The following is a 72,089-nucleotide window of genomic DNA, read 5'->3' on the forward strand; positions in this document are numbered from 1 at the left end:
GATGTGAGGAGCAAATTAATAATTTCAGTAAAATTTTGCTTAAGATAGGGGGCATGAGAAGTTGAAGTGAGGTCAGTAGAAATCAAGATGTGATGGGGGGGGGGGTACAGTATAGTGTTGTCAACTTTTGTGAAGAAAATAAGAGAGACTAAGAAATCTACATGTAGGAAATCAACAAATTAAAAAGTAAAAGTAGCCACCAATCAGCAAGCGCTACCCAGATTGCTGAACCGAAAATAGGTAGACTCCTAAGCTCACATTCGTGATTTTTTACATTTAGATACCAAGAGAAAAAAGAAAAAATGATCATAGGAGTAATTTAGAAAGTTATTTAAAGGGACACTGACTCCAATTTTTTTCTTTCATGATTCAGATAAAGCAGCAATTTTAAGCAATGTTCTAATTTATACCTATTATCAATTTGTCTTCATTCTCTTGCTATCTTTATTTGAAAACCAAGAACGTAAGTATAGAAGCCGGACCATTTTTAGTTCACAACCTGGGTTGTGCTTGCTGATTGGTGACTAAATGCACCCACCATTACACAAGTGCTGTCCGGGGTCTGAACCAAAAATTGTCTGGCTCCTTAGCTTAGATGCCTTCCTTTTCAAATAAAGATAGCAAGAGAACGAAGACAAATTGATAATAGGAGTAAATTAGAAATTTGCTTAAAATTGCTGCTCTATCTGATTCATGAAAGAAAAATGTGGGTTCATTATCCCTTTAACTAAGAAGGCTTGTAAGTACTACATGGTCACTAATAGAAGTTTAGATAGACACAAGTAGCTTGAGAGCTTTTCATCTTGATATGCTGGATATGAAAAGAGGAACATGACATAATACTCAAAAACTGTTTTTGTAAGATTTCTCTCCATGGCACTGAGCTTTGATAATCAAGTCTTAGAACACAGAGGAGCATTGGGATGATATGTAGACTGAATTTAGAAGGGTATCTTTAACCACAACTTGTGGGTCCCACAACAATGAGTTAAAATGATAGTAAAATAAAAATTAAACTTGCATGATTCAGATAGATCATGTAATTTTAAGACACTTTTAAATTCACTTGTATTTTCAAATGTACTTTGTTTTTCTTGGTATCCATTGTTGAAAAATAATATGCACATATCCTACACTAGTGGGAACTAGATGGTGACTGGTGCCTGCACACATTTGTCTCTTGTGATTGGCTAACTAGATGTATTCAGCTAGCTCTCAGTAGTGTAGTATTGTTCCATCAGCAAAGGTTATCAAGAGAATGAAGCACATTTGATAATAGAAGTTAATTGGAAAGTTGTTTAAAAGGACACTGAACCCAAATTTTTTCTTTCATGATTCAGATAGAGCATGAAATTTTAAGCAACTTTCTAATTTACTCCTATTATCAATTTTTCTTCGTTCTCTTGTTATCTTTATTTTAAAAGCAGGAATGTAAATCTTAGCAGCCAGCCCATTATAGGTTCAGCACCATGGATAGCGCTAGCTTATTGGAGGCTTACATTTACCCACCAATAAGCAAGCATAACCCAGGTTCTCAACCAAAAATGGGCCGGCTCCAATGCATCACATTCCTGCTTTTTAAATAAAGATAGCAAGAGAACGAAGCAAAATTGATAATAGGAGTAAATTAGAAAGTTGCTTAAAATTGCTGCTGTATCTGAATCATGAAAGGAACATTTTGGGTTTAGTGTCCCTTTAACATTTTTTCATCCGTCTAAAACATGAGAGAAAAAACGGTTTCATGTTCTTCAAAGTCCAAAATTATAAACTGAATCTCAGAAAAAAAACTATAATATACATGTGGTGTTTTACTCACTGCAAAAAAGGATAATTACAAAGTATTCCCAGGTAGTGGAATGATTCTACAATAGGACAGTAATGCAAAGGAAAAGCCAGCTCTATACCTGGTTATGCAGGAAGAGGAATCTCTCTATAATGAACATAACATTGAATGTGGATTTCCTGAATAATAATTAAAAAATATTTATAATAAAGAATGTAATACATAACAGAAAGTGTTTTTTTTTTCTTCAGAAAAGGAATACCAGAACACGAGGTCATAAATAAAATACTGTGATATTCATTATTTTATTTATTTCAGCGTTTTTGAAAAATGAATTTGTTTGACAAAATATTGAGTATTTATCAAACAAAAATACAAACTTTCTACTAATGAAAGCAAAACAAAAATATGGGTCAGATTAAAATTTGAGAGCTAAAATGCAAACGGTATGAAGCTTTAACATCACCTGGGCGCAATCGATACTGCCCAGTCAATGGTTAATATTTGTTGTGTGAGCGGTAGTTTGGTGCACGCTATAGTTATCATGTCAGATAAAGGGGAGGCATAAATATTTTAGCGCATTTATTTCTCTCAGGTAATAGATTTCTAATAGGCCCCATAGTAAAAATATTTATGTCATATAATGTGAAAGCACAATGCAGCTACTGCAAAATAGGGATGGACAAATATTTTGCAATATTCAAAAAATTAAATAAATTTGTTTTGAATTTTGAATGTTTGTACAACATTCTCACATTTGTTTAATGTAATAATATTTCTAATGCTTTTGTTAAATGTAATATTTGAATTATGGGATATTCGAAATAGAAAAATTTGAATTGATATATTTGTATATATTACATATCATTTTACTAAATCCCCTACCACATGAACAATTAAACTTCAGAATATTATTTGCTAAATAGAATATTACATTCAGAATTTCGAATGTGGATATTTGATCTAATTATGAACATTCGAAATTGAAAGTCCATTAGAAAATTGGAAAGTAACATTAACAAATTTTGAGGGGACTATACTTTGGACCAAATTAATTGTACTTTCGACACATTCGCCCATCCCTAGTGCAGAACTTCCGCTTAGGTACTATAGTTTTTTGGTCAACCTCCTTATTAAAGCACTCTTTAGAGCATCACAGAAATGTCAAAGTGTTTTACGCTATTTACGTTTTCAAATGTCCCTATGATTGAGAGGAAAAGTCATACAAATTAGCACTCCTTAATCTTCCTTGCGCTTCAAATGCACCTGGCACACCTTTGACATATTTTTAGGATCATTGTCCAGCTAGAAAATGAATCCACTTACACACAGCTTTAAGCCAGTAGTACATCTCTTTGGTCCAAGTATGGTTGTGCAAGTCACCAACTCTATTATAGGCAAAGCATCCCACTCCTGAGTATTTCCTTCACTTTATTTAATTGTAGACTTTATGATGTTAGGTTTTTTTAATTAATATTTTACCATCTCCACAGTAAAATTTCTGTTTCGTTTAGCTCATTCTAAAAGTTTAGACTTGTTGGAAGTAGTTTAGCGAGCACTACTCTTACACTAGGACCACACTTTGCCAGTGGTTTTTTGATGGTGGTTTTGTTTACTGGGGTAGGATGTCCCTGGTTCAGAAAGGGCTTGATTTGTGGATGCAGATCCTGTTTTATACCGTAATTATGTCAAAATAGTATATTGGTCTTTCGATGTTGTGGTCACTTTAGGTCTGCCTGGTCTTGCTTGGAAGAAAATGATTTTGTTTTAGAAACATTAACTTAGGAGCTGCACAAGTTTTTTAGCTCTCCAGAGGGCAACTTATTTAAGTTATTTCTACTTATGTTTTTCTTCAAAGGCCCTTATTTCTACTACTTGTGCAGGCGCACAAGTAGTAGCAATATGAGAACCATACTAATGGAATTAATGTCAGGTGTTAATCGTTAAAAGCCATGTGTGATAGGATGTTATCTTTTGAATGAAATATAAAGTGTCACAACAGTTTTATAAAGTTATACGCAAAATGTGTATGAACTAGGTGTTCTTATAAATGGCAATATCAAATGAAGATTTAACAACGATAAAAAAATGATTTTCCCTAGTGTTAAATCCTATATTCTTGAATAAAAAGACTGCTTTTTAATAAATGATCAGAGAAAACAGTTGATGAAAGACAATACAATAACATTTTTCAGTAGTTTTGTTCAGAGAAATTTGAATGATTCCTTCATTTCTTTGCCCCCTGTGTCATGTTACAGCCATTAGCCAATCACAAACTTATTTACGTATTAACTGTGAACTTTTGTACATGCTCAGTAGTTGCTGGTTCTCTTAGAAACTGTGCATGTAAAAAGACTGTGCACACTTTGATAATAAAAGTCAAATGAAAATTTGTTTAATATTACATTATCCGTATAAATCATGAAAGCTTAACTTTGACTTTAGTGTCGCATTAAAGTCTTTTGCCTAAAGGTGAGGTATACCTACTAGTTGTTAACAATTTTTTATGTCATTTTTTTTTATTTCTATTGTTAAAAGTTCTTTAACTATTTGGGTCTAAGCTGTAGTTTTGCAGTTAGATATGTTAAGCAATAAATGAGACGAAATTGCTCCATGACAAATAGCTGAAAATGATCCGCCATCTTGTAACAAGCGACTGATGTGGGTAACAAGCTGGGCCCACCCTGCAGAGCACATGGCCGGAGTTAGAGGTAAGACACAGCAATGAAATGTAATAAAGACTACAGCTAGAATGGGAATGAACGGCTAAAACAAAATGAAACAAAATGAAGGGCTTTACCCGCTGCAAATAAGACCAGACTGAGCGTTGTGTGTGGCAACATTGTTGCATTTGTAGGGGTTGGTTAACACACAGCTACATAGGGCTTGCTTGGATGTTTTTCTTCCTTGTTTCTTCTGTACTTTTCTTCCCTTGCTTTCCCCTTTTTTTTAATTTTTCTTGCAGAGGCAGAGGTGGCGGCTCTGAAGCTAAAAGGCCAATGTAGATTCAGATGTTTAGTTAGTTGAGTAATAATTACAATAAACAAAATGTATGACCTAATTGACATTACAAATAAGGATTTGAATAATATTATATTTTCTCTGCAAAAACACTACCTAATTCTGTGCCATTTTCATGTCTTAAATTACCAGCTGTATGCTTGCTATAATTTGATGCCAAGTTCATCCAAGAATCTTCAGCCCATAAGCTACTCCTACCACTTGCTGGCCATTCATCTCTCTGCTGTTTACCAGCTTCTCTGTGACCTTACACCTCCTATCCCTCTTTTTATTTCTGGCGGCATACATAGGAAAACAGCAGCTTTTAATGGACACAGAAGAGATGACCATTGTCAATAATACAGCCCTCCCTTTGTTCGGCCCTATTCTCACAGCACTATTCTGAGCGGCCGGATTTAACCGATGACGTCATCAAACATTTCCAAAATGCACACTGCTCTAAAAGAAATACAAAGAAAAAATGGAGTGTTCCAGGATCATGCATATGTTTAGAAACGCGTAAGGTGTTACTGTTTGTTACCTTTCCAGATTGATTGGCACAGCCAATAAATTAAGTATTCAGCAAGACCCCTGTTTCAGCTTAATTTTTTGTAAACTTATCACTGCTTTAGAAGATACAGGGAGCAAGCAGGCTATGCAGGCAACGTGTTTTACGAACATATATATCCAAAAAACTTTACATAAACGCATCTCCTAGTATTAACCAAAAGATGGCATACTTTAAATTACATAATAAAAAGGTATGACAAAAAAGTTTACAACATCCCTTTAATGGCTTATTTAGAGTTTCTGGTAGTGCTGTGGTGGAAGCTATCTGATTATTTAATCTCTTCCTAGGTAAGTCATTGGTCTGTAATTTTTGGCCCCCAATAGGTTCGCGTGTAGGATGGCTCAATAAACTAGTGTGTCCCTTATGGGTTGCAGTGAAAAATTTTTTCAGTAGGAGATCATGGCCTGAACTTGCTAGTGCAGAGTCCTTAATGGTCTGAAAGTTGAGCTAATGGGAGGGGCAATGTCTCTCAATTATGACCTATTTGAGCCCATCCCTTGCAGATCAGACCAGAGAGCTCTTTAAACATCTGCAGCTCCTGTAGGGGAGGAACCTTGTTAGGTTCTTCCAGGGAGGTGCTTCACTCTGATTTCCCTCCTGTTTGAGGTTTAGCTACAGGGACATTAGTTGCACCACCTTTAGAAGATCTCTCTAACTCTCTCTCTCTCTCTCTCTCTCTCTCTCTCTCTCTCTCTCTCTCTCTCTCATTCCCCTCCCCTACAGGAGCTACAAAAGTCTTATGTATGTCCTAAATATGTGTGTGTGTGTGTATATACACTGTATGTATATATATATATATATATATATATATATATTTATATGTATAGATAAATATATATAGATATTTATAGATATATGTATGTGTATATATATATATATATATATATATATACTGTGTGTGTGTATATATATATATATACAGTATATATATATATATATATATATATATATATATATATATACTCCTACTAATATTTAGATTTATTTGGTAGACATTTTGATTATTTTAACAAATATTGTATATGTCAGTCTCTTTACATAATTACATAATTAATTTAACAAGAATATTGTTGACAATCAGCCTTCAGAGTTTTAGCAGCCTCGTGAGACAGCTTCCCTAATATGCTGCAACATAATAAATTCCATCAGCCCAGTAATATTGCAGCCACTTCATGCTCTTGATAGAACAGGGGTTAGTTAAAATCAAGCTGCTTTTTTATTATTTCTATAAAACATGTTCCTGTATATATATATATATATATATAACTTTTCCAATTTCACTTGACGCTTTTGCTTTGTGCATACGTTTCCTCTTGCTGTGTGGTCACGATTACAGAGATTTTGTCTGGATGCTGGAAGATATAATTACCCATTTTTGGTCTGGCACATACATGCACAGTTGGACAGCAAATAAATGGACACCGCAAATCTTTGTACTAAGTTAGAGATATCAGCTGATTGCACTTGTATGTAACATGTAGTATCTCTATGAAGGCAATTAATATAAATTAGTTTATATAATACCTGCTCTTGCTTTAAAGGGACGTCAAACGCTATGAAACTGTAATATACAGTAAAATGTTTAAGTAAGCAGAATAAAAACATTGTTGTAATATACAGATATTATTTATTTAACTTGCTGTTCTGTAAAACACATTATTTTCGTATAAACATATCTAGAGAGACCATAAAGCAATTTAACGTCAGAATGCTGCAAATTGACTACTGCTGACTGTGTAGATCAGTGAGCAAACTCATTTACCTTTATCCCATATCAAGCCACAATTAAAGGAGATAAGATAAACACTCAACAGAGTGTTCCAGTAGTTTTGCAAATCACTAATAAAGTGTCATTTTCAGAGGAAGCTCTGGAGTTGGTGAGGCCTTAGGCAAAAATATGACACTTCTCTTAATTTGTATTACCTATCAAATACTGTACAGCACTGTATACCTGGTTGTGTACAATATTTTTCCCTCTTTTTATTTTTTTCTTTCTTTTTAGATAATATTTTATGTTTTGGTTTTTACATTGTACAAAGTCTCTCAATAATAATGCAAGGAAAAGAGAAAGAAAAAAAGGAGAAAGAAAGAGAGAGACATGCTGAGAGCGAGTGCAGGGAGAAACGGAGAGAAAGACGGAATCATTGAAAAGAGAGGTGGAAGGGTGAGAGAGGAGATAATAAATATAGAGAATAAAGAGATTAATTGTAGAAGGGAGAGAGAGAGAGAGAGAGAGAGAGAGAGGGAAGGCAGGGTATACAGAGAAGGGAGAAAGAGGGAGAGACAACGAGGAGCGAAAAAAAGGAAAATAAAAGTGAGAGGACAACAAGAGAAAACAGAATAGAGTCTAGAGGATGCAGAGAGTGGAAAGAAAAGGAAGAACAAGAGAGGGGAAGAAGAAATAGAGTCAGAAGAGAAAATGGAGTGAGAGATGAGAGAAGAGATAAAAGGGGGAGAAAGGAAGGAGAGGGGGAGAAAGGGGAGAGAGGTGATGTAGTAAGAGAAATGAGAGGGAAGAAAGTGAAGTTAGTGAGAGAGATAAGAGAAAGGGGAGAGAGAGAGAGACAAAGGAGGGGAGTGAGAGAGAAAAGAGTAAAGACAGAAGAGGATGAGAGGGGAGAGTGTGAGAGAAGGGACTAGTGAGAGATACATAGCAGAGTTTTACCTGGTTGGGGGGGGGGGTAAAATGCAGCCCCCCCTTTCCCTTTTACATATTTATTGTTGTCCCCTTTGGCTCCTGAGTATGCTGAAGCTGACAGCTCCACACCGGGGCAAGCAGAAGGTGGAGGGAAGTGAGGAGCCTGTACTTTACAACCAGAGAATTTGCAGTACAAGGCTGTGAGGGTTAGAACATCCATCTGTGCCAGTTAATGATCAGGGACACTATACTACCCACAACTAACATCCCAGCAGCAGAAGAAGAAAGCAAACAAAACACATTGTTTTTCTATGATCCTCTGTGAGGCCCTATCATGAGCGAGGCCTTAGGCAGTCATCTGTGTAGCTTAACACTAGAGGTGCCTATGATCAGTTTATTTTCTATGTATATATACATATATATGTATGTATGTATGTATGTATATACTGTATAAATATGTATGTATGTATGTATATACTGTATAAATATGTATGTATGTATGTATGTATATACTGTATAAATATGTATGTATGTATGTATGTATGTATGTATGTATGTATGTATATACTGTATAAATATGTATGTATGTATGTATATACTGTATAAATATGTATGTATGTATATACTGTATAAATATGTATGTATGTATGTATGTATATACTGTATAAATATGTATGTATGTATGTATGTATGTATATACTGTATAAATATGAATGTATGTATGTATATACTGTATAAATATGTATGTATGTATGTATATACTGTAGAAATATGTATGTATGTATGTATGTATATACTGTAGAAATATGTATGTATGTATATACTGTATAAATATGTATGTATGTATGTATGTATGTATATACTGTATAAATATGTATGTATGTATGTATATACTGTATAAATATGTATGTATGTATGTATGTATATACTGTATAAATATATATGTATGTATGTATGTATATACTGTATAAATATGTATATAAGACAACCTAAACAATAAACACTCTCTGTAAATATTCATGCATGTGGTGTTATAAAATGTATTCTTATTTGGATATTTCACAAATATTTGTTATGCTAAGAAAATATTTTATTCCTCATAAACATTCACTCTGGCTAACAAGTATTGTAAAGCATTTTTATTTTCCTTTTAATTTTATTTCAATGTAATTCAAATCAGTCCGTAAAACTGACAAACCCTTTTGAAAAATCGTCATATTTTTTCTAATGATCCTCGTTGCTATTATTTTCTTTTTTTTCCCCCTATAGGTAAATGAATGAAAAAACAAACAAACAAAAAATACCAATGTGGCTTATCATATAATTTTCATGTTGGTTCTCACAATTTTCAAAAATCTTCAAAGAAGTAAAAATTCAGGTAAACCTTGTCAGCTCATTATCTCAATATTAACGATGCCTGCCTAAAATATTTGAATAAATAAACAATAATATTCATTCATAGCGTGGATAATTAATCAATTAATATCATTTTGACAATTTCTCTATTATTAAAACTAAAACTACAATGACTTAATCCCAATCATTAATACATATTTAAATAATCACATATAATTTGTGGACAAATTTTACAGTTTTAAAGTGTTAAACTATATATATATATATATTTGTTTTTTTATTTATTACATAAATATGTTTTAAAATGTGAACTAAAAATGTAAACATTAAAAAAATGTACATCTGATGGGGTTTTTATTGGGTAAAATGTATTTGACGACCAGTAGATAAATTGCTTATAATTGGGTAAAAAAAAAATTGTTTATTTGTATAGGGCCACCAAATTCTATAGAGCTGGGTACAAAAGTTGAGGCATACATATATTTGTTGAAAAATTATTATATATATAATAGACTAAAAAAACATTAATTCAGTGGGAGGAGGGAAAATAAATATGAAAACTGTGATAATACATGCAATAAATACCAAATGGAAATGAAGGTTATTCCCAATCTTTAATTTGAGAATTATAGGATTGTTAAGAAAGTGAAAACAACCTTAATTAGTCATTTCATTGTTTAGCAGTTGCTCTTTTTATATAACCGGTTAGGTAAAAAAATGGCCCTGTTTTTAAGATGAGCCAGTCCTGTTTTATTGATCACAATATAAATTCTTGAAATTTAACAACACATTTTCAGGGTCATTTTTCACTCATCGTAATCCACAGCTAAAAGGACTTGATAAACACAATAATACACTTTTCAAATTATTACCATGTACCCTGAAAAGTTGAAGAAAGTCACACTGGTTTCGAGCACGGTCAAAACCAACTGAAATTGCCAGCCACCATAAGGCTAAATTACAGGTGGTGTTCTAGCAACATCGTGACCGTACTAATTTCATGAGTATTATAAAAAGTAAACGTGTTCGCTCAATAGCCCAAACTAAATTAGATAGCTGCAGGTTTGCGCAAGTGAAGACCTACTGTAGCTTAAAGTCTAAGGGTTAAAAAAAATGTGCACCAAACACAACATAAATACATTAAAATAAAGTGTTACCTATATATACACTATCTTATAAAAAATGATTAATATAAATATTAATTACATTTTTTTATTAGGGTTAAAAGGTATATGGTATATGACAAGGTGTTTGGCTAGAAAGGGCTATAATGTATATAAATATATATACAGTATATATATATAGGGGGGATTCAGGGTGGCGGTCAATTCAATCTTCAATTTGGTTCATCAAATGCCTCTTATTTTTTAGCCTAATTTAGGTTCATTTTTGCCTTTAGGGATACTTGTTGCAAAAAGTTTGAAAAATCCTATACCATCCCAGATAGAAGGGCCTATATATGCACTTTAATAGTGTGTAGTGGGTCCTTTTTCAACAAACCAATAATATTAAAAGTGTTGTAAAAAAACGATGAAAATGGCTGATTGTTCTCACATGGACATTGAAAGGGGCTCATGGGGCGTCATCAACATGCAGATAATTAACAAATGATAGCTTCTTTGTGGTCAACCCCATAGTTATTTAAGTTTACTAATACAAAAATGACGTAAGTTAGAATGTCCCTTTAACACGTTTACTCCTTATCACAAGTCCTAAAATATCTTTTGGTTGTTAGAAGAAAATATATTTCCCCAGTGTAGGATATGATTGACTGTACTGAGTGGTCAAGTTTTCAGCATTTAAGACAGACTTCAAAATGTGGAATACAGGGGTATCTACAGTAAATAGAGATGTCCCTAGGAAGCTGCTTAAAAATTGTGCAGGTGTGCGAGTCACATGACGTGTGGTATCAAAGTACCCTTAGAAAACTGACTGTGTAACTAATATGAATTTGTAATTTTACCATATATATAACAATTAATATATAACAATTAAATATTGCATTAACTTAGGATATTATTACCAGACAGATTCCATATTGTAAATATGTTATAAACACAAACACAAAATAAGCTACATGATCATTATATTTTTTTAGATTCACACATCTGGAAATAATCATGAATCCTACAAATCAGAGCATGGTGACCTATTTCATAATTAAAGGTTTTTCAGATGTCCCTGAGATGGAAGTTCTAATCTTCCTACTCGTTCTGCTCATTTATCTAATCACACTTAGCGGTAACCTGACTATTCTGATACTCGTGGGTCTAGACTCTCAGCTGCACACGCCTATGTACTTTTTCCTGGGAAATTTGTCGGTAATGGACATCTTTTCTACAACCACTACTCTACATAATGTGTTTGTCAGCTTCATGACCAGGGATAAAACCATTTCCTTTGTGGGTTGTATCATGGAGTTTTACATATTTGCATCTTTAACCGGTTGTGAGCTGCTAATATTGACAACCATGAGTTACGATCGTTATGTTGCCATTTGCAACCCACTGCATTATCATTTGGTCATCAACTTCAGGAAATGTTCTCTACTCGCCTTTGCTTGCTGGTTTTGGGGTTTTATACAATTTATACCTCATACTGTTATTTTATCAAACTTTACTTGTTTTTCTTCAAGGGAAATTAACCATTTTTTTTGCGATTTTGTTCCTCTTCTAAAACTTACCTGCAGTAACACTTTTCTCTTGGGTCTTTTATTTTTTGTTATTTCTACGTTCTTTGCTATCTTCCCTTCTCTTTTCACCTTCATTCCTTATATTTTCATTATTACGACCATACTGAGGATCCCGTCCAGTGTTGGGAGGCGTAAAGCGTTCTACACGTGTTCCTCGCACGTTACAGTTGTCACTCTTCTTTATGTGTCTCTCATCTGTCAGTATCTGAGACCATCGTCAAAGAAGAATTTGGATTCCAACAAATTTTATACTTTGTTTAATGCAGCTGCTGTCCCTATGTTAAACCCCCTTATTTACAGCTTGAAAAATAAAGATGTGAAGGCAGCTCTGATGCGGAGACTAATACGTTGTCAAGTACGTTCAAAATGAATTAAACATATAGTGAAGTTAATGCATGAGCGGAAGTGTTAATTACTGCTTGACTCATAATCTAGCCCATACTGTGTATATATATATGTATATATAAACACCAAAATAGGAAGCACTCGCCAGGACTTATATTCATTACGAAATTTTATTCAGTAAGCATTGTGACCTTTTCGGGGATGCCATCCCCGTCCTCAGACCATGGTCTGAGGACAGGGATAGCATCCTCGAAACATCAAGATGCTTACTGAATAAAATTTCGTAGTGAATATAAGTCCTGGCGAGTGCTTCCTATTTTGGTGTTTATATATACATATATATATACACAGTATGGGCTAGATTATGAGAATCTTCCTATTTTAGTGTTTATGTTGATTTCCTGAATGCACCCCAGGCGGCTGATGATTTGAAAAGTGAGTGCAGAGCTCTCTGGACATTTTTTATATGTATGTATATTTATATATATATATATATATATATATATATATATATATATATATATACAGTAAACTCTCAATTAACCGGTACCCATGGGGATCGGTAGATTCAGGATAAGTGTATTTCTGGTTGCTTGAGAGTCACTATTAAAAAGATGTATCATATGACCAGACTACTACTGAGCCCAATGGGAGGATCCACTTCAACAGGATGCTCAATCAATAACCAATTCCCAGAACGTCTCAATCTCTTGCAGAGAATAATGTGTTTATTCAGGAAATAAAACGCATTGTTTTCAGCAAGAGATTGAGCCGTTCTGGGAATTGGTTATTGATTGAGCATCCTGTTGAAGTGGATCCTCCCATTGGGTTCAGTAGTAGTCTGGTCCGGAAGAGTGATACAGTACATGACGATGACAGAGGGATGCTGTGCAGCCGCGAGAAAGCCCGCCCTGATTGCCAAGCTAATGCAATCGTAGGTGCTGCAGTATATTTTCTGTCCCTATTACTGTACCGTGTAGCAGATAGTGTGTCTCTATATACTGTTGAAGTGGATCCTCCTATTGGGCTCTATTTCTGTCCCTAACGTTTGTCTAATGAATGGGTCTGTGAGTGTGTCAGTGTTGAGTGTGTCAGTGTAACTATCGTCGCTCTATTTACTGCAGCTCCTGCTGTTTAAAGACTGTTTTCTTCATGCTCTAACAAAAAAATTCATGTTTAAAAAAATATTCATGTTTTAAAAAAAATTCCGGTTGTTTGAGAGTGCCGGTTGCTTGAGTTCCAGATAATCGAGATTCTACTGTATATATATATCCTAAATAATAAAAGGTCAGGTATGTTTGTGCGAGGCTGTCATGCGCAGTAGAGACTGCGTGAGGACAAACATACATAGCCATTTCTGAGGATCAGACAGCAGAGAGGGAGGGCGGGAGTGGCTGGGACGGGTGGTGGTCGGACATGAGTGGGGTGCTGCGGGGTCATGACCAGATGGGAGTGGGCATGGAGGGGGTGTGGCCGGGGCGGGAGCATGGGCGGGTGGGACCATGTGCATGGGCTTTAGGACTAGTATATATATAGTGAAAGACTGAACACTGGAAATTAATTTGGCTTTATTTATTTACATATGTTTAATAAATTCTAATTTATTACCTAAACAAAATCAGTGTGATACCTTTTTAAAAACAGAGAAGATGGGAGTGTACCCCTCTTTTTCTTTAAAATGAATAGTGTAGTTAAGGAGCGCTAATTAAACCTAAGGTATCTTGGGGGACAGTAAGGCGATGAATCTTTATATATATATAAAACTATACATATTTATTGCTAAGAAAATGTATGAAGCAACAATATAAATCATAAAGGACATATAGGGATGTCTCCCTTGGGATAAAAAGTAAATAGATATTAAGATGTGTCTCAACTTAAAAGCTCACAATGACACTCATGTGGTAAAATATAAAATCACATAAAAGGGGGATAGCAGCAATCGTATAGGCTGAAAAAATAAAATACTGGAGAATCCACCTTAAGACTAAACAATGTCCGTTTTCACTCTTATGTAAACTCCAGATAATCCTCTTGCAACAAAGTCATATATGAAATATGTGTCAATGAGATCGCTGGTTGCCTTTATTCACTGAGCAGGGGTATGCCTTGTATATACTGAGGATAAATTTCCTCTTGCAGCAGAAATCCCAGATGAAAAGGGTATTAGTATTGCTTGGTGTGGTAATTGTATTGGCACTGATCCACCAAACACTCTGTGAGTTTCGATTACCATACAGATATGTTCTGTCGGAACGGCAATATGTTTTAATAATAAGTTGAACAGGTGTCAGTCTTACCGGTAGCCTCAGATGTGTTTAATCTGCAAATTGTGTCTTGCAGCGCTCTTCTCCGGTAGTCTGTGCAATTCACAGCGTCTAGCTTAGGGCCCACGTGACTCTAATGTTGTCACTTCCATTTAGATGAAACAGTGGACCCAGAGCTGTTACTCTGTTGTACGCCCATGCATGTTGTAGAAACTTAAAGGAACAAATGGCCCTTTGTGGTATTACACCTTCCCTGTACTCTGTATCCAAGATCTTGCAGGTGAAGGGATAAAAAAAGGGATCCCAATATCCTTTGTTGTCGATAATGGAAATAGTAGTTAATGCAGTAAAGTCGACGAGTTTCGCCCTAGTAGGGGCTTTATCAAGACTTATATTTCCATTCTGTTCTGGGGCATTTAAACAGCCATCCTCTTCATCTCATTGGATGTTTACTTTAGAGTGTATTAAAGGCAGAATTTTTCCTTTCTTAAGGTGGAACTGTGAAAACATTCTAGTAAGACTCAAATGCCTATTGTTTGTGTAACATATATCATCATTACCTATTCATATTAAATCTAACATATTCTTTATTAATATTTGGTGGGCATAAATAGGACTTTAACATATAATTTCACAAATCTCTATATAGTTTAGAACATAAATATTCAAAACCCGTTGGAATAATTTGCGACATATTCATCAGTGTATATTTTGACAATTCTAGAATTTATACACATATATAAACATATATCTTGTTTTTTATCCTAGTCCCAAACTGAATAGGGACCTAGGGAGTGAGGCTGTTTATTAATACAGGGACAGAATTTTACTATATATAGGAATATAGTATTCTAATAGGGGTATGATGATATAACAGGTTAGGAAATGATAAATGGTGAAATGTATTATACAGAGTTCAGGCCCAATGGGAAGAGGGTTTGCATATTATATATTAGTTCTGCTTCTTTCTTTAAGAGTTTGGATTCAAAATTTCCCCCTCTCCAATCTGGTATATCGTTCTGAATTCCCCAAAAGGTGAAATCCTTGAGGTTATTATTATGGGCTTCCCTGAAATAGGTATACAGATGTGTATCTAAATTGCCCCTCTTTATGGAGGACAGGTGTTCGCGTATGAGTTCCCTAAGGGTCCTAGTTATTTCTCCTATATATTGTCTTAAGCAAGAACATTGAATAATGTAGACTACACCCTTATCCTGACATCTGACTATGTCTTTTATTTGGTGTATTATTCTGATTTGATTGTACTTTTTGTACCCCTCTTTTTCTTTCACATATGTGAACTACAAAGCCTGTTTATAGCACGTCCATATTGAGAGGGTTGTGACTGGTTACCAAGGGTCGTTTTGTCCTGGGGAAAAGGGAAATTAGTGGACATTAAACAACATTAAAAATATAATTATTTGTCAAAACAAATCAGCATTAAATATTGCCACAAGCTGCTTTTCTAAGACTATAGTTTCATACAGGTTCCAATTTGTATTCTGTCTAAGGGCCTAATGATCACAAATTTGCAAGCATGAAGTAAGAACACAAAATCAGTAGGGTCTTTTTTGTTTTTTGCATTAAATCTCAATACATTTATCACTCCTTCACATCCAGTATAGTATAGTATATACCCCTTGAATAGTGACAGCTCTTCAGCTAAAATTTGCCTTTCTAAAATTATTTTGAGGGACTTCATGGTACTGACGAGAATTCTTAAATAACCTTGTCAGAGCATAGAGCTTTAGATTGTCATTCCCTAAATATACCTATCACTGAATTATCTAAGCAAAGAGGATAAACCTGAATTGAGACTCTGGAAATAGTCTAAACAATGGCAATGGCCACCCAGACAATGATTTCGGCCTCCTTTGGGCACGGAGTCTACGTCTGGTTTCCCCCATCACCCTCAGGGAGAATTTCCCTAAGGTCATTATACAAATACATACAGAAAGAGAAGCAGTCTGCCAAAGGAGGTTGTAACGATCATCTGGGGTTGCCATTTCCCTTGTTCAGAGAAGAATTGCCTGGTATTTCAGGGCTGGACTGACCTTGTTAGGAGGGATCAGACTGATATACTTCAGGGAAGTTCTCCTTTGTGAAGAGCAAAATTTGGCTAAAATAAGCTACCCCCAGGTGGCAACTGGGCCATAGAGCAAGCCACTGAACTGTTATTCATTCCTGACAGACTGCTTCTCTTTATGTTTATATTTGTATTATGATCCTGGGGAAAGTCTCCCAAAGGGTGATTGGGGAAACCAGACGTGGATTCCTTGCCCAATGTGCTTAAAGGGTTATGGCTGCAAAAAGGAGGCAAAAAGGAGGCCGAAACGATCATCTGGGGTTGCCATTCCGCTTGTTCAGAGGTTTAATCAGATAAAAAAAAACAGCATTCCATCCAATCAATGAGCTAGATTAAAAAAATAAAAAATGTTTGTGAAACTTAAAGGGACATGAAACTCCAAATTGCTATTTAATGATTCACATTGAGCACACATTTTTAAACAACTTTCCAATTTACTTCTATTATAATTTTTGCTTCATTCTCTTGGTATTCTTTGTTAAAGGAACTACTTATTACTTGACTACTTATGGCCCTGTGACTAGTCATCTAAAGCAACCAGTAGGGTGTAGGCTTTGTAAGCGGTACCGCCTGCTCAGGGGAGGGATAAAGTAACGCTAAAGTAAAAACCAAGGTGAGTACCTAGGCCCCTGCGACTAGTCATCTAAAGCAACCAGTAGAGTGTAGGCTTTGTAAGCGGTACCGCCTGCTCAGGGGAGGGATAAAGTAACGCTAAGGTAAAAACCAGGATGAGTACCTATGGCCCTGTGACTAGTCATCTAAAGCAACCAGGAGGAAACTAATAACAAAGAGTTAAAAAAATACAGCCTCTAAATAAAGAATTCTCTCTAACAGATGCACAGCAGAAAACTTTGAAAATCTTAAGAAAAATGAAAGAAGAATAAAACATTACACCCTTTTCAGGTTTGAATCAGTGAGACAAGGTCAATCAGGTAATTTTAAAGGGATATTAAATTGCTGAGCACAACTACAATAACATAAATATTACTCACTGTAATAAAATGTTTCCTCTTTTGTCTTAAAGGTGCCAGATGCTTCAAACTGAGCGCCACCATTTTGAAACTTAAAGTGATTGTAAAGTGTAACAAATTAAACCCCAGTATCTAAAAATAATCTTAAAAACAGGGGCTCTTTAATTTATTAAACTTTATAAAGATGCTTCTTTTTTTAAATACTTACAATTGTGTTACGGTAAATAGATCGCCGATCCTCCGTACACATCTCCTACTGTATTTAGCAGATCTATGACGAATCTGGCTTCCTCTAATCTGGACGCCAATTGGGGTACGCAACGTTTGGAGGAAGCCGGATTCGTCATCGATCTGCTAAATACAGAAGGAGATGCAAGCGGGGGATTGGCGGCCTGTTTACCGTAATGGAATGGTAAGTATTTTTAAAAAAGTATCGTGTTTATAAAGTTTAATGAATTAATGTACCCCTGTTTTTAAGAGTAATTTAAGATACTGGGCTTTAATTCATTAAACTTTTCAATCAATTAAAGTATTATCACACTCTGTTACAGAAGCAGCACACATTAACAGATTTGTGACGTTGTCAGCTTATTGAAAACTGCATCATGTGCTTCTGGTTATCATGCATGATTAATATCTAAAAGAGCTAGCTGTCCAACCTACACGCACACTACACCCTTAGGGGGCGCTTCCTAGTCTATACACATAAACAATGCTAGATTAATGCAATACAATTGTGCCCAAAATAATAGAGTTATACATAGGATGTAATAAAACTCACAATAGCAAGGCAGAAGAATCAGATAATGATGTAACAAAATAAAGAGTCCATAAAGGCCAGTATCACAAATTCCAGAGAAAAGAGGCAGCACTCTGTCAGAGGACAGTCCTGGTGATTAGTTTCTGGAAAAAGAGAAAAACAGAGGTGACACCATGGCCCAATATCGCCCAAACATATAGATAATTGTAAGTACAGGTGAATGTATATACTCACAAACGTCTAGCACCCAATGGTGCTAGTGGGGCAGACTGGAACTTTGCAGTGGTCCAGCTCACTGGTACTCCTCAGCAGAGATCCAAACAGAGTTCTATAGTCAGGTGCCTGAGGGGACAAGAGAGGCAAACCAACATGGCCCAGTAACGTTGGAACAGGTGGAAGGTGTAACCATAGGCTTATACTTAAAGACTACAAAGCACCTCCAGGTGCAATAACAGCAGTCTGGGACCTCACAGTCACCCAGTGGACTTGTTGCAATCGGCAGATACCAGCAACCAGCAGATAAATGGTGCAATAATTAACAGCAGTTGGTAGATAATAATACAACACAACAGCAAGTGTATGAATAAAAGATTAAAATACTTTAATATCAAAGCGTTTTGGAGAAGACTCTCCCATCTGGAGTCCTTCCCAAAACAAGATCCAAAAATTCAATTTCATCTCATTGGATGTTATGTGTAAAAAATATCAAAAATGTATTGTTATTTAGGTGATCTATAAAACCACAAATGTCATCTTTAGAACCTTTATAGTGGATGCACCGACCCTCAAAGGAATATAAAAAATTACAACCTATCTCAGACCCAAGCTATCCCCAAAGGAAAAACAGAAGATTTTCATACTTTTAAAAATTTAAAGACACAGTACTCCCATTCTAGACTATCCTCTACTCATGTTCGTGGTTACCATTTTGGTGAAACTGATCCTGAATCTGACTATGAAAATGAAGAGGATGTATCCATAGATTCAGCAGAAAAAAATCAGATCTTTAAAGATTTAAAGAGACAGAACCACTTTTCTAGAATTTCATCTACTCATGTCCGTGACTTCAAATTTGTTGAAACTGATTCTGAATCTGACTATGAAAATGAAGAGAATGTATCCATAGATTCATCAGAAAAAAAACAGATCTTTAAAGATTTAAAGAGACAGAACCACTTTTCTAGAATTCCCCTACTCATGTCCATGACTTCCATTTTGGTGATACTGACTCTGAGTCTGAATATGTCAATAAGGAGGATGACTTCACAGATCCAGCTGAACTGGCACTAGACTGGTATGAGTGCAACTTTAATTCGCCACAAACTCAGACAAAACCTCAACCTATTGGCTATAATGACATCCTTGGTAGCTATATTTACAATATAGATGATACAGACAGCTCCCATCATGAAATGTCTCATGCAAATACTGATCTTCCTATTTCTGATATTCCCATGGATTCTGTAGATTGGACAGATTCAGAGCTGGAAGAAGAGACATCTGGTTTACAGACTGCTTTTTGGAGAAATGGTCCCCTCAACTACTATGATGATTTATTACTTCAGAATTATGCATCCAGTGATGAAGAGGATTTCTGTTCTCAACCTGATATAAGGTACTCCAGGCCACAGTGGCACCACCCTAAGAAGCCTCATACTGGAAAGAAATATCAGTTATCTAAGCTCTAAAAAAAAGAAGAAAAATAAAATCTTTCTGCCTACAGAAAATCAGAAGCGTAAAGAGGAAACTCAGCCTGAATCTCCTGTTTCATTTTCTGTTGTGCCAGATCCTCTATTGCCTCATGATACACTCCACACCAAGCTGGATGTTGTCTCTAGTCGCCATCAGTCTGTTTTTGAAGCACTTAATGGTTTATCTTCTCAAAGTCTACAATTACAAACACTGTTTTCAACTACTGATTCTTTACATCCCTCTCATGCTGACTCAATGTCTGTAAACCCTGTGCTAGAAGCAAAAGATAATTTTGTTCCATATATACAACCTTTCAGTTTTCCAGAGGTAGTCCCTGGAGAATTTAGCCCTGAAATTCAAACTTAAATAAGTATGCCTGCTGAACCCCAGAAAACCTCTCAGTCAGAATCTTGTATCGCAATTCCTCCGCATCTATCTGAGAGTGGCATATTTCAGTACACTCCACCTTTTCAAAATTCTTCTGTTACTGCAGCTAAGAAAAGGTTTTCCTTGGGAGATACTGCGCATCAACCTACATTTTCTATTACATCTGTTCTCTGTACAGGAATTCCTGATACTGAACCCTGTGAGGACAACATTGAACCTAGTTCGCAAGTGGACGTTCTTGATCCTGAAACTTGTACAAAAGTTCTTCAAGAAGATTCCCCAGTGGCTATTCCTGTCCCTGTTTTCCATGATTATACTACTAAACCTGGCATCAAGGTGGACTCTCCTGTTTTTGACCCTGGTATGGGTATTCCTTTGTTTAACCCAGAAATGGGTGTAATAATACTTGATCCTGAAGATAGCCATGCCCTCTGCTCAGAAGCGAGTATGGTTCTTGGCTCTAAAGTGGATCTTGTAAATTCTTTGTTTGTGAACCCTGAAGAAAGCCTTGCCCTCTGCTCAGAATAGAGTATGGTTTCTGGCTCTAAAGTGGGTTCTTTTTCTTTTTCTATAGTTGAACCTTGCCCTGGCATGGGCATTCCTTCACCCGATCCTACTGAGGATATTCCTGAACCTTGCCCAGATGCGGATATTCCTGAACCTTGCCCAGATGTGGGTACTTCTGAACCTTGCCCTGGCATGGGCATTCTTTCACCTGATCCTACTGAGGATATTCCTGAACCTTGCCCAGATGTGGGTATTCCTGAACCTTGCCCTGGTGTGGGAATTCCTTCACCTGATCCTACTGAGGATATTCCTGAACCTTGCCCTGATGTGGGTATTCCTGAACCTTGCCCTGGTGTGGGCATTCATATACCTGATCCTAGTGAGGACACTCTTGATTCTGAATCCAGTAAGGACACATTTGATATTGAACCAGAAGAAGGCAAGAACTGGTCAACTCTAGCTCTCTACACTCCTATCTCCTACTTTGAAGAAAGCCCTGCTATTGGGCTAGAAGTGGCTATAGCTTTCTCTTTTGGAGTATATCTAATCCTCAGCCAAGAGGTTAATTCTGAGGATACTCAAATCTCTGACCCAAAGGTGGTTAATCTGGTTATCAATCCAGAATGCTGCATCTCTATTTCTGAAGTTGAGGAAAGCCTATTCATATGTCTAGGACTGGGTGCCTTTTCATTGGCTGTGTACATGGTCATCTATCATGAAAAACATCCGCCTATCAACTCTCAGGGTGATTCTGTGGTAGGAAGCTCATTGTATGTCACGTTCATGGATTCTCACGATGACTACAAGAAAGATGACTTCAAGTTTTACTCTCATCATTGTCAAGATCTTTTGATACCTGAATTCCATGACCTTTGCTTTATCATTTTACTTTTTCAAGAGATCTCCAACCCTCCTTTCTTGATTTCCAATTGGACTCACTACCTCCATACACCTACTACCGGCTCTTCATATCATTTTTGTTCTCTCTCCTTTTGGATTGCATTCGGCGCCCAGAGGTCGCCTTTAAGGAGGGGTTCTGTAACATATCTCAGCCTAATGTCACTATCCCTTTAAGACTGCCTTTCCTGATTCTGACACTCATGCTGTTTTGGGCAGTATTTACATTCAGCTTGCCTGCCTGATTAATCATTCATGCACCTGATTCCCTCATCCTATTTTTAAGCCTTCTCAGGTCTAATGTGCTTGGCATTAACTTTGAAGTTGTGATCCTGAACAACAGAGGTCTGTAACTGTTCCCTGCCATAATTCTACCAACGTATTCAAGCTACAGTATTTCCTATGCTTAAAATCATCAAATCGTAAGTATCCAAATAATTCCATTTTGTTACCTGGACACTGCTACTAAAACTCTGAACTTTATTATAAATCAAGTATACTTTTGGTTATCATCACTCTCTAATTATTACAACAGCATCTTACTCAGAACTTTATAACTATTCTCTGCTACAAGTTGTCATAGCTGAAATATCATTCTACAAATATGTTAACATATTCAAAACTCTGCATCTATGTGTTCAGTTAAAAGCTTTCATGTGATCCTCCAATATATGCAAAAACAGTAATTGATGCCTAAAACTTGCAACTTGACTATCACCTGTGCTGCCCTGCTTAATACTAACATACAGCTATATATAATATTATGTACTGTGAACCTGCAACAAACCTTAGTTTGCATATATATGCACAAACAGTAATTAACGCCTAAAACTTGCAACTTGTCTATCACCTGTGCTGCTCTGCTTATTACTGACATACAGCTCTATATAATATTATGTACTGTGAACCTGCAACAAACCATAGTTTGCATCTAAGTGAAAATCTTCTACCAGTTTACTCTGAAGCCTGAACATTCCACATTGCTATATTTTTCTCTCAATGAATCCTGCAGCTACTCCTATTAACTAACTATAAGTCACAGTGAAGCCAGAATATATTGTATACAAATGTTGCACTCTCCATGAATTCTACAATAACTTCTAGCAACTATGAATCACAGAATATCATCTATCCACGTCCAGGATACTCTTCCCTGGGTCAGGGGTCAGTGTCTTCAAATCCCTACCACTGCCCTGAGGGTCTGTGTCCTGAGCACATGTACACAGGATCATGAAAGTTTTATAGTTAAAGACCAGAATGTTTGAACTGTTCATTGTTACAAGTCTGAGCAATAGCTCCCAGAGAATCACAGTATCGACATATTTTGAGAGATTGTTACATATAAAGCCTATATTTGAAGTTTATTACTGCTTAAAAAGACTGTTTGTTGTTCCTAATGGATAACACCTGCTGCTAAGGAGAGCAACTAGTGTTTTTTTTGTCCATGTATAATTGTGCTTTTATGGGTTAAGCACAGGCAGTAATTTCTTTCCTGCTGCTGTAGCTAAGAATAAATGCTATTTGATACCCTTATAAATATAAAAAAGGACCCCAAAATAAACCCCCTAATCTAACACTAAACTACCAATAGCTCTTAAAAGGGCCTTTTGTAGGACATTGCCCTAAAGCGATCAGCTATTTTACCTAAAAAAATGCTAATTACCACCTAACAGTAAGAATCCCCCAACCCACCAAGGAGGGCAAGCCAAAGTTAGGAACCCAGGAGAGGCAAGCCAAGGTTAGGAACCCAGCAGATGCAAGCAAAGGTTAGGAACCCAGCAGAGGCAAGCCAATGTTAGGAACCCAGGATAAGCAAACCAAGGTTACAAACCCAGGAGAGGCAAGCCAAGGTTAGGAACCCAGGTGAGGCAAGCCAAGGTTAGTAACCTAGGAGAGGCAAGCCATAGTTAGGAACACAGCAGAGGCAAGCCAAGGTTAGGAACCAAGGTGAGGCAAGCAAAGGTTAGGAACCCAGGAAAGACAAGCCAAGGTTAGGAACCCAGCAGAGGCAAGAAAGGTTAGGAACCCAGCAAAGGCAAACAAAGGTTAGGAACCCAGCAAAGGCAAGTTAAGGTTAGAAACCCATAAGAGGCAAGCAAAGGTTAGGAACCCAGACAAGGCAAGCCAAGGCTAGGAACCCAGAAGAGGCAAGCCACGGTTAGAAACCAGGAAGAGTAAGGCCAAGGTAAGGAACCCAGCAGAGGCAAGCCAAGGTTAGGAACCCAGGAGAGACAAGTCAAGGTTAGGAACCCAGGAAAGGCAAGCCAAGGATACGAACCCAGAAGAGGCAAGCCACGGTTAGAAACCCAGGAAAGGCAAGCCCCAGTTAGGAACCCAGGAGAGGCAAGCCAAGGTTAGTAACCCAGCAGAGGCAAGCCAAGGTTAGGAGCCCAGCAAAGGCAAGCAAAGGTTAGGAACACAGCAGAGGCAAGCCAAGGATAGGAACCCAGGAGAGGCAAGCCAAGTTTAGTAACCCAGGAGAGGAAAGCCATAGTTAGGAGCCCAGCAGAGGCAAGCCAAGGTTAGGAACCTATAAGAGGCAAGCAAAGGTTAGGAACCCAGCAAAGACAAGCCATGGTTAGGAACCCAGCAGAGGCAAGCCAAGGTTAGGAAACCAGCAGAGGCAAGCAAAGGTTAGGAACACAGCAGAGGCAAGCTAAGGATAGGAACCCATAAGAGGCAAGCAAAGGTTAGGAACCCAGGAGAGGCAAGCCAAGGTAAAGAACCCAAGAATGCAAGCCAAAGTTAGTAACCCAGGAAAGGGAAGGCCAAAGTTAGGAACCCAGCAGAGACAAGCCAAGGTTAGGAACCCAGCAGAGACAAGTCAAGGTTAGGCACCCTGGAAAAGCAAGCCAAGGTTACGAACCCAGAAGAGGCAAGCAAAGTTTAGAAACCCAGGAAAGCCAAGCCCCAGTTAGTAACCGAGGAGAGGCAAGCCAAGGTTAGTAACCCAGGAAACACAAGCCAAGGTTAGGAACCCAGGAGAGACAATTCAAGGTTAGGAACCCAGAAAAGGCAAGCCAAGGTTATGAACCCAGAAGGGGCAAGCCACTGTTAGAAACCTAGGAAAGGCAAGCCCCAGTTAGGAACCCAGGGGAGGCAAGAGAAGGTAAGTAACCCGTTAGAGGCAAGCAAAGGTTAGGAACCCAGGAGAGGCAAGAGAAGGTAAGTAACCCGGGAGAGGCAAGCAAAGGTTAGGAACCCAGGAGAGGCAAGCCAAGGTTAGTAACCGAGCAGAGGCAAGCAAAGGTTAGGATCCCAAGGGGGTCAAGCCAAGGTTAAGAACACAGGAGAGAAAAGCCAAGGTTAGGAACCCAGGAGAGGCAAGCCATAGTTAGGAACCCAGCAAAGGCAAGCAAAGGTTAGGAACACAGCAGAGACAAGCCAAGGTTAGGAACCCAGGAGAGGGAAGCCAAGTTTAATAACCCAGGAGAGGCAAGCCATAGTTAGGAACCCAGCAAAGGTTAGGAACCCAGCAGAGGCAAGCCAAGGTTAGGAACCCATAAGAGGCAAGCAAAGGTTAGGAACCCAGCAGAGGCAAGCCAAGGTTAGGAACACAGCAGAGGCAAGCAAAGGTTAGGAACCCAGCAAAGAACAACCAAGGTTAGGAACCCAGCAGAGGCAAGCCAAGGTTAGGAACCCAGGAGAGGCAAGCAAAGGTCAGGAACCCAGCAGAGGCAAGCTAAGGTTAGGAACCCAGCAGAGGCAAGCCAAGGTTACGAACCCATCAGAGGCAAGCAAAGGTTAGGAACCCAGCAGAGGCAAGCTAAGGTTAGGAACCCATAAGAGGCAAGCAAAGGTTAGTAACCCAGGAGAGGCAAGCCAAGGCAAAGAACCCAAGAATGCAAGCCAAGGTTAGTAACCCAGGAGAGGGAAGGCCAAAGTTAGGAACCCAGCAGAGGCAAGCCCAGGTTAGGAACCAAGGAGAGACAAGTCAAGGTTAGGCACCCTGGAAAAGCAAGCCAAGGTTACGAACCCAGAAGAGGCAAGCAAAGTTTAGAAACCCAGGAGAGCCAAGCCCCAGTTAAGAACCCAGGATAGGCAAGCCAAGGTTAGTAACCCAGGAGAGGCAAGCCAAGGTAAGTAACCCGGGAGAGGCAAGCAAAGGTTAGGAACCCAGGAGAGACAAGCCAAGGTTAGTAAGCCAGGAGAGATAAGTCAAGGTTAGAAACCCAAGAAGGGCAAACCAAGGTTAGGAACCCAGCAGATGGAAGCCAAGGTTAGGAACCCAGCAGAGGCAAGCCAAGGTTAGAAACCCAGGATAAGCAAACCAAGGTTAGAAACCCAGGAGAGGCAAGCCAAGGTTAGCAACCCAGGAGAGGCAAGCCAAGTTTAGTAACCCAGGAGAGGCAAGCCATAGTTAGGAACTCAGCAGAGGCAAGCCAAGGTTAGGAACCCAGGAGAGGCAAGCAAAAGTTAGGAACTCAGGAAACACAAGCCAAGGTTAGGAACCCAGCAGAGGCAAGCTAAGGTTAGGTACCCATAAGAGGCAAGCAAAGGTTAGGAACCCAGGAGAGGCAAGCCAAGGTTAGGAACCCAGGATAGGCAAGCTAAGGTTAGTAACCCAGGGGAGGCAAGAGAAGGTAAGTAACCTGGGAGAGGCAAGCAAAGGTTAGCAACCCAGGAGAGGCAAGCCAAGGTTAGTAACCCAGCAGAGGCAAGCCAAGGTTAGGAACCCAAGGGGGTCAAACCAAACACAGGAGAGGGATGCAAAGGTTAGGAACCCAGCAGAGGCAAGCAAAGGTTAGGAACCCAGCAGAGTCAAGCAAAGGTTAGGAACCCAGCAAAGAAAAGCCAAGGTTAGGAACCCAGCAGAGGCAAGCAAAGGTCAGGAACCCAGCAAAGACAAGCCAAGGTTGGAACCCAGCAGAGGCAAGCTAAGGTTAGGAACCCAGCAGAGACAAGCAAAGGTTAGGAACCCAGCAGAGGCAAGCTAAGGTTAGGAACCCAGCAGAGACAAGCAAAGGTTAGGAACCCAGGAGAGGCAAGCCAAGGTAAAGAACCCAAGAATGCAAGCCAATGTTAGTAACCCATGAAAGGGAAGGACAAGGTTGGGAACCCAGCAGAGGCAAGCCAAGGTTAGGAACCCAAGAGAGACAAGTCAAGGTTAGGCACCCTGGAAAAGCAAGCCAAGGTTACGAACCCAGAAGAGGGAAGCAATGTTTAGAAGCCCAGGAAAGCCAAGCCCCAGTTAGGAACCTAGGAGAGGCAAGCCAAGGTTAGTAACCCAGGAGAGGCAAGCCAAGTTAATTAATCCGGGAGAGGCAAGCAAAGGTTTGGAACCCAGGAGACACAAGCCAAGGTTAGCAACCCAGGTGAGATAAGCCAAGGTTAGGAACCCAGGATAAGCAAACCAAGGTTAGGAACCCAGGAGAGGCAAGCCAAGGTTAGGAACCCAAGGAGGGCAAACCAAGGTTAGGAACCCAGCAGATGCAAGCCAAGGTTAGCAACCCAGGTGAGGCAAGCCAAGGTTAGGAACCCAGGATAAGCAAACCAAGGTTAGAAACCCAGGAGAGGCAAGCCAAGGTTTGGAACCCAGGAGAGGCAAGCCAAGTTTAGTAACCCAGGAGAGGCAAGCCATAGGTAGGAACCCAGGAGAGGTAAGCCAATGTTAGGAACCCAGGAGAGGCAAGCAAATGTTAGGAACCCAGGAAACACAAGCCAATGTTATTAACCCAGCAGAGGCAAGCTAAGATTAGGAACCAATAAGAGGCAAGCAAAGGTTAGGAACCCAGGAGAGGCAAGCAAAGGTTAGGAACCCAGGAAAGGCAACCCCAGTTAGGAACCCAGGATAGGCAAGCCAAGGTTAGGAACCCAGGAGAGGCAAGCCAAGGTTATTAACCCAGCAGAAGCAAGCCAAGGTTCGGAACCCAAGGGGTCAAATCAAGGTTAAGAACACAGGAGAAGCAAGCCAAGGTTATGAACTCAGGAGAGGCAAGCCAAGGTTAGGAACCCAGCAGAGACAAGCAAAGGTTAGGAACACAGCAGAGGCAAGCCAAGGTTAGGAACTCATGAGAGGCAAGCAAAGGTTAGGAACCCAGGAGAGGCAAGCCAAGGTAAAGAACCCAAAAATGCAAGCCAATGTTAGTAACCCAGGAAAGGGAAGGCCAAGGTTAGGAACCCAGCAGAGGCAAGCCAAGGTTAGGAACCCAGGAGAGACAAGTCAAGATTAGGCACCCTGAAAAAGCAAGCCAAGGTTACGAACCCAGAAGAGGCAAGCAAAGTTTTTCAACACAGGAAAGGCAAGCCCCGGTTAGAAACCTAGGAGAGGCAAGCCAAGGTAAGTAACCCAGGAGAGGCAAGACAAGGTAAGTAACCCGGGAGAGGCAAGCAAAGGTTAGGAACCCAGGAGAGATAAGCAAAAGTTAGGAACCCAAGGAGGGCAAACCAAAGTTTGGAACCCAGGAGAGGAAAGCCAAGGTTAGGAACCCAGAAGAGGCAAACCAAGGTTAGGAACCCAGCAGAGGCAAGCAAATGTTAGGAACCTAGGATAAGCAAACCAAGGTTAGAAACCCAGGAGAGGCAAGCCAAGGTTAGGAACCCAGGAAAGGCAAGCCAAGGTTAGTAACCCAGGAGAGGCTAGCCATAGTTAGGTACCCAGCAGAGGCAAGCCAAGGTTAGGAACCCAGGAGAGGCAAGCAAAGGTTAGGAACCCAGGAAAGACAAGCCAAGGTTAGGAACCCAGGAGAGGCAAGCCAAGGTTAGGAACCCAGCAGAGGCAAGCCAAGGTTAGGATACCAGGAGAGGCAAGCCAAGGTTAGTAACCCAGCAGAGGTAAGCCAAGGTTAGGAACCCAAGGGGGTCAAACCAAGGTTAAGAACACAAGAGAGGCAAGCAAAGGTTAGGAACCCCGCAGAGGCAAGCCAAGGTTAGGAACCCAGCAGAGTCAAGCAAAGGTTAGGAACCCAGCAAAGAAAAGCCAAGGTTAGGAACCCAGCAGAGGCAAGCCAAGGTTAGGAACCCAGCAGAGGCAAGCAAAGGTCAGGAACCCAGCAAAGACAAGCCAAGGTTAGGAACCCAGCAGAGGCACGCCAAGGTTAGGAACCCAGCAGAGGAAAGCAAAGGTTAGGAACCCAGCAGAGGCAAGCTAAGGTTAGGAACCCATAAGAGGCAAGCAAAGGTTAGGAACCCAGGAGAGGCAAGCCAAGGTAAAGAACCCAAGAATGCAAGCCAATGTTAGTAACCCATGAAAGGGAAGGCCAAGGTTAGGAACCCAGTAGAGGCAAGCCAAGGTTAGAAACCCAAGAGATACAAGTCAAAGTTAGGCACCCTGGAAAGCAAGCCAAGGTTACAAACTCAGAAGAGGGAAGCAAAGTTTAGAAACCCAGGAAAGCCAAGCCTCAGTTAGGAACCCAGGGGAGGCAAGCCAAGGTTAGTAACCCAGGAGAGGCAAGCCAAGGTAAGTAACCCGGGTGAGATAAGCCAAGGTTAGGAACCCAGGAGAGGCAAACCAAAGTTAGAAACCCAGGAGAGGCAAGCCAAGGTTAGGAACCCAAGGAGGGCAAACCAAGGTTAGGAACCCAGCAGATGCAAGCCAAGGTTAGGAACCCAGCTGAGGCAAGCCAAGGTTAGGAACCCAGGATAAGCAAACCAAGGGTAGAAACTCAGGAGAGGCAAGCCAAGGTTAGGAACCCAGGAGAGGCAAGCCAAGTTTAGTAACCCAGGAGAGGCAAGCCATAGGTAGGAACCCAGCAGAGGCAAGCCAATGTTAGGAACCCAGGAAACACAAGCCAAGGTTAGGAACCCAGCAGAGGCAAGCTAAGGTTAGGAACCCATAAGAGACAAGCAAAGGTTAGGAACCCAGGAGAGGCAAGCAAAGGTTAGGAACCCAGGAGAGGCAACCCCAGTTAGGAACCCAGGATAGGCAAGCCAAGGTTAGGAACCCAGGAGAGGCAAGCCAAGGTTATTAACCCAGCAGAAGCAAGCCAAGGTTAGGAACCCAAGGGGTCAAATCAAGGTTAAAAACACAGGAGAAGCAAGCCAAGGTTAGGAACCCAGGAGAGGCAAGCCAAGGTTAGTTACCCAGCAGAGGCAAGCAAAGGTTTGGAACCCAGGAGACACAAGCCAAGGTTAGCAACCCAGGTGAGATAAGCCAAGGTTAGGAACCCAGGATAAGCAAACTAAGGTTAGGAACCCAGGAGAGGCAAGCCAAGGTTAGGAACCCAAGGAGGGCAAACCAAGGTTAGGAACCCAGCAGATGCACGCCAAGGTTAGCAACCCAGGTGAGGCAAGCCAAGGTTAGGAACCCAGGATAAGCAAACTAAGGTTAGAAACCCAATAGAGGCAAGCCAAGGTTTAGAACCCAGGAGAGGCAAGTCAAGTTTAGTAACCCAGGAGAGACAAGCCATAGGTAGGAACCCAGGAGAGGCAAGCCAATGTTAGGAACCCAGGAGAGGCTAGCAAATGTTAGGAACCCAGGAAACACAAGCCAAGGTTATTAACCCAGCAGAGGCAAGCTAAGATTAGGAACCAATAAGAGGCAAGCAAAGGTTAGGAACCCAGGAGAGGCAAGCAAAGGTTAGGAACCCAGGAAAGGCAACCCTAGTTAGGAACCCAGGATAGGCAAGCCAAGGTTAGGAACCCAGGAGAGGCAAGCCAAGGTTATTAACCCAGCAGAAGCAAGCCAAGGTTCGGAACCCAAGGGGTCAAATCAAGGTTAAGAACACAGGAGAAGCAAGCCAAGGTTAGGAACCCAGGAGAGGCAAGCCAAGGTTAGGAACCCAGCAGAGACAAGCAAAGGTTAGGAACCCAGGAGAGGCAAGCCAAGGTTAGGAACCCAGCAGAGACAAGCAAAGGTTAGGAACACAGCAGAGGCAAGCCAAGGTTAGGAACTCATGAGAGGCAAGCAAAGGTTAGGAACCCAGGAGAGGCAAGCCAAGGTAAAGAACCCAAAAATGCAAGCCAATGTTAGTAACCCAGGAAAGGGAAGGCCAAGGTTAGGAACCCAGCAGAGGCAAGCCAAGGTTAGGAACCCAGGAGAGACAAGTCAAGGTTAGGCACCCTGAAAAAGCAAGCCAAGGTTACGAACCCAGAAGAGGCAAGCAATGTTTTTCAACACAGGAAAGGCAAGCCCCGGTTAGAAACCTAGGAGAGGCAAGCCAAGGTTAGTAACCCAGGAGAGGCAAGCCAAGGTAAGTAACCCGGGAGAGGCAAGCAAAGGTTAGGAACCCAGGAGAGATAAGCCAAAGTTAGGAACCCAAGGAGGGCAAACCAAAGTTTAGAACCCAGGAGAGGAAAGCCAAGGTTAGGAACCCAGAAGAGGCAAACCAAGGTTAGGAACCAAGCAAAGGCAAGCAAATGTTAGGAACCTAGGATAAGCAAACCAAGGTTAGAAACCCAGGAGAGGCAAGCCAAGGTTAGGAACCCAGGAGAGGCAAGCCAAGGTTAGTAACCCAGGAGAGGCTAGCCATAGTTAGGTACCCAGCAGAGGCAAGCCAAGGTTAGGAACCCAGGAGAGGCAAGCAAAGGTTAGGAACCCAGGAAAGACAAGCCAAGGTTAGGAACCCAGCAGAGGCAAGCCAAGGTTAGGAACCCAGGAGAGGCAAGCAAAGGTTAGCAACCCAGGAGAGGCAAGCCAAGGTTAGTAACCCAGCAGAGGCAAGCCAAGGTTAGGAACCCAAGGGGGTCAAACCAAGGTTAAGAACACATGAGAGGCAAGCAAAGGTTAGGAACCCAGCAGAGTCAAGCAAAGGTTAGGAACCCAGCAAAGAAAAGCCAAGGTTAGGAACCCAGCAGAGGCAAGCCAAGGTTAGGAACCCAGCATAGGCAACAAAGGTCAGGAACCCAGCAAAGACAAGCCAAGGTTAGGAACCCAGCAGAGGCACGCCAAGGTTAGGAACCCAGCAGAGGCAAGCAAAGGTTAGGAACCCAGCAGAGGCAAGCTAAGGTTAGGAACCCATAAGAGGCAAGCAAAGGTTAGGAACCCAGGAGAGGCAAGCCAAGGTAAAGAACCCAAGAATGCAAGCCAATGTTAGTAACCCATGAAAGGGAAGGCCAAGGTTAGGAACCCAGCAGAGGCAAGCCAAGGTTAGGAACCCAAGAGAGACAAGTCAAGGTTAGGCACCCTGGAAAAGCAAGCCAAGGTTACAAACTCAGAAGAGGGAAGCAAAGTTTAGAAACCCAGGAAAGCCAAGCCTCAGTTAGGAACCCAGGGGAGGCAAGCCAAGGTTAGTAACCCAGGAGAGGCAAGCCAAGGTAAGTAAGCCGGGTGGGATAAGCCAAGGTTAGGAACCCAGGAAAGGCAAACCAAGGTTAGACACCCAGGAGAGGCAAGCCAAGGTTAGGAACCCAAGGAGGGCAAACCAAGGTTAGGAACCCAGCAGATGCAAGCCAAGGTTAGGAACCCAGCTGAGGCAAGCCAAGGTTAGGAACCCAGGAGAGGCAAGCCAATGTTATTTAACCAGCAGAAGCAAGCTAAGGTTTGGAACTTAAGGGGTCAAATCAAGGTTAAGAACACAGGAGAAGCAAGCCAAGGTTAGGAACCCAGGAGAGGCAAGCCAAGGTTAGGAACCCAGCAGAGACAAGCAAAGGTTAGGAACACAGCAGAGGCAAGCCAAGGTTAGGAACTCATGAGAGGCAAGCAAAGGTTAGGAACCCAGGAGAGGCAAGCCAAGGTAAAGAACCCAAAAATGCAAGCCAATGTTAGTAACCCAGGAAAGGGAAGGCCAAGGTTAGGAACCCAGCAGAGGCAAGCCAAGGTTAGGAACCCAGGAGAGACAAGTCAAGGTTAGGCACCCTGAAAAAGCAAGCCAAGGTTATGAACCCAGAAGAGACAAGCAAAGTTTTTCAACACAGGAAAGGCAAGCCCCGGTTAAAAAACCTAGGAGAGGCAAGCCAAGGTTAGTAACCCAGGAGAGGCAAGCCAAGGTAAGTAACCCGGGAGAGGCAAGCAAAGGTTAGGAACCCAGGAGAGATAAGCCAAAGTTAGGAACCCAAGGAAGGCAAACCAAAGTTTGGAACCTAGGATAAGCAAACCAAGGTTAGAAACCCAGGAGAGGCAAGCCAAGGTTAGGAACCCAGGAGAGGCAAGCCAAGGTTAGTAACCCAGGAGAGGCTAGCCATAGTTAGGTACCCAGCAGAGGCAAGCCAAGGTTAGGAACCCAGGAGAGGCAAGCAAAGGTTAGGAACCCAGGAAAGACAAGCCAAGGTTAGGAACCCAGGAGAGGCAAGCCAAGGTTAGGAACCCAGCAGAGGCAAGCCAAGTTTAGGAACCCAGGAGAGGCAAGCAAAGTTTAGCAACCAAGGAGAGGCAAGCCAAGGTTAGTAACCCAGCAGAGGCAAGCCAAGGTATGGAACCCAAGGGGGTCAAACCAAGGTTAAGAACACAGGAGAGGCAAGCAAAGGTTAGGAACCCAGCAGAGTCAAGCAAAGGTTAGGAACCCAGCAAAGAAAAGCCAAGGTTAGGAACCCAGCAGAGGCAAGCCAAGGTTAGGAACCCAGCAGAGGCAAGCAAAGGTCAGGAACCCAGCAAAGACAAGCCAAGGTTAGGAACCCAGCAGAGGCACGCCAAGGTTAGGAACCCAGCAGAGGCAAGCAAAGGTTTGGAACCCAGCAGAGGCAAGCTAAGGTTAGGAACCCATAAGAGGCAAGCAAAGGTTAGGAACCCAGGAGAGGCAAGCCAAGGTAAAGAACCCAAGAATGCAAGCCAATGTTAGTAACCCATGAAAGGGAAGGCCAAGGTTAGGAACCCAGCAGAGGCAAGCCAAGGTTAGGAACCCAGGAGAGGCAAGCCAAGGTAAGTAACCCGGGAGAGGCAAGCAAAGGTTAGGAACCCAGGAGAGATAAGCCAAAGTTAGGAACCCAAGGAAGGCAAACCAAAGTTTGGAACCTAGGATAAGCAAACCAAGGTTAGAAACCCAGGAGAGGCAAGCCAAGGTTAGGAACCCAGGAGAGGCAAGCCAAGGTTAGTAACCCAGGAGAGGCTAGCCTTAGTTAGGTACCCAGCAGAGGCAAGCCAAGGTTAGGAACCCAGGAGAGGCAAGCAAAGGTTAGGAACCCAGGAAAGACAAGCCAAGGTTAGGAACCCAGGAGAGGCAAGCCAAGGTTAGGAACCCAGCAGAGGCAAGCCAAGTTTAGGAACCCAGGAGAGGCAAGCAAAGTTTAGCAACCCAGGAGAGGCAAGCCAAGGTTAGTAACCCAGCAGAGGCAAGCCAAGGTTAGGAACCCAAGGGGGTCAAACCAAGGTTAAGAACACAGGAGAGGCAAGCAAAGGTTAGGAACCCAGCAGAGGCAAGCCAAGGTTAGGAACCCAGCAGAGTCAAGCAAAGGTTAGGAACCCAGCAAAGAAAAGCCAAGGTTAGGAACCCAGCAGAGGCAAGCCAAGGTTAGGAACCCAGCAGAGGCAAGCAAAGGTCAGGAACCCAGCAAAGACAAGCCAAGGTTAGGAACCCAGCAGAGGCACGCCAAGGTTAGGAACCCAGCAGAGGCAAGCAAAGGTTTGGAACCCAGCAGAGGCAAGCTAAGGTTAGGAACCCATAAGAGGCAAGCAAAGGTTAGGAACCCAGGAGAGGCAAGCCAAGGTAAAGAACCCAAGAATGCAAGCCAATGTTAGTAACCCATGAAAGGGAAGGCCAAGGTTAGGAACCCAGCAGAGGCAAGCCAAGGTTAGGAACCCAAGAGAGACAAGTCAAGGTTAGGCACCCTGGAAAAGCAAGCCAAGGTTACAAACTCAGAAGAGGGAAGCAAAGTTTAGAAACCCAGGAAAGCCAAGCCTCAGTTAGGAACCCAGGGGAGGCAAGCCAAGGTTAGTAACCCAGGAGAGGCAAGCCAAGATAAGTAACCCGGGTGAGATAAGCCAAGGTTAGGAACCCAGGAGAGGCAAACCAAGGTAAGAAACCCAGGAGAGGCAAGCCAAGGTTAGGAACCCAAGGAGGGCAAACCAAGGTTAGGAACCCAGCAGATGCAAGCCAAGGTTAGGAACCCAGCTGAGGCAAGCCAAGGTAAGGAACCCAGGATAAGCAAACCAAGGGTAGAAACCCAGGGGAGGCAAGCCAAGGTTAGGAACCCAGGAGAGGCAAGCCAAGTTTAGTAACCCAGGAGAGGCAAGCCATAGGTAGGAACCCAGCAGAGGCAAGCCAATGTTAGGAACCCAGGAAACACAAGCCAAGGTTAGGAACCCAGCAGAGGCAAGCTAAGGTTAGGAACCCATAAGAGACAAGCAAAGTTTAGGAACCCAGGAGAGGCAAGCAAAGGTTAGGAACCCAGGAAAGGCAACCCCAGTTAGGAACCCAGGATAGGCAAGCCAAGGTTAGGAACCCAGGAGAGGCAAGCCAAGGTTATTAACCCAGCAGAAGCAAGCCAAGGTTAGGAACCCAAGGGGTCAAATCAAGGTTAAGAACACAGGAGAAGCAAGCCAAGGTTAGGAACCCAGGAGAGGCAAGCCAAGGTTAGGAACCCAGCAGAGGCAAGCAAAGGTTTGGAACCCAGAAGACACAAGCCAAGGTTAGCAACCCAGGTGAGATAAGCCAAGGTTAGGAACCCAGGATAAGCAAACCAAGGTTAGGAACCCAGGAGAGGCAAGCCAATGTTAGGAACCCAAGGAGGGCAAACCAAGGTTAGGAACCCAGCAGATGCACGCCAAGGTTAGCAACCCAGGTGAGGCAAGCCAAGGTTAGGAACCCAGGATAAGCAAACCAAGGTTAGAAACCCAGGAGAGGCAAGCCAAGGTTTGGAACCCAGGAGAGGCAAGCCAAGTTTAGTAACCCAGGAGAGACAAGCCATAGGTAGGAACCCAGGAGAGGCAACCCAATGTTAGGAACCCAGGAGAGGCAAGCAAATGTTAGGAACCCAGGAAACACAAGCCAAGGTTATTAACCCAGCAAAGGCAAGCTAAGATTAGGAACCAATAAGAGGCAAGCAAAGGTTAGGAACCCAGCAGAGTCAAGCAAAGGTTAGGAACCCAGCAAAGAAAAGCCAAGGTTAGGAACCCAGCAGAGGCAAGCCAAGGTTAGGAACCCAGCAGAGGCAAGCAAAGGTCAGGAACCCAGCAAAGACAAGCCAAGGTTAGGAACCCAGCAGAGGCACGCCAAGGTTAGGAACCCAGCAGAGGCAAGCAAAGGTTTGGAACCCAGCAGAGGCAAGCTAAGGTTAGGAACCCATAAGAGGCAAGCAAAGGTTAGGAACCCAGGAGAGGCAAGCCAAGGTAAAGAACCCAAGAATGCAAGCCAATGTTAGTAACCCATGAAAGGGAAGGCCAAGGTTAGGAACCCAGCAGAGACAAGCCAAGGTTAGGAACCCAAGAGAGACAAGTCAAGGTTAGGCACCCTGGAAAAGCAAGCCAAGGTTACAAACTCAGAAGAGGGAAGCAAAGTTTAGAAACCCAGGAAAGCCAAGCCTCAGTTAGGAACCCAGGGGAGGCAAGCCAAGGTTAGTAACCCAGGAGAGGCAAGCCAAGATAAGTAACCCGGGTGAGATAAGCCAAGGTTAGGAACCCAGGAGAGGCAAACCAAGGTAAGAAACCCAGGAGAGGCAAGCCAAGGTTAGGAACCCAAGGAGGGCAAACCAAGGTTAGGAACCCAGCAGATGCAAGCCAAGGTTAGGAACCCAGCTGAGGCAAGCCAAGGTAAGGAACCCAGGATAAGCAAACCAAGGGTAGAAACCCAGGGGAGGCAAGCCAAGGTTAGGAAACCCAGGAGAGGCAAGCCAAGTTTAGTAACCCAGGAGAGGCAAGCCATAGGTAGGAACCCAGCAGAGGCAAGCCAATGTTAGGAACCCAGGAAACACAAGCCAAGGTTAGGAACCCAGCAGAGGCAAGCTAAGGTTAGGAACCCATAAGAGACAAGCAAAGGTTAGGAACCCAGGAGAGGCAAGCAAAGGTTAGGAACCCAGGAAAGGCAACCCCAGTTAGGAACCCAGGATAGGCAAGCCAAGGTTAGGAACCCAGGAGAGGCAAGCCAAGGTTATTAACCCAGCAGAAGCAAGCCAAGGTTAGGAACCCAAGGGGTCAAATCAAGGTTAAGAACACAGGAGAAGCAAGCCAAGGTTAGGAACCCAGGAGAGGCAAGCCAAGGTTAGGAACCCAGCAGAGGCAAGCAAAGGTTTGGAACCCAGGAGACACAAGCCAAGGTTAGCAACCCAGGTGAGATAAGCCAAGGTTAGGAACCCAGGATAAGCAAACCAAGGTTAGGAACCCAGGAGAGGCAAGCCAATGTTAGGAACCCAAGGAGGGCAAACCAAGGTTAGGAACCCAGCAGATGCACGCCAAGGTTAGCAACCCAGGTGAGGCAAGCCAAGGTTAGGAACCCAGGATAAGCAAACCAAGGTTAGAAACCCAGGAGAGGCAAGCCAAGGTTTGGAACCCAGGAGAGGCAAGCCAAGTTTAGTAACCCAGGAGAGACAAGCCATAGGTAGGAACCCAGGAGAGGCAACCCAATGTTAGGAACCCAGGAGAGGCAAGCAAATGTTAGGAACCCAGGAAACACAAGCCAAGGTTATTAACCCAGCAAAGGCAAGCTAAGATTAGGAACCAATAAGAGGCAAGCCAAGGTTAGGAACCCAGCAGAGGCAAGCAAAGGTCAGGAACCCAGCAAAGACAAGCCAAGGTTAGGAACCCAGCAGAGGCACGCCAAGGTTAGGAACCCAGCAGAGGCAAGCAAAGGTTTGGAACCCAGCAGAGGCAAGCTAAGGTTAGGAACCCATAAGAGTCAAGCAAAGGTTAGGAACCCAGGAGAGGCAAGCCAAGGTAAAGAACCCAAGAATGCAAGCCAATGTTAGTAACCCATGAAAGGGAAGGCCAAGGTTAGGAACCCAGCAGAGGCAAGCCAAGGTTAGGAACCCAAGAGAGACAAGTCAAGGTTAGGCACCCTGGAAAAGCAAGCCAAGGTTACAAACTCAGAAGAGGGAAGCAAAGTTTAGAAACCCAGGAAAACCAAGCCTCAGTTAGGAACCCAGGGGAGGCAAGCCAAGGTTAGTAACCCAGGAGAGGCAAGCTAAGATAAGTAACCCGGGTGAGATAAGCCAAGGTTAGGAACCCAGGAGAGGCAAACCAAGGTTAGAAACCCAGGAGAGGCAAGCCAAGGTTAGGAACCCAAGGAGGGGAAACCAAGGTTAGGAACCCAGCAGATGCAAGCCAAGGTTAGGAACCCAGCTGAGGCAAGCCAAGGTTAGGAACCCAGGATAAGCAAACCAAATGTAGAAACCCAGGAGAGGCAAGCCAAGGTTAGGAACCCAGGAGAGGCAAGCCAAGTTTAGTAACCCAGGAGAGGCAAGCCATAGGTAGGAACCCAGCAGAGGCAAGCCAATGTTAGGAACCCAGGAAACACAAGCCAAGGTTAGGAACCCAGCAGAGGCAAGCTAAGGTTAGGAACCCATAAGAGACAAGCAAAGGTTAGGAACCCAGGAGAGGCAAGCAAAGGTTAGGAACCCAGGAAAGGCAACCCCAGTTAGGAACCCAGGATAGGCAAGCCAAGGTTAGGAACCCAGGAGAGGCAAGCCAAGGTTATTAACCCAGCAGAAGCAAGCCAAGGTTAGGAACCCAAGGGGTCAAATCAAGGTTAAGAATACAGGAGAAGCAAGCCAAGGTTAGGAACCCAGGAGAGGCAAGCCAAGGTTAGGAACCCAGCAGAGGCAAGCAAAGGTTTGGAACCCAGGAGACACAAGCCAAGGTTAGCAACCCAGGTGAGATAAGCCAAGGTTAGGAACCCAGGATAAGCAAACCAAGGTTAGGAACCCAGGAGAGGCAAGCCAAGGTTAGGAACCCAAGGAGGGCAAACCAAGGTTAGGAACCCAGCAGATGCACGCCAAGGTTAGCAACCCCGGTGAGGCAAGCCAAGGTTAGGAACCCAGGATAAGCAAACCAAGGTTAGAAACCCAGGAGAGGCAAGCCAAGGTTTGGAACCCAGGAGAGGCAAGCCAAGTTTAGTAACCCAGGAGAGACAAGCCATAGGTAGGAACCCAGGAGAGGCAAGCAAAGGTTAGGAACCCAGGAGAGGCAAGCAAAGGTTAGGAACCCAGAAAAGGCAACCCCAGTTAGGAACCCAGGATAGGCAAGCCAAGGTTAGGAACCCAGGAGAGGCAAGCCAAGGTTATTAACCCAGCAGAAGCAAGCCAAGGTTCGGAACCCAAGGGGTCAAATCAAGGTTAAGAACACAGGAGAAGCAAGCCAAGGTTAGGAACCCAGGAGAGGCAAGCCAAGGTTAGGAACCCAGCAGAGACAAGCAAAGGTTAGGAACACAGCAGAGGCTGGCCAAGGTTTGGAACTCATGAGTGGCAAGCAAAGGTTAGGAACCCAGGAGAGGCAAGCCAAGGTAAAGAACCCAAAAATGCAAGCCAATGTTAGTAACCCAGGAAAGGGAAGGCCAAGGTTAGGATCCCAGCAGAGGCAAGCCAAGGTTAGGAACCCAGGAGAGACAAGTCAAGGTTAGGCACCCTGAAAAAGCAAGCCAAGTTTACGAACCCAGAAGAGGCATGCAAAGTTTTTCAACACAGGAAAGGTAAGCCCCTGTTAGAAACCTAGGAGAGGCAAGCCAAGGTTAGTAACCCAGGAGAGGCAAGCCAAGGTAAATAACCGGGGAGAGGCAAGCAAAGGTTAGGAGCCCAGGAGAGATAAGCCAAAGTTAGGAACCCAAGGAGGGCAAACCAAAGTTTGGAGCCCAGGAGAGGCAAGCCAAGGTTAGGAACCCAGAAGAGGCAAACCAAGGTTAGAAACCCAGCAGAGGCAAGCAAATGTTAGGAACCTAGGATAAGCAAACCAAGGTTAGAAACCCAGGAGAGGCAAGCCAAGGTTAGGAACCCAGGAGAGGCAAGCCAAGGTTAGTAACCCAGGAGAGGCTAGCCATAGTTAGGTACCCAGCAGAGGCAAGCCAAGGTTAGGAACCCAGGAGAGGCAAGCAAATGTTAGGATCTAAGGAAGAACCTACCCATGATAAATTCATTCTCCAACTGCTGGAATTTATACTAAGGTATAACTTCTTCCTCTTTGCCAACCAGTTCTATCTACAGGTACAAGGTACTGCAATGGGCACAGCATCTTCCCTGACGTATGCCAATCTTTTCCTGGGATGGTGGGAGAGACAAATTGTATTTTCAGATATCCATACAGTAGAGACGGACCAAATACCGTTATCGATCCGGTATATTGATGACATCCTATTCCTATGGGAAGGAACCAAAGAGGATCTGGAGATATTATAACAAAAACTTAATGAGATTACCTTGAACATTAAATTAACATATACAATAAGTCAATCTGAAATGAATTTCCTGGATCTAGCCATATTTAAAGATACAGATGGTAAAATACAAAGCAACCTTTTCAGGAAACAAACTGCCACCAACAATTTGCTACATAAAAGCAGTGCACATGCTCCTGGCAGCACAAAATCCATACCGGTAGGAGATTTCCTTAGAATAAGGAGAAACTGTAGTGAGACACATCAATTAAACCTACAAGCCAAAGACCTAGAAACCAGATAGGTTACAGTAGAAGTACAAAAATGGCAAAATCCAGAGCCTTGAATACCAACCGAGCAGATTAATAAAAGAAGAAAATAAAGAAAAAGGATGAACAAATAAGAACGTATAAATTCCATCCTCACATGTATTATGCAGCATATTAGAGCACAATCAAGTAGTTTTAAGAAGAATATTTCACCCATTATATGATTATTTTTTTATTCCTTCACATTAGTTTTTTATCCTAATTTCAATCAGCACCAGATCATTATGGTCTGATCTAGAACAGTGTATTATCTCATGTTGATTTTTCACTTATTAGGTTTTAAATTTTCCTTGTTTTTGCTTCTTTTCACTCTTTCACTATGAATCTAAAAAGCAAATATAAATTTTGGGTGTATTTTGAACATAGTATCACATGGCAGTTTATTCAATTCATTCACTTACTTATTTTTTAAATGCACCTTTCATCACTGTCATTTGTTTTTCAATTATAATATACATTTACTTTGGGAGAATGGTTAAATAAATCCACCTACCGTAGAGCAGTAATACCATTAGTTGCCCTTTTGATTACGTAAAAACACCAGGATCGTTTTGTAAATCATTTGGGAGGTATACACTGCATTAGAATAGTGACATCCACACTTCCCATTCGATAATATTAGCAGCAATACTATTAGTTGCCCGTCTGATCATGCAAAAACAACATCTGGGTCACTTTGAAAATTATTTGGGATCTATACACTGTAATATAACGACAACCTCTTTACTTCCCATTGGATAATATTACTGACACCACAAGCGGATAATTCCTTTGTAGAAAAGCAGCAACAATCCTTTCCGTTGCCTTAATGGCACAGTCAATGAATGTGTAAAAATAACTTCTATGGTTGCTAGGCAACATAGTAAATATATTTGTTATACGCACATTCTACTATGAGACGTCAGTCACGCCCCTATAGCAAACCAATCAATATTTGTCTCGCTATGGACCAATCAACATACACAGATGTGATGTCATAAAATTATCAGCATATAAATTACCAGTAAGAAGGTGGCGGTCCCACCTTTGATAAAGCTGAAAGGCGAAACATGTCAGGGGGAGCGGGGACGCTGAATCTCCAGTTTTAATTTGCAACTGGGGAAAATCGGTGTAACCGATTATAATATATTATTTAACTTAATTCCCAGTACTTAATAGTTGATGGCTGACGATTTGTGTCGCCTAGAATTAAAGTATTGATAACTTGGGTAAGATTAACCCCTCCAGGGACGCAGATACGTGCAGTATAACAAGAGTGTATACTATAAAAAAAAAATTCTCCCACGGACTCCAACCCTTATTTACCACGTACTGAGGATGTTGTTTAATTTGTAGGATGACGAATTGTGTCACCTAGTATTTATACAACAATAGCACTAGTACGTCAGCCCCTACGTGGAGTTAGCAGGGGTTAAATAGAAATATTATTTACACACTTATTTATGCAATTAACCTTTTGGTACATGGAGTGGTGCTAGTGTATATCTTAACTGCATATGCTGATTTTCATCATTAGATTACAATACCGATACTATAACTAGTTCTTTACGTTATCTACAGCAGCCTCTCTTGTAGAATATCTAACCAAGGGGAATATCCACTCCTCCTACCTTCCTATATTGAGTGTTTGGTAATTCTGACAACATATTGGGTCCAGTTTTACCCCCCTGGGAAGCTGATACGTGCAGTACAGCTGGCTCTAGAGTGTATACTATAATCTTCTCTCCCACGGATTCCCACTGTATAAACCACTTATTGGGACTGGTGCTATTTCTGTTGGCTGACGAATTGTGTCGCCTAGTATGTTACTATTAACAGTACTATTACTTCAGCCCCTATGTGGAGTTGGAAAGGGGGTAAAAATAAATATTTTTTACCCATTTACTTACGAAACTAACTATTGATTGGTATATGTAGCGATGCTATTTATAGTTCTATTTCACATGTTGATCGCCAGCATTATGCTATAATACCTATACTGTAACCAGTTATCTACTTAACCAACATCACCCTTACTTACTTGGGGTTTTTACCAACACGTATTATATTGCTACATTTACTCCATATCGTGAGACGTCCAGCAGGGGTTCCTATTCACTGGGGATATATTTATTCTTACCTCGCTGCACCGATAGTACCTCGTTGTGTTTTAAATATTTACGTTTTTTTTAATAAAGATATTAAAAATTACGTTTTGACCCCTTCTCCCGGGGATTGTGAACTGTTCTCCTCTGTTTATAACCTATATATACATATTTTTCTTCTAGTGTTCGCATTGGAACCTTCCTAACAAATGTCATCATTAGTCTAACATGAAACGTTCTTTGGCTGCTAAATTATATAATCCATAGAGACACCCAGTTTAGCAAGAACATGGCTATAAAACTGTCAGACAGGTGTATTACAGACTGTGTGTGCTGCAGGCACAGGGGCAGGTAAGGGGCATTTAACTGTTCTTTACTCCCAGGTAAGTTTCGCTGCTTTCTGGTACGTTACAAAGACATTATCTGTTGGTGCCTGGATATAGAATTACATCTCCATTGTATGCTGTTTATAAATGTACGCTTTGTTCTTTATTTTATTTTAAGCACTTCAGTTATATCTATATAGGCAGGTTACTGGCTATTATATACATTATTGTCATACAAATCTATCTTTATATTTATATCTATGCATATTAATTGTGTAAATACTGTATGTATACACAGCTCTCACACAGTGAAATGTGCTCTGGGGGAGCTGTCAGTGTCACTAGATGTAGATTTACTGAGATTGCTTTGTGAAATGTTTATTCTGCAATAGCTGTAATAGGCACCGGATAATTACCTGCTGTTCACTTTAGTAGTGCTTTGTTTTGCCATATTTTTTTTCTGTATATCTATCTATCTATCTATATTTCTTTATATCCTATTATCTATCTATCTATCTATCTATCTATCTTTCTTTCTTTATATCTATTATCTATCTATTTATCTATCTAATCCATCTATCTATCCATCTATCTAGCTATCTTTCTTTCAATCTCTCTCACACACACACACATATATATATATAAAAATATCCAACAAATCTGTCTTTTGCAAGGAACTATATTTACTTAGAGTTCTATTAACAATGGGCTGTTCATTTGTAAGATCTAAAGAAATCCACTAATGGTTTTCATAAAACCAAGTCCATGCTCTCACTGTTCAGATAAAACCTTTTCTTTGTAACTCAAACCCCCAGTTACACAAGCTCTGAACTCTGGAAAAGTTTCTCTAAAAAGAAAATCCCCTGTTCCAAACTTTAAATGACATTAAGCCCAAAATGTCTTTATCATGTTTAATTATGCATAATAACCTGAACTCTTTATGTAAAGCATTTCTGTTGGTGCCTGGATATAGAATTACATCTCCATTGTATGCTGTTTATAAATGTACACTTTGTTCTTTAATTTAAGCACTTCAGCTATATCTATATAGGCAGGTTACTGGCTATTATATACATTATTGTCATACACATCTATATATCTGTATATTTATATCTATGCAGATACAGCATTTTATAATTGTGTAAATACTGCATTTGCACAGAGCTCTCACACAGTGAAATGTACTCTGGGGGGAGCTGTCAGTGCCACTAGATGGGCATTCAAATTTACTGTTTATTCTGCAATAGCTGTCATAGGCACCAGATATGTGCCTGCAGTTCAGAAGCGATTTACTTTGTCATATTTTGTCTGTCTGTCTATCTATCTATCTATACCACAATTTTGTGTATCTATCTATCCATCTATCTATATCAATTGATCGATCTATCTATCTATCTATCTATCTATCTATCTATCATCTATCTATCTATCTATCTATCTATCTATCTATCTCAATCTATCTATTTATCCATATGAATCTATATATGTATATCTAGCATCTATTTATCTTTCTATCTATCTATCTATCTATCTATCTCTCATCTATTTATCTATCTATCTTTCTATCTATCTATCACCTATTTATCCATCAATCTATCATCTATTTATCTATCTATCTATCAATATATATAGATATATATTCTATATATCCATCTATATCTATCTATCTCTCTCTCTCTCTCTCTCTCTCTTTTGTCTGTTTGTCTATCTATCTCTCATGGTACTGGGTCTAGTAATGTTTAGCTGTGTGCTTGCAAGAGATTGACAGACTATGGGCTGAGTTTAAATATTTTACACAATGAACAGGCTGTTAAATATTCATGTAGGGCTATATTTGAACAAATATTCTACTTGATAATATGGCACCTACTTATCAAGCCATCAACTTACTTGCATTCGCCGCACCAATACCCTCACCAAAGATCGCCTAACATCGCTGCCGCGGACCTGAATACGTTCTCCAAAATTACCAAAAAAGCTGTCAAAAAGCCGCACACCAAGTACGGGGCGATGAGCAGCGCACTGTTGTTAACTAACACTCATCAATCTCGCTGCTCTTCGGCTTTTCCCAAGCTTTATTGGTACCCTGTCACTAAGCACCCACACTATACTATACTGTTTTAGCCCCTATACCGCCGCTGCCGGATCCCGCCGCAACTAAATAAAGTTATTAACCTCTAAACCGCCGCTCCCGGACCCCGCCACAACTCTAATAAATGTATTAACCCCTAAACCGCTGCTCCCGGAGCCCACCGCCACCTACATTATACTTATTAACCCCTAATATTCCGCCCCCTACACCGCCACCACCTACAATATATTAATTAACCCCTAATCTGCCCCCATACACCGCTGCCACTATATTAAATGTATTAACCCCTAATCTGCCCCCCCTACACTGCCGCCACTATATTAAATTTATTAACCCCTAAACCTAAGTCTAACCCTAACACCCCCTAACTTAAATATAATTTAAATAAATCTAAATAAATATTCCTAGCATTAACTAAATTATTCCTATTTAAAACTAAATACTTACCTATAAAATAAACCCTAAGATAGCTACAATATAACTAATAGTTACATTTTAGCTAGCTTAGGTTTTATTTTTATTTTACAGGCAAGTTTGTATTTATTTTAACTAGGTACAATAGTTATTAAATAGTTATTAACTATTTAATAACTACCTAGTTAAAATAAATACAAAAGTACCTGTAAAATAAAACCTAACCTAAGTTACAATTACACCTAACACTACACTATAAATAAATTAATTAGACAAACCACCAATTACTTCCGGGCATCACATGCAGACAGGAAGAAGCTAACACCCGGGGTTACGTTTTAAAGATAAAACCTTTTCTTTATTGGAGACACATTAAAATCAAACTGAGCCGTAGCTCTATAGTAGCAATCCGGGGTCACTGAACGGCAACTGCAGACGTGTTTCTTATGGCTCCTCCACACTTGATCACTGCTGACTTTTGCCGTTACTGTGGCCTGCTTATAAAGCCAAAAGACACCTTACAATCAATCAATTAATTAAAAACAATTGTTAACCCCTTCATGCTTTTTGAATAGAAATACACCTTGAAATGCAAATATATACATAGAAAATAAATATACTTCTTATCCTTTGTGTCATTTCGTGCTGCTTATATAGGGATAATGCCTATTTTTACACCAATAAACGGTTATTGGTAAATATATCATTTGTTATGATATTCTGCCTCATTTTTTGGGCTATTCTATCATGATAACGCATATATAGTAATGTTTATTTTCATGTCAAGCCCTACTTTTTATGCTATGTGATGACTGGACTCTGACCCTCATTCTCACAAAAGGCTTATTAGAGTATGCCCTTAGGTTGCTTTAGATAAATAAATTTACATCACTTTCCCTGTTTATTCCAAAAGAGGATCTAGTATTCAACAACAAGATACACTGGGCCTCCTTATAATCCAATTTATATATTCTGTTCCCCCTCTTTTATGTGGGGGGACATAATCAATAGCCTGGATGGACAGGAGTGAAGCATTTCCTGAGTGCATGGATTTAAAGTGTCTAGATACTGGTGTAATTATATCTAGATCTTCTATGTCCCTTATGTGCTCAAGTTCCCTGTCTTTTAAGAGGCGTTTCGTTTTGCCTACATATTGGATCTGGCACCCCCTGCAGGTGAGGAGATAGATGACATGGTTAGATTTACAGTTTAGCCTAAACCTGATGTCATACGTGCAATTAGTTACAGTAGAGGTAATTTAATTCCCTCTGTTACATGGTTGCAATTTTTGCAGGTTGGGCCTTGCATTTGTAAAAGCCTAATCTATTTGGGAGCTAAGTTCTGGCTTTCTCTACTGGTAAGTCTGAGGGTGCTACTATGTTCCCAATGGTTTTACTTTTTCTCGCGACAAATTTGCAACCCTGTGTTGCTATTTTTTCTAAGTTAGAATCAGTAGTTAAAATAGGGAGACATTGCTTTATAATATCACAGACTTTTTTATATTCAAGGCTATACGGGGTACTGAACACAATTTTGTTTTCGGCCCTCGACCTTTGTTGGACGTTAGATTTTTTATACTTTAAAAGACCATCACGCGGTATCAAATCTACCTCATTCTTAGTGCTTTTAAGTAAACTCTCCGGGGACCCCATATTTAAGAGTCTCTCTTCTAGCACTGCACATTGTTCCTCATATGTTTTAATGTCAGAGCAAATCCTTTTTGTTCTTATATATTGCCCTTTTGGGATCGCTTTTTTAACATGTCCTGGATGACTTGATTTGTAGTTCAAGATAGTGTTTCCCCCTGTAGGCTTCTTGTATAGGGTCGTGCTAACTGTGACCTAGATTTGGAGTTCGGCGGTAGCCGTGAAAACCAGCGTTAGAGGCTCCTAACGCTGGTTTTAGGCTACCGCCGGTATTTAGAGTCATGTAGGTAAGGGTCTAACGCTCACTTTTCAGCCGCGACTTTTCCATACCGCAGATCCCCCTACGCCATTTGCGTATCCTATCTTTTCAATGGGATCTTCCTAACTCCAGTATTTAGAGTCGTTTCTGCAGTGAGCGTTAGAGCTCTAACGACAAGATTCCAGCCGCAGAAAAAAAGCAGGAGTTAAGAGCTTTCTGGCTAACGCCGGTTTGTAAAGCTCTTAACTACTGTACCCTAAAGTACACTAACACCCATAAACTACCTATGTACCCCTAAACCGAGCTCCCCCCACATCGCCGCCACTCGATTAAAATTTTTAACCCCTAATCTGCCGACCGCCACCTACGTTATACTTATGTACCCCTAATCTGCTGCCCCTAACACCGCCGACCCCTATATTATATTTATTAACCCCTAACTTGCCCCCCACAACGTCGCCGCAAGCTACTTAAAATAATTAACCCCTAATCTTCCGACCGCAAATCGCCGCCACCTACGTTATCCCTATGTACCCCTAATCTGCTGCCCCTAACCCCCGCCGACCCCTATATTACATTTATTAACCCCTAATCTGCCCCCCTCAACGTCGCCGACACCTGCCTACACTTATTAACCCCTAATCTGCCGAGCGGACCTGAGCGCTACTATAATAAAGTTATTAAGCCCTAATCCGCCTCACTAACCCTATCATAAATAGTATTAACCCCTAATCTGCCCTCCCTAACATCGCCGACACTTAACTTCAATTATTAACCCCTAATCTTCCGATCGGAGCTCACCGCTATTCTAATAAATGTATTAACCCCTAAAGCTAAGTCTAACCCTAACCCTAACACCCCCCTAACTTAAATATAATTTACATCTAACGAAATTAATTAACTCTTATTAAATAAATTAATCCTATTTAAAGCTAAATACTTACCTGTAAAATAAACCCTAATATAGCTACAATATAAATTATAATTATATTATAGCTATTTTAGGATTAATATTTATTTTACAGGCAACTTGGTATTTATTTTAACTAGGTACAATAGCTATTAAATAGTTAAGAACTATTTAATAGTTACCTAGTTAAAATATTTACAAAATTACCTGTAAAATAAATCCTAACCTAAGATATAATTAAACCTAACACTACCCTATCAATAAAATAATTAAATAAACTACCTACAATTACCTACAATTAACCTAACACTACACTATCAATAAATTAAATAAACACAATTTCTACAAATAAATACAATTAAATAAACTAGCTAAAGTACAAAAAATAAAAAAGAACTAAGTTACAGAAAATAAAAAAATATTTACAAACATAAGAAAAATATTACAACAATTTTAAACTAATTACACCTACTCTAAGCCCCCTAATAAAATAACAAAGCCCCCCAAAATAAAAAATTCACTACCCTATTCTTTATAAAAAAAGTTACAAGCTCTTTTACCTTACCAGCCCTGAACAGGGCCCTTTGCGGGGCATGCCCCAAGAAGTTCAGCTCTTTTGCCTGTAAAAAAAAACATACAATACCCCCCCCCCCAACATTACAACCCACCACCCACATACCCCTAATCTAACCCAAACCCCCCTTAAATAAACCTAACACTAATCCCCTGAAGATCTTCCTACCTTGTCTTCACCATCCAGGTATCACCGATCGGTCCTGGCTCCGATATCTTCATCCAACCCAAGCGGGGGCTAGACATCCACTGAAGAAGTCCAGAAGAGGGTCCAAAGTCTTCCTCCTATCCGGCAAGAAGAGGACATCCGGACCGGCAAACATCTTCTCCAAGCGGCATCTTCTATCTTCTTCCATCCGGAGCGAAGCGGCAGGATCCTGAAGACCTCCAGCGCGGAACGTCCATCCGGCCCGACGACTGATCGACGAATGACTGTTCCTTTAAGGGACGTCATCCAAGATGGCGTCCCTCGAATTCCGATTGGCTGATAGGATTCTATCAGCCAATCGGAATTAAGGTAGGAATTTTCTGATTGGCTGATGGAATCAGCCAATCAGAATCTAGTTCAATCCGATTGGCTGATCCAATCAGCCAATCAGATTGAGCTCGCATTCTATTGGCTGATCGGAACAGCCAATAGAATGCGAGCTCAATCTGATTGGCTGATTGGATCAGCCAATCGGATTGAACTAGATTCTGATTGGCTGATTCCATCAGCCAATCAGAAAATTCCTACCTTAATTCCGATTGGCTGATAGAATCCTATCAGCCAATCGGAATTCGAGGGACGCCATCTTGGATGACGTCCCTTAAAGGAACAGTCATTCGTCGATCAGTCGTCGGGCCGGATGGACGTTCCGCGCTGGAGGTCTTCAGGATCCTGCCGCTTCGCTCCGGATGGAAGAAGATAGAAGATGCCGCTTGGAGAAGATGTTTGCCGGTCCGGATGTCCTCTTCTTGCCGGATAGGAGGAAGACTTTGGACCCTCTTCTGGACTTCTTCAGTGGATGTCTAGCCCCCGCTTGGGTTGGATGAAGATATCGGAGCCAGGACCGATCGGTGATACCTGGATGGTGAAGACAAGGTAGGAAGATCTTCAGGGGATTAGTGTTAGGTTTATTTAAGGGGGGTTTGGGTTAGATTAGGGGTATGTGGGTGGTGGGTTGTAATGTTGGGGGGGGGGGTATTGTATGTTTTTTTTTACAGGCAAAAGAGCTGAACTTCTTGGGGCATGCCCCGCAAAGGGCCCTGTTCAGGGCTGGTAAGGTAAAAGAGCTTGTAACTTTTTTTATAAAGAATAGGGTAGTGAATTTTTTATTTTGGGGGGCTTTGTTATTTTATTAGGGGGCTTAGAGTAGGTGTAATTAGTTTAAAATTGTTGTAATATTTTTCTTATGTTTGTAAATATTTTTTTATTTTCTGTAACTTAGTTCTTTTTTATTTTTTGTACTTTAGCTAGTTTATTTAATTGTATTTATTTGTAGAAATTGTGTTTATTTAATTTATTGATAGTGTAGTGTTAGGTTAATTGTAGGTAATTGTAGGTAGTTTATTTAATTATTTTATTGATAGGGTAGTGTTAGGTTTAATTATATCTTAGGTTAGGATTTATTTTACAGGTAATTTTGTAAATATTTTAACTAGGTAACTATTAAATAGTTCTTAACTATTTAATAGCTATTGTACCTAGTTAAAATAAATACCAAGTTGCCTGTAAAATAAATATTAATCCTAAAATAGCTATAATATAATTATAATTTATATTGTAGCTATATTAGGGTTTATTTTACAGGTAAGTATTTAGCTTTAAATAGGATTAATTTATTTAATAAGAGTTAATTTATTTCGTTAGATGTAAATTATATTTAAGTTAGGGGGGTGTTAGGGTTAGGGTTAGACTTAGCTTTAGGGGTTAATACATTTATTAGAATAGCGGTGAGCTCCGATCGGAAGATTAGGGGTTAATAATTGAAGTTAGGTGTCGGCGATGTTAGGGAGGGCAGATTAGGGGTTAATACTATTTATGATAGGGTTAGTGAGGCGGATTAGGGGTTAATAACTTTATTATAGTAGCGCTCAGGTCCGCTCGGCAGATTAGGGGTTAATAAGTGTAGGCAGGTGTCGGCGACGTTGTGGGGGGCAGATTAGGGGTTAATAAATATAACATAGGGGTCGGCGATGTTAGGGCAGCAGATTAGGGGTACATAGGGATAACGTAGGTGGCGGCGGTTTACGGAGCGGCAGATTAGGGGTTAAAAAAAATATGCAGGGGTCAGCGATAGCGGGGGCGGCAGAATAGGGGTTAATAAGTGTAAGGTTAGGGGTGTTTAGACTCGGGGTACATGTTAGGGTGTTAGGTGCAGACGTAGGAAGTGTTTTCCCATAGGAAACAATGGGGCTGCGTTAGGAGCTGAACGCGGCTTTTTTGCAGGTGTTAGGTTTTTTTTCAGCTCAAACAGCCCCATTGTTTCCTATGGGAGAATCGTGCACGAGCACGTTTTTGAGGCTGGCCGCGTCCGTAAGCAACTCTGGTATCGAGAGTTGCATTTGCGGTAAAAATGCTCTACGCTCCTTTTTTGGAGCCTAACGCAGCATTTTTTTGGACTCTCGATACCAGAGTTAATTTTATGGTGCGGCCAGAAAAAAACCCGCGGAGCGTTAACAGCCCTTTTACCGCCAAACTCCAAATCTAGGCCAGAGTTTGTGTGTATATCCGCTCAGAGTGCTAGATCTAAAAACACTGTATTGGTTATACTCTGCTCATATGTGAATTTTAAAATCATGGTATTGGTATTGATAGTGTTCATAAATAGACCTGTTGTTTCCTCATCTCCATCCCACACCACCAGAAGGTCATCTATGTATCTTCCATAATATATTATATGCTTCTTGAAGGGGTTGTCAGCTCCATAGACGTGGGTGGCTTCCCACCAACCCATGAAGAGGTTGGCATAGGAGGGGGCAAATTTTGCCCCCATAGCCGTCCCACGTCTCTGGAGATAGCAACCTCCCTCAAACATAAAAAAATTATGTGTCAAAAGAAATTCTACAGCGATTAGCAAAAAATATTTGATATCCTCTGTGTAATTGGAAAAGTTATTAAGGAAGTATGCTATAGCTACTAGCCCCTGGCGGTGTGGGATGGATGTTTACAGGGATGTAACATCTATAGTAATAAAGCGATATGTTTCCTGCCACTTGAATTCTTTCATTTGGTTTAATATCTTTGTGGAATCTTGAATATAACTCATGAGTTATCCAACTAATTGAAGTTCAATCCTATTGGCTGATCCAATCAGCCAATAGGATTTAGCTCTCATTCTATTGGCTGTTCCAATGAGCCAATAGAATGCAAGCTCAATCCTATTGGCTGATTGGATCAGCCAATAGGATTGAACTTCAATCCTATTGGCTGATTGCATCAACCAATAGGATTTTTCCTACCTTTTCTATCAGCCAATCAGAATTGAAGGGACGCCATCTTGGATGATGTCACTTTAAGAACCTTCATTTGTCGGGTAGTCGTCAGCCAGGAAGGATGCTCCTCGTCGGATGTCTTGAAGATGGAGCAGCTCCGCGACGGATAGATGAAGATAGAAGATGCCGTCTGGATGAAGACTTCTGCCCGTCTGGAGGACCTCTTCTGCCAGGCTTGGATGAAGACTTCTGCCCGTCTGGAGGACCTCTTCTGCCAGGCTTGGATGAAGACTTCTGGATGAAGGGTGTAGTTTAAAAATCTTGTAATTATTTTATTATTTTCTGTAATTTAGTGTTTGTTTTTTGTACTTTAGTTAATTTTATTTAATTGTAATTAATTTAATTTAATGTAGGTAATTAATTTAATTGTAGTGTAGTGTTAGGTGTAATTGTAACTTATGTTATATTTATTTAGATTTATTTAAATTATATTTAAGTTAGGGGGTGTTAAGGTTAGGGTTATACTTAGGTTTAGGGGTTAATACATTTAATATAATGGCGGCAGTGTAGGGGGGGCAGATTAGGGGTTAATAAATATAATGTAGGTGGGCTCCGGGAGCGGAGGTTTAGGGGTTAAACACTTTATTTAGTTGTGGCGGGGTCCGTGAGCGGTGGTTTAGGGGTTAATAAGTATAATGTAGGTGGCGGCGGTGTAGGGGGGGCAGATTAGGGGTGTTTAGACTCTGGGTACATGTTAGGGTGTTAGGTGTAGACATTACCATAGGAATCAATGGGATATCGGGCAGCAGCGAACATAAGCTTTCGCTGCTTTCAGACTCCCATTGATTCCTATGGCATTTGTCGCCTCCAGGGCGGTGGATTGAAAACCAGGTACGCTGGGCTGGAATAGTGTCAAGTGTACCTGCTAGACATTTGTTAACTAGCAAAAGTAGTCAGATTGTGCCGAACTTGCATTCGGAACTTCTGGAGTGACGTAAGCATCGATCTGTGTTGGACTGAGACCGGCAGATAGTATGTTACGTCACTAAATTCTACTTTTGCCGGTTTGCAGGGTTTCATAACTAAGGCGAATCAGGCTCGCCACAAATACGCTATAGAATTCCAGCGTATTTGCGGTTGACGGCTTGATAAGTAGATGCCTTTGTATGAAATGAGTACACCATAGCTTGAATTACACAGTTAAAAAAAAAACCCATACACAAACACACACAAATATATATTCACACTCACGTACATAATCACACACACAAACATATTCACACATATACACACATATACATATTCACACATACATACACACACACACATACATATTCACAGCCATGCACAAAGACATACATATTAACAGACATGCACAGACATACATATTAACACACATACACAAACATATTAACACACATACACAAACACATACATATTCACACATACATGAACGCATACATTTTCACACATACACAAACATATACATATTCATACATACATATTCACACACATACACAAACACATACGTATTCACACACATACACAACACAAACACATACATATTCACACACATACACAAACACATACGTATTCACACACATACACAACACAAACACACACATATTCACACATACACAAACACATACATATTCACACACATACACAAACACATACATATTCACACATACACAAACACATGCATATTCACAGACATACACAAACATATACATATTCACACACATACACAAACGCATACATAAATGCATACATATTCACACACATACACAAACACATACATATTCACACACATACACAAACGCATACATATTCACACACATACACAAACACATACATATTCACACACATACACAAACGCATACATATTCACACACATACATATTCACACACATACACAAACACATACATATTCACACACATACACATACATATTCACACACATAGACAAACACACATAATCACACACACATACATACATATTCACACATACACATACATATTCACACATACACATACATATTCACACACATATTCACACATACACAAACGCATACATATTCACACACATACATATTCACACACATACACAAACACATACATATTCACACACATACACATACATATTCACACACATACACAAACACATACATATTCACACACATACACAAACACATACATAGTCACACACATACACAAACACATACATATTCACACATACATGAACGCATACATTTTCACACATACACAAACACATACATATTCACACACATACACAAACACATACTTATTCACACACATACACAACACAAACACACACATATTCACACATACACAAACACATACATTTTCACACACATACACAAACAAATACATATTCACACATACACAAACACATGCATGTTCACAGACATACACAAACATATACATATTCACACACATACACAAATGCATACATAAACGCATACATATTCACACACATACACAAACACATACATATTCACACATACACAAACGCATACATATTAACACACATACACAAACACATACATATTAACACACATACACAAACACATACATATTCACACATACACAAACACATACATATTAACACACATACACAAACGCATACATATTAACACACATACACAAACACATACATATTCACACACATACACATACATATTCACACACATACACAAACACACATAATCACACACACACACATACATATTCACACATACACATACATATTCACACATACACATACATATTCACACACATACACAAACACATACATATTCACACGTACACAAACACATACATATTCACACACATACATATTCACACACATACACAAACACACATAATCACACACACACACATACATATTCACACATATACATACATATTCACACATACACATACATATTCACACACATACACAAACACATACATATTCACACGTACACAAACACATACATATTCACACACATACATATTCACACACATACACAAACACATAATCACACACACATACACATACATATTCACACATACACAAACGCATACATATTAACACACATACACAAACACATACATATTCACACACATACACATACATATTCACACACATACACAAACACACATAATCACACACACACACATACATATTCACACATACACATACATATTCACACATACACATACATATTCACACACATACACAAACACATACATATTCACACGTACACAAACACATACATATTCACACACATACATATTCACACACATACACAAACACACATAATCACACACACACACATACATATTCACACATATACATACATATTCACACATACACATACATATTCACACACATACACAAACACATACATATTCACACGTACACAAACACATACATATTCACACACATACATATTCACACACATACACAAACACATAATCACACACACATACACATACATATTCACACATACACAAACGCATACATATTAACACACATACACAAACACATACATATTCACACACATACACATACATATTCACACACATACACAAACACACATAATCACACACACACACATACATATTCACACATATACATACATATTCACACATACACATACATATTCACACACATACACAAACACATACATATTCACACGTACACAAACACATACATATTCACACACATACACAAACACATACATATTCACACGTACACAAACACATACATATTCACACACATACATATTCACACACATACACAAACACATACATATTCACACACATACACAAACACATACATATTCACACATACACAAACACAAACACGATCAGCTCTTTTAAAAAAAAAAATGCCAATTACCCCCTAACAGTAAACCCCCAACCCACTAAATCACCCAAAATAAGAAACCTAGTCTAACGATATTAATAGGTGATGTCTCCTATATAGTACCTGCATCTGCTGTCTATCCTCTTTGGGAGTTCAGCCACAATATATCCTCCTAGAGTACCAATCATACACGTATATATTTTGATTATATCTCAGTTATCATTCATCAGCACTTATTTACCTAGGATAACCTGAAGTGTGCATTGTCTGGCACACATATTTAAACTAATATCAGAGATCCTTTACAAGAAATAAATTTGCCTAGTATAACCTTGCCTAGGATAACCTGAAGTGTGCATTTTTTGGCACACATATTAACTGATATAGGAGATCCTTTACAAGAAATAAATTTGGGTATACCTTTATATATTAAGATTATGACAACCGCTTAACCATTTGGTTATTACGTTTTATTGGTTGTTCGCAATTCACCTTAAGGCACAATCAAGCAATTTGTAATTTTAAACTTTACTTGCCCTTTATAAATATTTTATAATTATTTAATAAAAGTTAAGTTTTATTTCTTCTATTGTGTTTGACCATAATTTAAGCAAACATTATTCAACGTTATGAGTGCTATATTTGTACTTCTTTTTTCAGTCTTTTACTGATTATTCTGTCCATATTTTATAGGGTAGGCCTAAGTCAAAGCACATGCATAAAGCAGAGATACCTGTGTAGGGTTAACAGGTATCTAGTAATTAACCAGACTGCCCAGTATTTTAGCCGACTATCTAGTATACAATAATGCTGTCCCCTAACTAGCAGCTGACCTTTAAATACGTCCATGTATTACACATATTGCCCTGAAAGAAGCTGTGTGAGTGGTTTAAGCAGTTGTATTTTTATTTATTAACACGTGCACAGTGTCTGGAGTGCTTCCTTGTTTATTTTATATTATTAGACTCACATAAGCTAGAATGTAAATCAAGCCTCCCCAAGCTCAATATAAATAGATAAAGAAAGGAAATTATTTAAGAATGGAACGCTTTAAAGGGACACTAAACCCAAATTTTTTATTTCATGACTCAGAGCCGCAATTTTAAGTAACTTTCTAATTTACCCCATTATCATTTTTTCTTCGTACTCTTGGTATCTTTATTTGAAAAAGCAGGCTAAGGCTAAGGTGCCGGCCCATTTTAGGTTCAGCATCTGGGTAGCGCTTGCTGGGTGGTGGCTAAATGTAGTAAGTGCTACCCAGAGTGCTGAACCAATAATGGGCCAGGTCCTAAGCTTTCATTCCTACTTTTTCAAATAAAGCTACCAAGAAAATGAAGAAAAATTATTAATATGCTGTCGGCATTTATCATTGCACAAGCATTTCTCATGAAATGCTTGTGCAATGCCACCCCCTGCAGCCGATAGGGCTGATTGCTGTCTGCCACCTCAGAGGTGGCGGACGAGTTAACCCCTTAAGGACAAGGCCATTTTTCAATTTCCTTCCCTTAAAGGGTCATTCCAGCCAACATTGCAATCTACATTGATGTGTTTCAGTTTCGAATAGAAACATCTTTGTAGGGGGGACGACGCCAGCCGTTGAGGCGAATGACTGCACTTTGAGTGAGCTCCTAAGGTTCCCCAGATTAAACGCTTAAAACAGTGTGAAAAGCACAAGCAACAGACCCTAACCATGGATGCTTATACCTGAAGGCCAGTCCTCATCCTTCCAACTGCTTTAAATTGTTCAAAAAAGCCGCAATCGCACTTCTGGTTTGCAACCGGCTCCGGACATCTACTACAGCCCCTGGCTTCATTTTGGGCCTAACACGAACTTGCTGCCAATTAGAGGAAAAGGGTTGGCATCGGCTTCCCCATGTAACCTGAGGTCACTACGGCTCCTCAAGACACCTGAGACTGCTTTTCCCTGACAGGATTGTCAGTTTTCTTTCCAATCAATTTCAGGCCCCATCAAGGCCTATACCAACCCTTCATGGCCTCCACAGGATCAGCTCTTATTATGAGGCATCATTAGAGGAGGTAACCACTTCTGCCAAACAGTGCTATGCTAACATTGTACCTGTATTAATCCACATAATCTTAGAAGTTTATCAGCATGACACTCGCATTTTAAAGCGCTACACCTTCCATCCAGCTGAGACCTACATAAGATTACCGCATCCATGAGGACTAATTGGAGCTGTCCACTACCATGATTAAGGTACTGTTATATATATATCCTATATCCACAGAATCCATACCATGCTTCTCATTAATATACCTCTCATCTGAGAGCAAATACACAGAGACTATCTACTTTCATATGTGGTAGTTTAATTCCTCCTGGGCCTACGTATCACATCAATCCTAGTTACTAACCACTTAATCTGGTAGTTCTCTATCATTATATGCAGGATTGATCAAAATGTGAACATTGCTTCATCTGCACCTTTCCTTGCTTAAAATGAACTTGCCCCACACTGACGCAAGAGAGCTTCAGTTACACAGACAAATCAACTTTCTATAGCATTGAAATGTCTCCAAGGAGACAGGCAAAGCAAGACAAAGTGGCTAAGAGTCATCATAGTATAACAGCTTCTATGAATAAATTCTTCAAACCACTTGAAAACTCTGATTCGCCACCAGAAGCCATGGATCCTGCAGATGAGGTACCACAGTTTCAGGCTGCAATGGCTACCCGAGCCCCCGAGTCCATGCAAATCGCACAGGCCTTCCTTGAGACCCTTCCATCTAAACAAGACTTTACTAATCTAATCTCACAGGTGAAATCCTGTATTAAGGAAGAAATCTTAGAACTACGCAAGGAGATGCATGAGATTGGAGACAGGGTGGAATTTCTCGAAGAGGAATCCGAGTCACAACAATCAGATATTGCAGGCCTTATTCAGAATGTACAGGCTCAGAATACTGTAATTGCTCAACTCCAGGATAAACTGGAAGATATCAAAAACAGAAGCAGATGCCAAAACATCAGAATCAGAGGCATCCCAGAGACCATCACTGCAGAGAATCTTCACACCTACCTACAAGACTTGTTTAAGGAATTTAAAGGTTAATCTTTCTCAACTCCACTCGCCCTGGACAGATACCACAGAGCATTGAGACCTAGACCTAAGGAGGAGTTACCATCCAGAGATGTAATCATAAAATTCCAAGATTACCAGCAAAAGGAAGACATCATTAAGCAGGCCAGGATTTCTTCGCCACTGCGCTTCCAAGGATCTGCACTCTCGATATATACACTGACCTTTCTATAAGAACACTGCAAAGAAGAAGGGAATTCGCCCCGCTTATCACTGTGTTAAGAACTCACAACATCTCATACAGATGGGGCTTCCCTTGCCATATACAATTGTCGTGGAAAGGCCAAAGGAAAACATGCATGAATCCAGGAGACATCGCAGACTTCTGAAAAGAATTGAATCTTGCACCTCCAGCCTGCAACCAGACACCTGCATCTACTACCAAACAGCTGAATAATCTTCCTCCCACAACTTCTAAACCTCAAAGAGTGCCTTGGCAAACAGCGGCCTCCAAGAGACAGAAAAAGACTGCAGCATCTATGACAGAAAATGGGTGAGATCAATCCACTGTTCTTGTGATACTTAGTTTTTACCTGACTTTAGGGGATTTCAATCCCAATTTTATAATGCTATAAGTTCTATGTTTGACAATGTTGTTGCACTATGCCTTTTATTTTCTTAGATAAATTACCCATGTGCTTTCACAGACTCATTACCTACCAAAATACGGGGCGCCACTAGCCCCTTGTTGGAACTTTACGCTAACAGTATAAGCCGTAACACTAGGTTACAAATTTTTTATCTAATTACCACCCTTGCTATTACAAGCAGGGGCTACCTGTTAGTTTACCATTTGTTTAAAGATGTTTCATTTATTGTTATTATGTTTATTGTTATACTGTTCTACCATGCATTGTTAGTCCATGTAAAATTTCTTCATAAAGCATTCAAACTGTGTCACATCTTCGATCATGACTTCTCACTGGGGATCTTTTTCACTCATCCTATATCCTATTGACATAATGACACAAAAGACTTCCAACCAGCTATTTACCTTACTCACAATTAATGTCAAGGGCTAAAATTCTCCCTTTAAAAGGTCCAAAAAATTCCATGACCTACATCATAAGAATAGCAGCATATTGTTTCTGCAGGAAACCCATTTTAAACAGGGCAATGAACCTAAATACTTGTCATCATATTATTCAAATCACTTTCATAGCAGTAACACTAAAAAAAAAAAAAAAAAAAAAACGGAGTTAGTATACTTATACACGCAAATCGGTTCCATTTGAACTCCTACACAAAGACCAAGATGAGGAAGGGAGATACTTGGGATTACATGGTCTCCTATACGGGAAACCAATTACGCTTGTAAATATTTACGCTCCAAACTCGAATCAAGCCTCCTTCTTCCAATGCATTACTAATTCCATACTTATGTACTTGCAGGGCCCACTTTTACTGGCAGGTGACTTTAACCTCCCGCTAGATCCAAGACTGGACAGCTCCAACCAAACCTTAAAACTCCCGGGCACTACACTACACTCTGTTTGGAACAATTTATCGCTACTCACCCTACATGACATGCAGTGACGGCTGGTGACTTTTGAAGATGGGGGAGCACTAGCCCCGCCCCTCTGATGGCTCTGCCAATTTTAATGTGTGTGTGCATATATCCATACATACATACATACACACACACTCTGCCAGTTACCTTAACACATCCTTATGTACAAGGTGAGGGCAGTGTGTTATGTGTATCACTTGTTAAAGTCTGTGTGTGAGGTACATAACACTAACCTGTGTATATTAAAAGACAAGAGCACCACATACACCCTGCAGTTACCATATATATATATATATATATATATATATATACTGGGCACAAGAGTCCTGTCACTGGGGCAGTAAAAGGACATATATATATATATATATATATATATATATATATATATATATATATGTCCTTATACAGCCCCAGTGACAGGACTCTTGTACCCAGTATATATATATATATATATATATAAAATATATATATAAAAAAATAAAAAGTATGATTATATATATATACATATATATATATATATATATATATATATATATATATATATATATGTGTGTGTGTGGGATTAGGAAGCTGTATGACTCATGTTACCTGAGTCATACCCATTTGCTCATAACATGTAGGAGCAAATGGGTTAAATAAACTAAATAAACTGTTCAACTTTGTAAGCTGAGGAAATAATTGAAAAATAATGAAAATGAAGCTTTCAAAACTTAGTGTTATAAACTAAACAGAGACAGTAAGGATCAGGCATACATAGGGCAAGAAAAGTCAGGCTGGCACTATAACATAAATCATGTAATTAAGCCAAGCAAACCTCTGGCTCCCCTTAACTCTGTTCTTTGGCTTTCACTCCCTTCAGTCTGTGTGCATGGCTCAGTCTCAGGCAGAGAGAATGTGGGGGGAGGGGATTGCAGATCGTGCAGTGGCTGCTCTGACTGGATTTGAAAAGTTTGTATTCTGCCTGAAAAAAGCCCTATGCAAATAATACAGAATCAGTGTAATGATGCAACCTCTGTACACGATCTACAATCCCCTCCCCCCCAGATTCTCTCTGCCTGAGACTGAGTCTGCAACCTTCTTTACACTGCTGCAGACAGTTTTCCAGTTATACAGTATATTTGATGCCTCACCTAACAGGAGTTAACTGTTCCAGCAGCTTCTCTGCTCTCCTCTGCACCTCCTCACATCACTATCTGAAGTCTGACTCTGAACTGATTGAAGCGATGCTCCTCCTCCCACACACACAGCTCTTAGTGTGCGAGTGTCACGTGACAGCTGGCTCTCACTCGCACACTAAGAACTGTGCGGTTAGGAAGGCTATGGGCTGGCTTGTAGGTGGCGCTGCAGGCAATGCAGGCTGAAAGTGGAAAGGGCTTTTGCCTATACTTCTATCTATCGCACTGCACAGCATGTGCGATAGATAGACGTATTAGGCAAAAGCCCATTCCACTTTCAGCCTAAAGATTTAAAAATGGCAATTTGAATGTGTTTTAGTCAAAACTGCAGTGGAGCCTGGAGTATTTTTTTATTTAATCAGCAAAAAAGGTTTAAAAATTTTAATTTTTTTTTTTATTTCTCAATCTTTTTTTGTTTTTTTTTGTTCATCAGGGGTCAGGGGGTTCACGTGCTCAGATGCTCCTATAGAAGAGCCTCCACTGATGACACGTGGCGGCACTTACATTTACAGAAACATGATTACACATATTTTTCTAACCCAAACAAATCCTATCCCAGACTCTATTTTATTATGGCTGACAACTTGTCCCTAATGAATCTACGCCACTCTTGTATTATCCCCATTAGTTGATCAGACTACTCAGTCGTTAGTAGCTCCTTTTTCTGGCCCTCAATCCCAATACGCCATTTCCAATATAGGCTCGATGAATCACTGTTGTCAGACCCCTTGGTAAAATTAGATGTAGAGAAAGATCTCCAGGAATACTTCTCCATCAACTCCCCTGGAGCCCCCACACCAATCATTACTTGGGAAGCATATACATGTGTCATCAGAGGTATATTAATTAAACACAAAGCCATCAAAAACAAACAAACAAACTAAACAGAAATATCTCACACTTACACAAGAAATAAACAAATTAGACTACTCTCACAAATGACACCTGTTACGGTATAACCCAGATATCAAGGGTTAATACCAGATGAAAGATGTCCTGAATATGGAATCAGCAACACACAACCCAGCTAATTCCCCCCCAACATGAGACCAGGCTCCATTTTGAAGGTAAAAACAGAATGTACTTTATTGAGGGTTATATGCCCAGTATTTATGCAGGTCTGAGACCAGATGGAGGGGGGGGGGGGAAAGAGTATTGTACATTAGATAGAGGGAAGACGCCCTGTTACATGATACAATAGAATTACATAACTTAACCAAATAAACAATTTAAACACAAGAAAACAATGGAGTCCTTTTTATCACCTGGCAGTCTGCCTCTGGAGGTGATTAAACAATGTGAACGCTTATCACATAAACTTAATTACAGTAAACAATAGCTGATGCTAGGAAACCTGTCTCAAAAAATAGTTTCTCAAAACTGAACAAGGTTAACCCTTCCAGTACTGACAGAGGGGTCTGTCACATGGCTCCCTCCTGGTGGGACACTCCGGCAGACCCGGCTTGACCCTTTGGCGGGTTAACTTGGGGATGACCGGACTAGGAGGTGGTAGGAATGTCAGTTTGCAGGGAGAATCCATCTGCATTCCCGTTATGAGAGAGAATTCCTGTCCGTATAAATAAGGGTTCAACTTCTTCAGTGCCCAGACCAGGGCTAAACAGTCTTTCAAAATCTCATTGGCTTCTTTACGAGTTTTTTGTACCTGCTCTTTATAGGTATCCACAAGCCCTTCATACTGGCGTAGGTTGCCCTTGAGTTGCTGCACCTCACTATGAGCCAGCATCAACTTTTCCTCCAGTGTTGCTAAGTTTGTCTTTAATGTTTCATGTTCCACTCTCAAGCTGGTGTTTTCTGCAGTCTGTCGGTGCAGCTTGTCTAGCAGAGATTCCCGTTCTAAACGCGCTTTTTCCTCTGCGCTCCTCTTCTCTCCCGCTAGCACTGTTACGTGATTGTTTAACGTGACCATTTCATCCTCTACTTGATTCTTCTCCTTCATCAGCGCATTGTAACGGGACTTCCACCTGTCAATGGCGGATAGAGATTTACTGAGCTCAGCGTCCTGGGGCTCAGCAGCAGGTGGGTCAGTCTCTGCGGCATGGATCTGGGCACGGGTAGTCACAGGGTTAACATCGGCGGGACCTATGGGAGCGTAGGCAGAAACAAGGGGGGCCAAGTTATTTCCAAGGAGAACATCAGCAGGTAAGTCCTTCATGACCCCCACATTCACATGTCTAGAGCCCACTCCCCAATCCAAATGTACCCGGGCAACAGGTAGGCGGAACACAGCGCCCCCTGCTACCCTCACAGCCACAGTGTTTCCAGTGTGCTGGTTATCAGACACCAAGTTCTTTTGGAGAAAGGTCATGGTAGCAACAGTATCCTGTAGACCACTGACCTCCTTCCCATTCACTTTAACCAGTTGCCAGTTACCCCAGTGGGCAGCTTGCATGGGGTCTGCTTCATGTAGGATGCCCCAGCATTCTTCCACCTCCACGCAGGGGGCTGCAGGCTGAGGGTTACGTGGGTTTCCGCCGGCGGGTCTTCTCCAGGACTTTGCTTGGTTCACTGCATTTAGGGGACACTCTGGTCTTTTGTGCCCTAGTTGCTTACATCCAAAGCACCGAATAGGCTGTGAGTAGTCCTATGAGTTGAACTGGGCACTCTGAGGATAGTTCGTGGCTGGAGGCCGTGTGGTAGAGCGGTGCGCTGGGGGTTGGTAACTGATAGCTTCTGGGGTGACTGGGGGTCTGTACTCCACTCTGACAGGGATCTTAGTGGTAGCAGTGTCCAGTTTGCGTGCATCCGTATACTCATCTGCCAGACGAGCAGCTTCATGCAGGGTGGAGGGTTTACGGTCCCGAACCCACTCTCTAACTCCTGTGAATAACTTGTCGAAGCAATGTTCCAACAGGAATAGCAGCAGCACCTCTTCCCTGGATACGGCTTGGCACCCTGCCATCCAGTGAACTGCTGTGCGGTGCACCTTACATGCCCACTCGATGTAGGAATCTCCAGCTAGTTTAACAGTGTCCCTGAACCGTCTCCTGTATGCCTCCAGTGTAATTGCATACCTGGAGAGCAGAACCTCTTTTACAGCATTATAATCCCCGACTTCCTCATCTGGAATGGCCCGAAAAGCCTCGCTGGCCCGGCCGGATAATTTTCCGGATAATATCATGACCCAGTCCTCTGCGGGTACCTTGTGTAGTGCACATTGCCTTTCAAAATCCGCCAGGTACCCATCAATCTCTCCTTCTGTTTCCAGGAAGTTTTTAAAAGCTGCAAAATTTACTTTTCTCTTTTCCACTGGGGTTGCTGTGACTTGGGCTGCTGCAGCGCCGCTTTGGCGAAGTAGGTTGGCCTCCACAGCTGCTATGACCCGGTCAATAATTTCAGCAGATGGGTTGGGGCCATAATGTGCCAGTCTTATTTTAACCGCCCGGTCAAAGCTTGCTTCTTCGGGGGTTCTGTCTGATATGTTAGGCTAATTTGTTCCTTCGGGCCATGGTACTCCGTCCATCTCGTTCAGTATTGTAATAATCTCCCTCTTCCTGAGGTTACTGGCTTGTCGCTTTAAGGGTAGCTATTTTCAGCCTTTCATACGGTACTCCCATTAGGTCTGGATGTGTAGTTGCTCTTCTGGGCGATGAGGATCATCTCGTCGCTTGCCACCAGTTGTTACGGTATAACCCAGATATCAAGGGTTAATACCAGATGAAAGATGTCCTGAATATGGAATCAGCAACACACAACCCAGCTAATTCCCCCCCCAACATGAGAACAGGCTCTATCTTGAAGGTAAAAACAGAATGCACTTTATTGAGGGCTATATGCCCAGTATTTATGCAGGTCTGAGACCAGATGGAGGGCGGGGAAGAGCATTGTACATTAGATAGAGGGAAGACGCCCTGTTACATGATACAATAGAATTACATTACTTAACCAAATAAACAATTTAAACACAAGAAAACAATGGAGTCCTTCTTATCACCTGGCAGTCTGCCTCTGGAGGTGATTAAACAATGTGAACGCTTATCACATAAACTTAATTACAGTAAACAATAGCTGATGCTAGGAAACCTGTCTCAGAAAATAGTTTCTCAAAACTGAACAAGGTTAACCCTTCCAGTACTGACAGAGGGGTCTGTCACAACACCCTATGGGCTTAGACATTTAAAATAAACTAAATACCTACTCGACATTAAAGCTCAAAACACTGCATTCCTCTTACGCCAAAAATATTTCGTACAAGGGAACAAACCGGGCAGACTACTGGCTAGAGCTCTTAAAAGTAAACAATCCTTGACTTATGTACAATCACTAACAATTAATACATCTATGAAGACCACAAACTAAAAAACAATAGCTAATGAGTTTCGTAACTATTATAATAAACTTTATAACCTATGCCCTTCCCGTCCCACAGAAGACCACACTCAAAAATTTAATAAATATTTAGACCAGATTCAACTTCCCCAGATTCACCCTGAACACCTCCAACTCTTAAGCCAAGCTATTACTCCTTAGGAACTAGATGATGCCATCAAGTCCCTTAAACATGGTAAAAGCCCTGGGCCAGATAGCTTCAGTATCCTTTACTACAAAATATATAAACAAACCCTCTCCCCCCACCTTTTAAATCTCTTTAACTTTATAGGCCCAGAGCGACCATTCCCACCAAGCATGCTTAAGGCACTTATCACAATCCTACCTAAACCAGGTACATCGACAGACTTCCCATCAAACTATAGACCTATATCTTTGCTGAACGTAGACCTCAAAATTGATTCCAAGATCTTGGCCAATAGAACTTAACGCTCCCCTATTTGATTCATAATGACCAAACAGGGTTTGTTCCGCAAAGGGAAGCGTAGCACAACACAGTGAAAGCATTACACCTACTTCACTATTCCCATCGACAGAAAACTCCCACCCTTTTCATTTCCACAGATGCCGAAAAGGCGTTCGACTGGTTGGACTGGACGTTTTTGACCTGCACCCTGCATAAATTTGGCCTACCCAAAGAATTCAAATCTAAAATTACCGCCTTATACACTGTCCCCTCAGCTAAAATCAAGGTAAATGGCCTCTTGTCAGATTCCTTCCCATTCCAAAATGGTACCCGTCAGGGTTGCCCTCTTTCACCCTTGCTGTTTGTTCTCTCCATGGAAGTTTTAGCTACCATCTTATGCACCTCAAATTCAATAGAAGGCATCAAAATCAGAACTTCAGAGTACAAACTGGCCTTATTTGCAGATGACCTCCTTATGATGCTCACAAACCCTGTGAGCTCTCTTACAGCTGCCCACTCAGTCCTTAGGGACTATGGCGCTATGTCCAACTTCTCTATCAACTACAGGAAGTCAGTCATTCTCCCAGTTCACATCACTCAGGCAGATCTAATGTCCCTCCAATATATTGCCCCATTTACGCTCAACACTCAATCCCTCAAATACTTAGGCATACATGTATCCCCAATTCAAGTGGAGTTAATAAAACTTAATTACGACACACTAACTTCAAACATACTTTCAAACACTACGACTTGGTCCCCTAAATCTATATCCTGGCTGGGCAGAATCAGGGCAGCTAAAATGACATTACTCCCCAAAATCGTATATGTTTTACAGACCGTCCCCATCCCTCTCCCAAAATCTATGATCCCAAAACTCCAATCAATCATTATTGCCTACATTTGGAAAACTAAGTCACCTAGGATTGCCAAATCAACCCTATATAGACATCCCACCCAAGGGGGCCTGGGGGTTCCCAAAAATACGTGAATATAGAAATGCCATATTCCTTTCAAGAATTATAGACTGGTGCTACTTCAAAGAGCATCATCACAAACAATGGGTCAAACTTGAGCACAAACTCTCCAACTGCACTCAGTTGGGATCCTCCTGTTGGACTGATAAAAACCGATCCAAAATCAAAAACACTAATAACCCAATCATTCATGAGACTTATAACACATGGATAGAGATAGTTAAAATGCACCCTAACCTGTCCACAATACCTTCCCCACTAACGCCCACGTTACAGAATGAAAATTTCCCACCAGGACTTACTTCTAACCCCACTGGTACCAGGGACATTCACCTTTTGCTGCCGGCTTATATATTAACAGAAGGTGGTAGCTTACAACCTAGACAATCTATTGAACCACTAGGCAAAGGGTTTTTTATTATGTGGTTTCGGTACCACCAACTCAGCCACTACTTTCAGACGACACACAAACACCATCTGACTAGGCAACGCACACAGTTCAAAATTTTGTGTAGCTCATCCTCACCTAACCTCCACACAATATCATGTACCAATAAACTATTGACTACACCAGATGAAAATGATTTACCGACTTATACCAGAGCTTGGAAAAGAGATTTACCATTTTTAATCCCAAACACAGAATGGCACTCAGTTTTCAAAGCCATAAAAAAGTCAGCTCACTTGGCTAAACTCATAGAAACTAACACAAAATTGCTAACCAGGTGGTAAATCATGAAAATGATTTACCGACTTATACCAGAGCTTGGAAAAGAGATTTACCATTTTTAATCCCAAACACAGAATGGCCCTCAGTTTTCAAAGCCATAAAAAAGTCAGCTCACTTGGCTAAACTCATAGAAACTAACACAAAATTGCTAACCAGGTGGTATCTCACTCCACAGAGACTCAAACACCTCTTCCCTGGATCCTCTAACCGCTGTTGGAAAGAGTGCAGGGAGGAAGGCACCCTGTTCCACATTTGGTGGGCCTGTCCCAAAATTCAAGCATTCTGGACTTCCATTATACCATACATCCAGAACACCATTGGCACGCCGCTACCTCACGACCCAATTATATTTCTGTTCCACAAATATCCCAAACTCAGCTCAAAACTGCATTATAGATTGCTACAAGTAATGATTAATAGTGCACATCAATTAATTCCGAGACTGTAGAAAAGGGAGTCAGTCCCTACCTTACCACAGTGGATCCAAGAGACACAACTCAACCTCAAGTTAGAAAGATATCACTGTCTCTTACTGAATAAGTTAGACACTTATGCGGAGATAATGTTTCTCTGGGAATCCAGACCCACATAAAGGTCTTAACATGACTCCTTTTTATACACTGTCTCATTACATACAGGTTATGCATGACGACTTCTACCTTTTTTCCAAAGGTGACGGTGGACTCCACATGTCACTCTGGACCTTCACACCTGAGACTCGGACATTAATATCAAACGACACAACGCTAAGATACTAGATATATTTGCTTAGCTGACGTTATATGTATGCACTTATACTTTGACTAGAAAAAAAACAGGGAAATATGGAAACTATAACTGTTTAATGTTTATTGTTATTAGTTTAATTTGTTATAAAAGGAAAGAAAAATTCTGAAGATGTATGGCCCATAATGTTGGGATCTTTATATGTTTATTTGCCATAAGAGCCCTATAATCAGCACTTTATTGAACTTTTATACAGACTCACTTCTACGTGCTGCAAACAGACTCCATATCCCACATGAGGACTATATTTCTGTTCCTAACTTTGTTATTGTTTAGTGCATTTTATTTTCTACCTCTCTGACTGAAGTATGTTTCAAGCAGAAATAAACAATTTTTCTTTAAAAAAAAAAAAAAACATTTTTGTAATATACATGAATTAGCTAAAATTATTCTAATAGAAGCTATAGCTTTTTTAAAAGCATATTTAAGTATGCACCGTGCACCAGCATTTTAAACACATCACTTGCTCAGACAGACTAAGGTTCTTCTACCATCTAATATTGACTCAATTTGTTAATTGCTGACATGATACAAGTCCCACTAGATCTCTGAGCAGCTGCAGTATTTAAAATTCTGATGCACTGAGAATATCTAGCTATGCTTCACGTGCACATGCAGAGAAAAATGTTAGCACTAAAACAGTGATAACTTTTACTAGAAGCATTTTTGCCAATACATGTATATTGCAGATATGTTTCTATTCAAAGATGTAATAAATCTATGTGCATTTAAAGTTTGACTGGAATGTCCCTTTAAGGACAAAGGCTATTTTTACATTTCTGCTGTGTTTGTGTTTAGCTGTAATTTTCCTCTTACTCATTTACTGTACCCACACATATTATATACTCATTACTGTACCCACACATATTATAAACTCATTACTGTACTCACACATATTATATACTCATTACTGTACCCACACTTATTATATACTCATTACTGTACACACACATATTATATACTCATTACTGTACTCACACACATTATATACTCATTACTGTACTCACACATATTATATACTCATTACTGTACTCACACACATTATATACTCATTACTGTACACACATATTATATACTCATTACTGTACTCACACATATTATATACTCATTACTGTACCCACACTTATTATATACTCATTACTGTACACACACATATTATATACTCATTACTGTACTCACACACATTATATACTCATTACTGTACCCACACATATTATATACTCATTACAGTACTCACACACATTATATACTCATTACTGTACCCACACATTATATACTCATTACTGTACCCACACATATTATATACTCATTACTGTACCCACACATATTATATACTCATTACTGTACTCACACACATTATATACTCATTACTGTACACACACATATTATATACTCATTACTGTACTCACACATATTATATACTCATTACTGTACCCACACATATTATATACTCATTACTGTACTCACACATATTATATACTCATTACTGTACCCACACATTATATACTCATTACTGTACACACACATATTATATACTCATTACTGTACCCACACATATTATATACTCATTACTGTACTCACACACATTATATACTCATTACTGTACACACACATATTATATACTCATTACTGTACTCACACATATTATATACTCATTACTGTACCCACACATATTATATACACATTACTGTACACACACATATTATATACCGTTTTTCTCACCATTTAATGGACTTTCAAAAGATACCATTATTTTCATCATATCTTATAATTTACTATAATTTTTTTTTTTAAATATGATGAAAAAATCTGTTACACATCTACAACCACCAAAAAACACCCATGCTAAATAGTTTATAAATTTTGTCCTGAGTTTAGAAATACCCAATGTTTACATGTTCTTTGTTTTTTTTGTAAGTTATAGGGCAATAAATACAAGTAGCACTTTGCTATTTCCAAACCATTTTTATTTTCAAAATTAGCGCTAGTTACATTGGAACACTGATATCTGTCAGGAATCCTTGAATATCCCTTGTCATGTATATATTTTTTTTAGTAGACAACCCAAAGTATTGATCTAGGCCAATTTTGGTATATTTCTAGTGATGTTGCAAACATAAAATTTTCTGTTCGCGAACGGCGAACGCGAATTTCCGCAAATGTTCGCGAACGGGCGAACCGGGCGAACCGCCATAGACTTCAATAGGCAGGCGAATTTTAAAACCCACAGGGACTCTTTCTGGCCACAATAGTGATGAAAAAATGGTTTTAAGGGGACTAACACCTGGACTGTGGCATGCCGGAGGGGGATCCATGGCAAAACTCCCATGGAAAATTACATAGTTGATGCAGAGTCTGGTTTTAATCCATAAAGGGCATAAATCACCTAACATTCCTAAATTGTTTGGAATAACGTGCTTTAAAACATCAGGTATGATGTTGTATCGATCAGGTAGTGTAAGGGTTACGGCCGCTTCACAGTAACAGACCAAACTCCCCGTTTAACGCACCGCAAACAACCGCAAACAGTCCATTTGCACAACCGCAAACTCCCCATTTGCACAAGGTTGGATACCAAGCTAGCCATGTCCCGTTCCTTGTCCTCACTGATGTAATTGAAGGTCTCTTCCTCCACCCAGCCACGTACAACACCAAGGGTCCCCGAAAGGTGACAACAAGCCCCCTGGGACGCCTGCTGTGTTTGGTCTTCCACCTCCTCAAAGCCACCTTCCTCCTCTGACTCCTCTTCTTCAGACACCTCTCTCTGCATTGCCTCTCTCTGCGTTATTATAAGGTGTGTTAAGTAGTACTATTCCTATCAGTTTAATCCCTGTTACGTCCCCTATCAGGGGACGTGTATATGGCATCGATTTTAGGAACCGGGAGATGGAAAAAGATGCTTGGTCGGTCCTCCTACTTCAAATTTGGGGCACTGCGCGTGCAATCTAATGTGCCACCAGATAGGAGTGGTGTGTTAAGTAGTTCTATTCTTATCAGTTTAATCCCTGTTATGTGCCTTTTTTTTTGTTTGGTTTTTGAAGCCACAGTGCAGCACCAGAGGCCAGAAAAAT

General features: G+C 40.7%; 1 protein-coding gene across 1 annotated transcript; it reads left to right on the forward strand.

The window, feature by feature from the left end:
• The first annotated feature begins 11,468 nt into the window (after positions 1–11,468).
• LOC128636647 (olfactory receptor 2W3-like) lies at positions 11,469–58,170 on the forward strand. The gene is made up of 4 exons (XM_053689640.1): positions 11,469–11,914; positions 12,341–12,395; positions 13,122–13,319; positions 57,949–58,170. Exons 1-4 carry the CDS (start codon positions 11,469–11,471, stop codon positions 58,168–58,170), a joined length of 921 nt encoding a protein of 306 aa, XP_053545615.1.
• The last annotated feature ends 13,919 nt before the right edge of the window (positions 58,171–72,089 follow it).

The sequence above is a fragment of the Bombina bombina genome, chromosome 7 (assembly GCF_027579735.1).
Source record: "Bombina bombina isolate aBomBom1 chromosome 7, aBomBom1.pri, whole genome shotgun sequence".
Taxonomy (NCBI): Eukaryota; Metazoa; Chordata; class Amphibia; order Anura; family Bombinatoridae; genus Bombina; species Bombina bombina.

Bases quoted from the DNA above. Each gene is read 5' to 3' on its own strand.
- LOC128636647 (XM_053689640.1), top strand. From the start codon at position 11,469: ATGAATCCTACAAATCAGAGCATGGTGACCTATTTCATAATTAAAGGT. The intron at 11,915-12,340 runs GTTTTGGGGTTT...CCTTATTTACAG, and splicing joins CTACTCGCCTTTGCTTGCTG to CTTGAAAAATAAAGATGTGA. The intron at 12,396-13,121 runs GTACGTTCAAAA...GTGTTTATTCAG, and splicing joins GGAGACTAATACGTTGTCAA to GAAATAAAACGCATTGTTTT.